Raw genomic sequence first — 72,089 nt, 5'->3', positions numbered from 1 at the left:
TCCCCTTGAAATAATACTAGTTTCGGTAGTTAAATGTGTAAGGAGTACTCACAATAATCTCTCAAAATATTGAAATCATTTTTGTTACATCAGTACTTACTTAATGTCATAACAGTCCTAGTATAACAAGATTTTATGTTAGTATTGAAGAATTATTTTAATGTCAAAGACTATTTTGACTAACTAAATGCACAATCAGGACTACTTTAGAATTTTGATACATTAAGAGACTATTCTAACTACTTGTTATCCATCCAAGGATTAAAATGAATATTATCCTTTTAGGTTTTGATTTATTTTTCCTAAGTTCTCTTTCTTCTTTGTTCAACAAAAATATTTTGTCTATCAAATAACTTGCTTCAGAACTTGGAAACAAAATTCCTCCTGTTATAAGTCTCCTAAGGCCTCTTGAATCTTCATTCTTGGTCTTCCTAAGTTTTCATAATTCTTCAGATGTTCTTGATTTTCCGATTTGCATGATTTCTGTGAATTACTTCAAAAAACCCCCTAAAATTGTTATGTTTCGGGAAAATTAGAATTACAGACTCAAATATAGAAAACATTACAAAAGTCCCGAAATCATAGGCAATTGTTCTAATACTTCTCCTTTTTGCTGCAAAAACCTACTGAAAATAACTGAAAAACATGCTAAGAATATCGTAAGATGACTTGTAATCACAACCCAAAACTTAAATTGTTGCTTGTCCTCAAGTAACGATAGAAAAACATAATTTATTATTTGCATTTTTTCCGGAAAAACATATCTTTATGGGAGTTACTTACCATGTACAGTACATTCAAGCGGGTCTGGCTTGGTGAAAGTAACCTATATTCTCAGTCGTAATCTTTTCTATGATACACGTATGTATCTCCTAAAGTCAGTAGGGCTGGTCATGATATTTGCCAACTCCAGTCGTCACATGAATGTACCTTGCTATAAATTTGAAACAATTCTAAACAGACAGTCAAGTTAAAGTTATTCACACACTTAGAGGGCTTTGAGGGTTATAACTTGGCTTAGGTTAAGAGTTGATATATTTTGGAAAAGTAGGCTAAGAAAAGAACTTGGTGTTAGTTCATTAACCTAGAGATTCCTTCTAAACATTAATGCACTGCCATCATTCCTTCTTTGAGTCAAACAAGTTGAGTAAAACAGTACTTTTTATGGAGATACCATTTTTTGACTCTTGATTTTTTTCTTTTTTCTATTTTTTTTGTGTAGATCATGGTCATCTACATTTTTTCATTATTTTGATTTTTCAGACAAATGTGTTCTACTGCTACCCCATTGCAAACTTAAAATGTTACTAATTCCAAAGAGCAACCCCAAACTTAGTTTAAAATCATGTGCAGTCATAATACTACCTATCTAACTCCAAGTGAAATCAAACAGGGTGCATTTAAAGTGTGGGACTGTGACATGATTCGTCACTAATAAAGAAAGAAATTTCCGTCTGGAGGCTAAAAGTGGTTTCACAAAGGATAATAAGAATATAAAAAGGGTGGCTTGTGTAACACCCTCCTTTTTATTTAATTATTTTAATTAGTTTTAGAATATATTTATATGATTGGAATGATTTACATGATTTATGTGATATTTTGTTATGTTATATGTTGGTATTTACTAGCATAATATAATTGTTATTTGGTGTAGAAATATATTTGTTATTTGTTATAGATATATTTGTTATTTGGTGTAGAAATATATTTGTCATTTGTTATAGATAGTAGAAATATATTTGTTATTTGTTAGAGATATATTTGTTATTGGTGTATTATTATTATTAAGTGGCGGAGAGATATATTTAATTTAGAAATAAATAAGATTATGAGGAATAGAGTAGTTTTGAGGTGTAAGAGAAATAAGAAGGGGGTTAGAATAGAAAGAAGAATGAGTTGTTGGGCCAAAATAGATTTAGGAAGAGCGTTTAGTATTATAAATAGAGAAGCTTAGGTTAGAAAGAGTTTACCGGAAACCGCTTTTTGGAAAAGAGGAGAACAAGAAAGAAGAGAAGAGGAGAGAAAAGTCAAGAGAAGAGGAGAAGACCTTAGGAAAGAAGAACGCTGCCGCTGATTCAGAAATTAATCTAAGGTGAGGGTGAGACTATCTTGCATTAATATTAAGTTGTTAAATCATTAGATTACATCTAACAAGTTGGGGAGAGTTTGTGAGAATTTAAGAATTAGGGTTTTGAGAGAGATTTGATGATTAGATGATGAAAACTTGTTGAATTGATGTAGAAATTGTGTACAGACCTTAGATAATCCATAGGATGATTATTGGAAGTAGTTTTGAGGTTAGAACCATGGAATTGGATGAGATGTCGGTGAGTTTAAGAATTAGGGTTTAAGAATTGTAATAGGTTGTTAATAGATTTGAGAACCCTTTGAATTTGCATACAGTAAGTTGATGAATAATTAGTGTTCTAATGATAGCGCAATCATAGGGTAAAGATTAGGGTCAAGTTTGGAGAGTATTGGATCGAATAAGAAGTGGAAAAGATTTCCCCAAAGCGAAATCGCAGCTGAACTGCGATTTTGCTGTCAATGTACAAAACGCGTTTTTATTGTCTCAGTTTGACAAGTTTAAGTTCCGAACTGAGTTTAGGTGTAACCATAAAAGTTGTAGGTATGGATGTTAACTTTCTAATGCCGTTGGTCTCACGTCAATAGGATTTATAGAACTTGAGTTATGGTCAAATTACTGCACGTAGGTCACAGTGAATTTTTATGGACTTTCAGCACAACTTTTCCGAATTTAAAATAAAAACTGGTATTGATCGGTACAGAATTGGTCTTAGGAGTAAACATGAAAGTTTTAGATAATTTTGTTATCTTTCTAGTGGCTTTGGTTTGACGTCAAAATGATGTTTGGTCTGTGAGTTATGATGAAAATACTACAGGGAGGTCTTAGCAAAATTGTACGGTGACAGCATTCTCTGTTTCATGTTTTTGCGTTTTGTTCATATGTTTCTGTTTTGAATTGATCTTTGTTGTAAACATGAAAGTTGTTGATATTTGTGATATCTTTCCAATAGTTTTGGTTTGACATGAAAATATGTTGTGGATAATTTATTATGTTTTTACAAAGATACACAGTGAATTATTGTTGATGTTTAAATACGATGTTATATGAAGTTGTTTATGATTGATGAATATGATGTTGTTTATTATCATTTGATATTGTTATATTATGATATGGCATGAATTATTTATGTGATCCATATGTTGTCAAGATGTTAAGATGTTAAGACGTTAAGATGATAAGAGTTGTTAAGTCGTCAAGTCGTTATGAAGTCATCAAGTTATTAAGATGTTATGTTGTCAAGATATCAAGATGTTAGGATGTCATAGATGTTCATGAAGTTGTCTAAGTTGTAGGAAGTTGAGTCCATTGCATACTCATTAAAGTTGGGGGCTTTAGGCCCGGCAGCCTTGTGCTCATTAAAGTTGGGGGCTTTAGGCCCGGCAGCCTTTGTGCTCAAACTACGTTGGGTGCTTTAATCCCGGCAGCTTTATGCTCACATGTTGAAGAGCCTAATTACGCTCATTTATGTTGTTGAATGGTACCACATGCATTTGCATATCAAGAAGTTTTAAGATGATTTAAGATGTGAAGTTGTCGAAGATTATTTAAGTTGTCAAACTATTCCGCTGCGAAGTTTTAAAGATTATGTTGTTATATTTTTGAAGGATAAATTATTATTCCATTTACGTTTTTTAAGAAATGTGACATTCCGTTTTATGATAAAAAAAACTCTGATTTTATTTAAGAAATTTTTACGTTGGGAAAACGGGGTGTTACAATTGGTATCAGAGCAGGTCGGTCCGTCCGGCCAAGTAGAAGAGTCGTTGTGTCGTGTCGTCATGTTTTCTAGTTAGTAGTTATGTTTTATTATGTGATCATGTTTAACTGACTAACATTGATGTGGTTTTGTGTTTTGTTTGAAGAAACAATAATTAAATTTATTTTCTCTTGTGCTTGAATTTCGAGGACGAAATTCTTTTAAGTTGGGGAGAGTTGTAACACCCTCCTTTTTATTTAATTATTTTAATTAGTTTTAGAATATATTTATGATTGGAATGATTTACATGATTTATATGATATTTTGTTATGTTATATGTTAGTATTTACTAGCATAATATAATTGTTATTTGGTGTAGAAATATATTTGTTATTTGTTATAGATATATTTGTTATTTGGTGTAGAAATATATTTGTTATTTTTTATAGATATATTTGTTATTTGGTGTAGAAATATATTTGTTATTTGTTAGAGATATATTTGTTATTGGTGTATTATTATTATTAAGTGGCGGAGAGATATATTTAATTTAGAAATAAATAAGATTATGAGGAATATAGTAGTTTTGAGGTGTAAGAGAAATAAGAAGGGGGTTAGAATAGAAAGAAGAATAAGTTGTTGGGCCAAAATAGATTTAGGAAGAGCGTTTAGTATTATAAATAGAGAAGCTTAGGTTAGAAAGAGTTTACCGGAAACCGCTTTTTGGAAAAGAGGAGAACAAGAAAGAAGAGAAGAGGAGAGAAAAGTCAAGAGAAGAGGAGAAGACCTTAGGAAAGAAGAACGTTGCCGCTGATTCAGGAATTAATCTAAGGTGAGGGTGAGACTATCTTGCATTAATATTAAGTTGTTAAATCATTAGATTACATCTAACAAGTTGGGGAGAGTTTGTGAGAATTTAAGAATTAGGGTTTTGAGAGAGATTTGATGATTAGATGATGAAAACTTGTTGAATTGATGTAGAAATTGTGTACAGACCTTAGATAATCCATAGGATGATTATTGGAAGTAGTTTTGAGGTTAGAACCATGGAATTGGATGAGATGTCGGTGAGTTTAAGAATTAGGGTTTAAGAATTGTAATAGGTTGTTAATAGATTTGAGAACCCTTTGAATTTGCATACAGTAAATTGATGAATAATTAGTGTTCTAATGATAGGACAATCATAGGATAAAGATTATGGTCAAGTTTGGAGAGTATTGGATCGAATAAGAAGTGGAAAAGATTTCCCCAAAGCGAAATCGCAGCTGAACTGCGATTTTGCTGTCAATGTACAAAACGCGTTTTTATTGTCTCAGTTTGACAAGTTTAAGTTCCGAACTGAGTTTAGGTGTAAACATAAAAGTTGTAGGTATGGATGTTAAATTTCTAATGCCATTGGTCTCACGTCAATAGGATATATAGAACTTGAGTTATGGTCAAATTACTGCACGTAGGTCACAGTGAATTTTTATGGACTTTCAGCACAACTTTTCCGAATTTAAAATAAAAACTGGTATTGATCGGTACAGAATTGGTCTTAGGAGTAAACATGAAAGTTTTAGATAATTTTGTTATCTTTCTAGTGGCTTTGGTTTGACGTCAAAATGATGTTTGGTCTGTGAGTTATGATGAAAATACTACAGGGAGGTCTTAGCAAAATTGTACGGTGACAGCATTCTCTGTTTCATGTTTTTGCGTTTTGTTCATATGTTTCTGTTTTGAATTGATCTTTGTTGTAAACATGAAAGTTGTTGATATTTGTGATATCTTTCCAATAGTTTTGGTTTGACATGAAAATATGTTGTGGATAATTTATTATGTTTTTACAAAGATACACAGTGAATTATTGTTGATGTTTAAATACGATGTTATATGAAGTTGTTTATGATTGATGAATATGATGTTGTTTATTATCATTTGATATTGTTATATTATGATATGACATGAATTATTTATGTGATCCATATGTTGTCAAGATGTTAAGATGTTAAGACGTTAAGATGATAAGAGTTGTTAAGTCGTCAAGTCGTTATGAAGTCATCAAGTTATTAAGATGTTATGTTGTCAAGATATCAAGATGTTAGGATGTCATAGATGTTCATGAAGTTGTCTAAGTTGTAGGAAGTTGAGTCCATTGCATACTCATTAAAGTTGGGGGCTTTAGGCCCGGCAGCCTTGTGCTCATTAAAGTTGGGGGCTTTAGGCCCGGCAGCCTTGTGCTCATTAAAGTTGGGGGCTTTAGGCCCGGCAGCCTTTGTGCTCAAACTACGTTGGGTGCTTTAATCCCGGCAGCTTTATGCTCACATGTTGAAGAGCCTAATTACGCTCATTTATGTTGTTGAATGGTACCACATGCATTTGCATATCAAGAAGTTTTAAGATGATTTAAGATGTGAAGTTGTCGAGTTGTCAAGTTGTTAAGTTGTCAAGATGCTAAGATGATTTGAGATGTTAAGAGTTACATAGTCGAGTTGAGTCGCATTGTCGAGTTAAGTGAGGTTTGATTATGAAGTTTGATTGTGATTTGATGATTATGATTTAATGATGATGCTTGTTTATGAAGTTGATTATGAACTTGATTATGAAGTTGCTTTCGATAAATGCTATGTTTTGATAATGATACTTATGTGAATTATATGATGATGCTTACGATTATATTTGGTGTTAGATATTGATGCTTATGATCATGATTTAAGATAAGATATTTTCTGAATAATAATTGAGATTACTTGATGAAGTATATGACTAATGTAGAAAGGATAATGACACTAGTTAAGAAAGTTTAAGTTATTAGATATGATTAATGAATTATAAGATGTTTAAGTTGTTGAATGTACTTTATATGATTTATATGCTTAATATTATTGTTTGGGAAATCTCACCCCTCTGCTTGGAAATGTTGCTCTTCGTATGGGTAACTTGCAGGTAACCAGGATTAGTTGCGGTCATGAGTGGACTCCTCACAAGTGTGTCTTAGGTGCTCTGATACGTAACGGGATGAGATTATGTCTTTACTTTCTGTTCCTTACGTATTACTTTATGAATCTTTCAAGAATTGATGTTGAACTAAGTTTTATGAAATTTTATATTGAGGCCCTTGTGCCAAAGATTATTTAAGTTGTCAAACTATTCCGCTGCGAAGTTTTAAAGATTATGTTGTTATATTTTTGAAGGATAAATTATTATTCCATTTACGTTTTTTAAGAAATGTGACATTCCGTTTTATGATAAAAAAAACTCTGATTTTATTTAAGAAATTTTTACGTTGGGAAAACGGGGTGTTACAATTGGTATCAGAGCAGGTCGGTCCGTCCGGCCAAGTAGAAGAGTCGTTGTGTCGTGTCGTCATGTTTTCTAGTTAGTAGTTATGTTTTATTATGTGATCATGTTTAACTGACTAACATTGATGTGGTTTTGTGTTTTGTTTGAAGAAACAATAATTAAATTTATTTTCTCTTGTGCTTGAATTTCGAGGACGAAATTCTTTTAAGTTGGGGAGAGTTGTAACACCCTCCTTTTTATTTAATTATTTTAATTAGTTTTAGAATATATTTATGATTGGAATGATTTACATGATTTATATGATATTTTGTTATGTTATATGTTCGTATTTACTAGCATAATATAATTGTTATTTGGTGTAGAAATATATTTGTTATTTGTTATAGATATATTTGTTATTTGGTGTAGAAATATATTTGTTATTTTTTATAGATATATTTGTTATTTGGTGTAGAAATATATTTGTTATTTGTTAGAGATATATTTGTTATTGGTGTATTATTATTATTAAGTGGCGGAGAGATATATTTAATTTAGAAATAAATAAGATTATGAGGAATATAGTAGTTTTGAGGTGTAAGAGAAATAAGAAGGGGGTTAGAATAGAAAGAAGAATAAGTTGTTGGGCCAAAATAGATTTAGGAAGAGCGTTTAGTATTATAAATAGAGAAGCTTAGGTTAGAAAGAGTTTACCGGAAACCGCTTTTTGGAAAAGAGGAGAACAAGAAAGAAGAGAAGAGGAGAGAAAAGTCAAGAGAAGAGGAGAAGACCTTAGGAAAGAAGAACGTTGCCGCTGATTCAGGAATTAATCTAAGGTGAGGGTGAGACTATCTTGCATTAATATTAAGTTGTTAAATCATTAGATTACATCTAACAAGTTGGGGAGAGTTTGTGAGAATTTAAGAATTAGGGTTTTGAGAGAGATTTGATGATTAGATGATGAAAACTTGTTGAATTGATGTAGAAATTGTGTACAGACCTTAGATAATCCATAGGATGATTATTGGAAGTAGTTTTGAGGTTAGAACCATGGAATTGGATGAGATGTCGGTGAGTTTAAGAATTAGGGTTTAAGAATTGTAATAGGTTGTTAATAGATTTGAGAACCCTTTGAATTTGCATACAGTAAATTGATGAATAATTAGTGTTCTAATGATAGGACAATCATAGGATAAAGATTATGGTCAAGTTTGGAGAGTATTGGATCGAATAAGAAGTGGAAAAGATTTCCCCAAAGCGAAATCGCAGCTGAACTGCGATTTTGCTGTCAATGTACAAAACGCGTTTTTATTGTCTCAGTTTGACAAGTTTAAGTTCCGAACTGAGTTTAGGTGTAAACATAAAAGTTGTAGGTATGGATGTTAAATTTCTAATGCCGTTGGTCTCACGTCAATAGGATATATAGAACTTGAGTTATGGTCAAATTACTGCACGTAGGTCACAGTGAATTTTTATGGACTTTCAGCACAACTTTTCCGAATTTAAAATAAAAACTGGTATTGATCGGTACAGAATTGGTCTTAGGAGTAAACATGAAAGTTTTAGATAATTTTGTTATCTTTCTAGTGGCTTTGGTTTGACGTCAAAATGATGTTTGGTCTGTGAGTTATGATGAAAATACTACAGGGAGGTCTTAGCAAAATTGTACGGTGACAGCATTCTCTGTTTCATGTTTTTGCGTTTTGTTCATATGTTTCTGTTTTGAATTGATCTTTGTTGTAAACATGAAAGTTGTTGATATTTGTGATATCTTTCCAATAGTTTTGGTTTGACATGAAAATATGTTGTGGATAATTTATTATGTTTTTACAAAGATACACAGTGAATTATTGTTGATGTTTAAATACGATGTTATATGAAGTTGTTTATGATTGATGAATATGATGTTGTTTATTATCATTTGATATTGTTATATTATGATATGGCATGAATTATTTATGTGATCCATATGTTGTCAAGATGTTAAGATGTTAAGACGTTAAGATGATAAGAGTTGTTAAGTCGTCAAGTCGTTATGAAGTCATCAAGTTATTAAGATGTTATGTTGTCAAGATATCAAGATGTTAGGATGTCATAGATGTTCATGAAGTTGTCTAAGTTGTAGGAAGTTGAGTCCATTGCATACTCATTAAAGTTGGGGGCTTTAGGCCCGGCAGCCTTGTGCTCATTAAAGTTGGGGGCTTTAGGCCCGGCAGCCTTTGTGCTCAAACTACGTTGGGTGCTTTAATCCCGGCAGCTTTATGCTCACATGTTGAAGAGCCTAATTACGCTCATTTATGTTGTTGAATGGTACCACATGCATTTGCATATCAAGAAGTTTTAAGATGATTTAAGATGTGAAGTTGTCGAAGATTATTTAAGTTGTCAAACTATTCCGCTGCGAAGTTTTAAAGATTATGTTGTTATATTTTTGAAGGATAAATTATTATTCCATTTACGTTTTTTAAGAAATGTGACATTCCGTTTTATGATAAAAAAAACTCTGATTTTATTTAAGAAATTTTTACGTTGGGAAAACGGGGTGTTACAATTGGTATCAGAGCAGGTCGGTCCGTCCGGCCAAGTAGAAGAGTCGTTGTGTCGTGTCGTCATGTTTTCTAGTTAGTAGTTATGTTTTATTATGTGATCATGTTTAACTGACTAACATTGATGTGGTTTTGTGTTTTGTTTGAAGAAACAATAATTAAATTTATTTTCTCTTGTGCTTGAATTTCGAGGACGAAATTCTTTTAAGTTGGGGAGAGTTGTAACACCCTCCTTTTTATTTAATTATTTTAATTAGTTTTGGAATATATTTATGATTGGAATGATTTACATGATTTATATGATATTTTGTTATGTTATATGTTGGTATTTACTAGCATAATATAATTGTTATTTGGTGTAGAAATATATTTGTTATTTGTTATAGATATATTTGTTATTTGGTGTAGAAATATATTTGTTATTTTTTATAGATATATTTGTTATTTGGTGTAGAAATATATTTGTTATTTGTTAGAGATATATTTGTTATTGGTGTATTATTATTATTAAGTGGCGGAGAGATATATTTAATTTAGAAATAAATAAGATTATGAGGAATATAGTAGTTTTGAGGTGTAAGAGAAATAAGAAGGGGGTTAGAATAGAAAGAAGAATAAGTTGTTGGGCCAAAATAGATTTAGGAAGAGCGTTTAGTATTATAAATAGAGAAGCTTAGGTTAGAAAGAGTTTACCGGAAACCGCTTTTTGGAAAAGAGGAGAACAAGAAAGAAGAGAAGAGGAGAGAAAAGTCAAGAGAAGAGGAGAAGACCTTAGGAAAGAAGAACGTTGCCGCTGATTCAGGAATTAATCTAAGGTGAGGGTGAGACTATCTTGCATTAATATTAAGTTGTTAAATCATTAGATTACATCTAACAAGTTGGGGAGAGTTTGTGAGAATTTAAGAATTAGGGTTTTGAGAGAGATTTGATGATTAGATGATGAAAACTTGTTGAATTGATGTAGAAATTGTGTACAGACCTTAGATAATCCATAGGATGATTATTGGAAGTAGTTTTGAGGTTAGAACCATGGAATTGGATGAGATGTCGGTGAGTTTAAGAATTAGGGTTTAAGAATTGTAATAGGTTGTTAATAGATTTGAGAACCCTTTGAATTTGCATACAGTAAATTGATGAATAATTAGTGTTCTAATGATAGGACAATCATAGGATAAAGATTATGGTCAAGTTTGGAGAGTATTGGATCGAATAAGAAGTGGAAAAGATTTCCCCAAAGCGAAATCGCAGCTGAACTGCGATTTTGCTGTCAATGTACAAAACGCGTTTTTATTGTCTCAGTTTGACAAGTTTAAGTTCCGAACTGAGTTTAGGTGTAAACATAAAAGTTGTAGGTATGGATGTTAAATTTCTAATGCCGTTGGTCTCACGTCAATAGGATATATAGAACTTGAGTTATGGTCAAATTACTGCACGTAGGTCACAGTGAATTTTTATGGACTTTCAGCACAACTTTTCCGAATTTAAAATAAAAACTGGTATTGATCGGTACAGAATTGGTCTTAGGAGTAAACATGAAAGTTTTAGATAATTTTGTTATCTTTCTAGTGGCTTTGGTTTGACGTCAAAATGATGTTTGGTCTGTGAGTTATGATGAAAATACTACAGGGAGGTCTTAGCAAAATTGTACGGTGACAGCATTCTCTGTTTCATGTTTTTGCGTTTTGTTCATATGTTTCTGTTTTGAATTGATCTTTGTTGTAAACATGAAAGTTGTTGATATTTGTGATATCTTTCCAATAGTTTTGGTTTGACATGAAAATATGTTGTGGATAATTTATTATGTTTTTACAAAGATACACAGTGAATTATTGTTGACGTTTAAATACGATGTTATATGAAGTTGTTTATGATTGATGAATATGATGTTGTTTATTATCATTTGATATTGTTATATTATGATATGACATGAATTATTTATGTGATCCATATGTTGTCAAGATGTTAAGATGTTAAGACGTTAAGATGATAAGAGTTGTTAAGTCGTCAAGTCGTTATGAAGTCATCAAGTTATTAAGATGTTATGTTGTCAAGATATCAAGATGTTAGGATGTCATAGATGTTCATGAAGTTGTCTAAGTTGTAGGAAGTTGAGTCCATTGCATACTCATTAAAGTTGGGGGCTTTAGGCCCGGCAGCCTTGTGCTCATTAAAGTTGGGGGCTTTAGGCCCGGCAGCCTTTGTGCTCAAACTACGTTGGGTGCTTTAATCCCGGCAGCTTTATGCTCACATGTTGAAGAGCCTAATTACGCTCATTTATGTTGTTGAATGGTACCACATGCATTTGCATATCAAGAAGTTTTAAGATGATTTAAGATGTGAAGTTGTCGAAGATTATTTAAGTTGTCAAACTATTCCGCTGCGAAGTTTTAAAGATTATGTTGTTATATTTTTGAAGGATAAATTATTATTCCATTTACGTTTTTTAAGAAATGTGACATTCCGTTTTATGATAAAAAAAACTCTGATTTTATTTAAGAAATTTTTACGTTGGGAAAACGGGGTGTTACAATTGGTATCAGAGCAGGTCGGTCCGTCCGGCCAAGTAGAAGAGTCGTTGTGTCGTGTCGTCATGTTTTCTAGTTAGTAGTTATGTTTTATTATGTGATCATGTTTAACTGACTAACATTGATGTGGTTTTGTGTTTTGTTTGAAGAAACAATAATTAAATTTATTTTCTCTTGTGCTTGAATTTCGAGGACGAAATTCTTTTAAGTTGGGGAGAGTTGTAACACCCTCCTTTTTATTTAATTATTTTAATTAGTTTTGGAATATATTTATGATTGGAATGATTTACATGATTTATATGATATTTTGTTATGTTATATGTTGGTATTTACTAGCATAATATAATTGTTATTTGGTGTAGAAATATATTTGTTATTTGTTATAGATATATTTGTTATTTGGTGTAGAAATATATTTGTTATTTTTTATAGATATATTTGTTATTTGGTGTAGAAATATATTTGTTATTTGTTAGAGATATATTTGTTATTGGTGTATTATTATTATTAAGTGGCGGAGAGATATATTTAATTTAGAAATAAATAAGATTATGAGGAATATAGTAGTTTTGAGGTGTAAGAGAAATAAGAAGGGGGTTAGAATAGAAAGAAGAATAAGTTGTTGGGCCAAAATAGATTTAGGAAGAGCGTTTAGTATTATAAATAGAGAAGCTTAGGTTAGAAAGAGTTTACCGGAAACCGCTTTTTGGAAAAGAGGAGAACAAGAAAGAAGAGAAGAGGAGAGAAAAGTCAAGAGAAGAGGAGAAGACCTTAGGAAAGAAGAACGTTGCCGCTGATTCAGGAATTAATCTAAGGTGAGGGTGAGACTATCTTGCATTAATATTAAGTTGTTAAATCATTAGATTACATCTAACAAGTTGGGGAGAGTTTGTGAGAATTTAAGAATTAGGGCTTTGAGAGAGATTTGATGATTAGATGATGAAAACTTGTTGAATTGATGTAGAAATTGTGTACAGACCTTAGATAATCCATAGGATGATTATTGGAAGTAGTTTTGAGGTTAGAACCATGGAATTGGATGAGATGTCGGTGAGTTTAAGAATTAGGGTTTAAGAATTGTAATAGGTTGTTAATAGATTTGAGAACCCTTTGAATTTGCATACAGTAAATTGATGAATAATTAGTGTTCTAATGATAGGACAATCATAGGATAAAGATTATGGTCAAGTTTGGAGAGTATTGGATCGAATAAGAAGTGGAAAAGATTTCCCCAAAGCGAAATCGCAGCTGAACTGCGATTTTGCTGTCAATGTACAAAACGCGTTTTTATTGTCTCAGTTTGACAAGTTTAAGTTCCGAACTGAGTTTAGGTGTAAACATAAAAGTTGTAGGTATGGATGTTAAATTTCTAATGCCGTTGGTCTCACGTCAATAGGATATATAGAACTTGAGTTATGGTCAAATTACTGCACGTAGGTCACAGTGAATTTTTATGGACTTTCAGCACAACTTTTCCGAATTTAAAATAAAAACTGGTATTGATCGGTACAGAATTGGTCTTAGGAGTAAACATGAAAGTTTTAGATAATTTTGTTATCTTTCTAGTGGCTTTGGTTTGACGTCAAAATGATGTTTGGTCTGTGAGTTATGATGAAAATACTACAGGGAGGTCTTAGCAAAATTGTACGGTGACAGCATTCTCTGTTTCATGTTTTTGCGTTTTGTTCATATGTTTCTGTTTTGAATTGATCTTTGTTGTAAACATGAAAGTTGTTGATATTTGTGATATCTTTCCAATAGTTTTGGTTTGACATGAAAATATGTTGTGGATAATTTATTATGTTTTTACAAAGATACACAGTGAATTATTGTTGACGTTTAAATACGATGTTATATGAAGTTGTTTATGATTGATGAATATGATGTTGTTTATTATCATTTGATATTGTTATATTATGATATGACATGAATTATTTATGTGATCCATATGTTGTCAAGATGTTAAGATGTTAAGACGTTAAGATGATAAGAGTTGTTAAGTCGTCAAGTCGTTATGAAGTCATCAAGTTATTAAGATGTTATGTTGTCAAGATATCAAGATGTTAGGATGTCATAGATGTTCATGAAGTTGTCTAAGTTGTAGGAAGTTGAGTCCATTGCATACTCATTAAAGTTGGGGGCTTTAGGCCCGGCAGCCTTGTGCTCATTAAAGTTGGGGGCTTTAGGCCCGGCAGCCTTGTGCTCATTAAAGTTGGGGGCTTTAGGCCCGGCAACCTTTGTGCTCAAACTACGTTGGGTGCTTTAATCCCGACAGCTTTATGCTCACATGTTGAAGAGCCTAATTACGCTCATTTATGTTGTTGAATGGTACCACATGCATTTGCATATCAAGAAGTTTTAAGATGATTTAAGATGTGAAGTTGTCGAGTTGTCAAGTTGTTAAGTTGTCAAGATGCTAAGATGATTTGAGATGTTAAGAGTTACATAGTCGAGTTGAGTCGCATTGTCGAGTTAAGTGAGGTTTGATTATGAAGTTTGATTGTGATTTGATGATTATGATTTAATGATGATGCTTGTTTATGAAGTTGATTATGAACTTGATTATGAAGTTGCTTTCGATAAATGCTATGTTTTGATAATGATACTTATGTGAATTATATGATGATGCTTACGATTATATTTGGTGTTAGATATTGATGCTTATGATCATGATTTAAGATAAGATATTTTCTGAATAATAATTGAGATTACTTGATGAAGTATATGACTAATGTAGAAAGGATAATGACACTAGTTAAGAAAGTTTAAGTTATTAGATATGATTAATGAATTATAAGATGTTTAAGTTGTTGAATGTACTTTATATGATTTATATGCTTAATATTATTGTTTGGGAAATCTCACCCCTCTGCTTGGAAATGTTGCTCTTCGTATGGGTAACTTGCAGGTAACCAGGATTAGTTGCGGTCATGAGTGGACTCCTCACAAGTGTGTCTTAGGTGCTCTGATACGTAACGGGATGAGATTATGTCTTTACTTTCTGTTCCTTACGTATTACTTTATGAATCTTTCAAGAATTGATGTTGAACTAAGTTTTATGAAATTTTATATTGAGGCCCTTGTGCCAAAGATTATTTAAGTTGTCAAACTATTCCGCTGCGAAGTTTTAAAGATTATGTTGTTATATTTTTGAAGGATAAATTATTATTCCATTTACGTTTTTTAAGAAATGTGACATTCCGTTTTATGATAAAAAAAACTCTGATTTTATTTAAGAAATTTTTACGTTGGGAAAACGGGGTGTTACAATTGGTATCAGAGCAGGTCGGTCCGTCCGGCCAAGTAGAAGAGTCGTTGTGTCGTGTCGTCATGTTTTCTAGTTAGTAGTTATGTTTTATTATGTGATCATGTTTAACTGACTAACATTGATGTGGTTTTGTGTTTTGTTTGAAGAAACAATAATTAAATTTATTTTCTCTTGTGCTTGAATTTCGAGGACGAAATTCTTTTAAGTTGGGGAGAGTTGTAACACCCTCCTTTTTATTTAATTATTTTAATTAGTTTTAGAATATATTTATGATTGGAATGATTTACATGATTTATATGATATTTTGTTATGTTAAATGTTGGTATTTACTAGCATAATATAATTGTTATTTGGTGTAGAAATATATTTGTTATTTGTTATAGATATATTTGTTATTTGGTGTAGAAATATATTTGTTATTTGTTAGAGATATATTTGTTATTGGCGTATTATTATTATTAAGTGGCGGAGAGATATATTTAATTTAGAAATAAATAAGATTATGAGGAATATAGTAGTTTTGAGGTGTAAGAGAAATAAGAAGGGGGTTAGAATAGAAAGAAGAATAAGTTGTTGGGCCAAAATAGATTTAGGAAGAGCGTTTAGTATTATAAATAGAGAAGCTTAGGTTAGAAAGAGTTTACCGGAAACCGCTTTTTGGAAAAGAGGAGAACAAGAAAGAAGAGAAGAGGAGAGAAAAGTCAAGAGAAGAGGAGAAGACCTTAGGAAAGAAGAACGCTGCCGCTGATTCAGGAATTAATCTAAGGTGAGGGTGAGACTATCTTGCATTAATATTAAGTTGTTAAATCATTAGATTACATCTAACAAGTTGGGGAGAGTTTGTGAGAATTTAAGAATTAGGGTTTTGAGAGAGATTTGATGATTAGATGATGAAAACTTGTTGAATTGATGTAGAAATTGTGTACAGACCTTAGATAATCCATAGGATGATTATTGGAAGTAGTTTTGAGGTTAGAACCATGGAATTGGATGAGATGTCAGTGAGTTTAAGAATTAAGGTTTAAGAATTGTAATAGGTTGTTAATAGATTTGAGAACCCTTTGAATTTGCATACAGTAAATTGATGAATAATTAGTGTTCTAATGATAGGGCAATCATAGGATAAAGATTATGGTCAAGTTTGGAGAGTATTGGATCGAATAAGAAGTGGAAAAGATTTCCCCAAAGCGAAATCGCAGCTGAACTGCGATTTTGCTGTCAATGTACAAAACGCGTTTTTATTGTCTCAGTTTGACAAGTTTAAGTTCCGAACTGAGTTTAGGTGTAAACATAAAAGTTGTAGGTATGGATGTTAAATTTCTAATGCCATTGGTCTCACGTCAATAGGATATATAGAACTTGAGTTATGGTCAAATTACTGCACGTAGGTCACAGTGAATTTTTATGGACTTTCAGCACAACTTTTCCGAATTTAAAATAAAAACTGGTATTGATCGGTACAGAATTGGTCTTAGGAGTAAACATGAAAGTTTTAGATAATTTTGTTATCTTTCTAGTGGCTTTGGTTTGACGTCAAAATGATGTTTGGTCTGTGAGTTATGATGAAAATACTACAGGGAGGTCTTAGCAAAATTGTACGGTGACAACATTCTCTGTTTCATGTTTTTGCGTTTTGTTCATATGTTTCTGTTTTGAATTGATCTTTGTTGTAAACATGAAAGTTGTTGATATTTGTGATATATTTCCAATAGTTTTGGTTTGACATGAAAATATGTTGTGGATAATTTATTATGTTTTTACAAAGATACAGAGTGAATTATTGTTGATGTTTAAATACGATGTTATATGAAGTTGTTTATGATTGATGAATATGATGTTTTAAGATGTTGTTTATTATCATTTGATATTGTTATATTATGATGTGACATGAATTATTTATGTGATCCATATGTTGTCAAGATGTTAAGATGTTAAGACGTTAAGATGATAAGAGTTGTTAAGTCGTCAAGTCGTTATGAAGTCATCAAGTTATTAAGATGTTATGTTGTCAAGACATCAAGATGTTAGGATGTCATAGATGTTCATGAAGTTGTCTAAGTTGTAGGAAGTTGAGTCAATTGCATACTCATTAAAGTTGGGGGCTTTAGGCCTGACAGCCTTGTGCTCATTAAAGTTGGGGGCTTTAGGCCCGGCAGCCTTTGTGCTCAAATTACGTTGGGGGCTTTAATCCCGGCAGCTTTATGCTCACATGTTGAAGAGCCTAATTACGCTCATTTATGTTGTTGAATGGTACCACATGCATTTGCATATCAAGAAGTTTTAAGATGATTTAAGATGTGAAGTTGTCGAGTTGTCAAGTTGTTAAGTTGTCAAGATGCGTAGATGATTTGAGATGTTAAGAGTTACATAGTCGAGTTGAGTCGCATTGTCGAGTTAAGTGAGGTTTGATTATGAAGTTTGATTGTGATTTGATGATTATGATTTAATGATGATGCTTGTTTATGAAGTTGATTATGAACTTGATTATGAAGTTGCTTTCGATAAATGATATGTTTTGATAATGATACTTATGTGAATTATATGATGATGCTTACGATTATATTTGGTGTTAGATATTGATGCTTATGATCATGATTTAAGATAAGATATTTTATGAATAATAATTGAGATTACTTGATGAAGTATATGACTAATGTAGGAAGGATAATGACACTAGTTAAGGAAGTTTAAGTTATTAGATATGATTAATGAATTATAAGATGTTTAAGTTGTTGAATGTACTTTATATGATTTATATGCTTAATATTATTGTTTGGGAAATCTCACCCCTCTGCTTGGAAATGTTGCTCTTCGTATGGGTAACTTGCAGGTAACTAGGATTAGTTGCGGTCATGAGTGGACTCCTCACAAGTGTGTCTTAGGTGCTCTGATACGTAACAGGATGAGATTATGTCTTTACTTTCTGTTCCTTACGTATTACTTTATGAATCTTTCAAGAATTGATGTTGAACTAAGTTTTATGAAATTTTATATTGAGGCCCTTGTGCCAAAGATTATTTAAGTTGTCAAACTATTCCGCTGCGAAGTTTTAAAGATTATGTTGTTATATTTTTGAAGGATAAATTATTATTCCATTTACGTTTTTTAAGAAATGTGACATTCCGTTTTATGATAAAAAACTCTGATTTTATTTAAGAAATTTTTACGTTGGGAAAACGGGGTGTTACAGCTTGAAAGGCTCAAGGTACAAAAGAAAAATTGTCTCGTGTGTAATATAACCTAATTGATCGCCCGTAAAGAACGACCGCAAATTCAAACAAAAATAACATTCATATGGAACACTCACATATATATTGGAAGTATTTAAGTATCTAACATCCTAGAATGGATATGGAAATATTTGGCTCTAAATCTCACCGGTTATGCTATTTGGAAAAGAGATGTTGATCCTATAAGTACCTTTCACTAGCAAGCCCCAAAAAGTATCATGCTCTTAAATGTAAGAGTAAACTAGCCTCCACCTTAAATGATTTGAAATGAATACCTAAGACTAAAACAAATTTAAGCATAAAAAGAAAGGTTGTAAATGTAATGGAAAAGAAATAAATTTTTATTAGATAATACTTAAAAGATAAGCAACAGAAAAAGAAAAGAAATTGATTAGTCAGATCATCTGAGCTTAGCAAAAAGAAAAATGCAGAAAATAAAAAATAATGGGTTGCCTCCCGTTTAGCGCTTGTTTAACGTTTGAGTCCCGACGGTCAATAGGTTGCCTCCTATTCAGCGCTTCTTTTAAGTCATTAGCTTGACGAAATAGGTTGCATCCTATTCAGCGCGTGTTTAGCATCCCGAGCCTGACGAATATGCCTAAGTGTTGTTTTTAGACCTTTGAGCAGCCAGTTCTTCCCTTCTACTACTTGGGTCTTGCATATAGTCTCGAAGGTGCATGACTTCCTCAATTGGGACCTTGGCCAACCACCTAGTATGATCCTTGATCTCAACACGATTGTTCTTGCAGATGTGGGTTATTTCAAAAGGCTCATACCAAGCCTTATGCATGAGAGTAGGTGGATAGAAAAGTTCATGGGAATTGATCATAACTCTGTCCCTTCTTCTGAAAGCGTTCTTGTCTTTGATTTTAATTGGAAGCTCATCCATGAAGTTGACTTGTCAGATCTCGTCTTGTTGAACTTTCTTCACCTCTCCCATTGGTCTTCCCCCTGTTGTTTTCCTTGTTGTTCGTTTAGTTGTCACCAAGTTGATCGTCCTTTTCAGTTTGGATACCTTCAAGAAGTTAATACAACACTACTTTACGACAATTAGTTTAAAATTAGAGAGGTTGATTATGATATGTTTTTGACGATATAAAGTTTATTCCTAATTATAATTGATCTTAGTTTTTTTAATGTTTGTTCACTTAGACTTAACAGACTCTATGTAATGCAGACTCGGTCTAAATTAACTACTATAGTTAATACCTAAATTTTTTACTAATAAAACCTAGGACTTTATGACTATTACTAAATGCTAATCCTAATGCTATTGACTGACTCTTAAAATTAATTAACCTAATTAAAACTAGACTTTATCTAATGTAGATATTATAACGACTGTAACTTTTACTACGCCTCCCTAAAATGCAATGCAAAATAATAACCTAAACTAAGACTCTAAAAATAATAAAAATAAACGAACGGAGTTAGTTCCTAAATTGAAAAAACAAAAAGAAATGAAAAATGGTTAGTACTAAATGGAAAAAATAAGCTAAATGCAAAACAGAAAAATAAACTAGGTTAGTAACGACTAAAATAAATAAACTATATGATAAACTAGACTCTAAAAAAATAAAAATGACTCAACTATGACAACATATTTTTGGTATTTTTGAAAACGTAAAAATAAAATGCGGAAAAATAAATGACTGAAAAATAAACATAGAAACTAAGTAATTTGAATAGCTTAGTCGAAAATATCAACAATCCCCGGCAACAGCGCCAAAAACTTGATGTGCGGATTAGACAAGTGTACCAAATCATTTACCAAGTAATCAAATGATAAGTAGAGTATCATATCCACAGAAATTGTCATTTCGTCCAAACTGTAACACCCTAAAATTTTAAATTAAAATATTTGAATTAAGTTATTTTTACTTGATTTTAGTTGTTGTGTGTTGTGTGAATTTTATTTTTTTCGAATCAAATTAAATATAAAAATAGTAGTGACTAATTTATTAGATGAGATGTAGCTTATTGTTAGGCATAAACCAATAACCAAAACATATTTAAATTTTCTTAAAATAAATAATAGAATTTCTAGATTTGGTCTCCTCTATGTTGCATGCATGCATATCATTATAGGTGGGAGTGTTGACCAAAATTAGAGGTAATATGTTGGCATTAAAAGAAATTATGCGCATATACATAATTTCCTTCCAACACTGTTAGGTTTTTTTTTTTTTTTGACGTTAACACTGTTAGTTATTTGATTATAGGGGAGTTGACCAATTTATTTGATTAATTGATGAGTGTCCCATACAATTTGTTATCAATCTCTTTAGGCAAAATCTCATAGAACCGTGTAGGCAAATTCTAGTATTTTCCCATTCATGCTAATTTATATACCTTTGACTAGGGTAACTACTTTCATTCCCATTGATTTCCACTTTAATTAATTCCCTTGATTTTGTAACGTATTCCTTCTTACAAGTTACATCCATCAAACTCTCAACATTTTTTAAAATCATTCCCATCTACACAAGAACAATCAGTAAGAGAAGAAAAGAGAGGCAGAGTCTATTCCCCACAAAAAAATAAAAAAATAAATAAATCCATTCACTACATAATCATTATCATCACCTTTGATCATCAAAATAAGTCTACATCCGCTCTACTCTTTAGTAAGTCTTAAGGTAAAAATCTTTTTGTTTTTCCTCTTCCATTCCGTTGTTCATATGTCAAGTCTTTTTCCTTTAGAGTGTACATTCTCTTAAAGTTCTATTATCAACTCATCCATCTTAATTTTTTAAATGAAGTCCAGTTCTGCTAGCAAACCCTAAAAAAACCCTATGCAATTCCAACCAATTTGTACTGCAGGTTCCATTGGCGGGAAAACCCTAGGCAAATTTTAGGTTAAAAGTCTGAATTACCCTTCTGGTGGAAAGAAACTCAAAATGCCATAGTGGGCGCCAACTGGGATCATTTAAATTTGAGATAGGAAAAACATGTTTACACGTTTAATAGGGGCTAGCTATAATGATGGCTACTTTGCAAAACTGTGAACTGCCAAATAATTGACCAATTAGAGAGAAGCCCAAACATGACTACAAGCAAAAAGTCTTCTTTCAAGATATGATTTGAAGGCATTTTTTACTTCTCTCCACGTTTCCTATGTAACATTTCTTTCCTTCCTTTCTCTCTTTTCAAAATCGGAACAGAAACAATCACCACCTCCACCAACATAAATCCAAACCCTGATATCTTCTCCCTCACACTATTTTCCCCTTCTTTATCTTCTTTCCCTCACATGCTTCTCTTTGCCACCATCTGAACCTCCTCCCTTTCTTCTCCGATTCACAAAATCTCCTTCAAGATGCGGTTTTCAATTCGGCAACTGAAGATTAAAACATTTCACTCATCTTCAAATCATATCTAGGGTGAGCTGTTTCGTTCATTTATTCAATGCATTTATATTTAATTCATCAGTTTTTTATAATTTTTCCATCTTTAATTACTAATTATTTTACATTTTACATGTTTGATTGAATGCCTCAATGGATTTACTTTTACAACTCGTGTTCTTTTTTAATTATAAATGTGTGTTTTATATTTAGGCTTTGAAATTGTCTAAATCAAACAACACTCTTCGAAGAATTTCAAGAGTTTTTGTGTTTTGGATAAAGGGGTTTGATTTGTTTTGGTCAAAAAACGTTTTTTTTATTGGTTTTGTTTTGGATAAAGATTTTGTTTTTTTGGGAAAAAATTGAAGGTTTTGATTTGATTATGGATTTTGAGATCTGGGTTTTGTTTGTGTTTGTGTAAAAGTGTGAAAGTTTGGATTTTTTTTTTATACTGAGGATGGTTTTTAGGGTTTTTTATGTTTGGTGATTGATGGGTTTTTAGGGATTGAAGGTTTTGGTGAAGGATATGGATGTTTGTTGTTTGGAGAATAACAATCAACTGTTGCTTCTTGCTCATCTGTGTCTGAAGGCAGTGATAGTATAATTCAAAAGTCTCCAGGGATATGTAGCCCCATGGCTACATCCACACCGCCACATCGGTAATGTTTGTTATGTTATTTACGTTTTTGGTTGCAGTTGTAATTATGGATAATGATAATGATGTAGTATGATTTAATCTACATGTTTTATGCCAAATCTGCTATTGGTTTAATTTCACCTTCTACATTAGTTGCTGATTCACTTCTGGCAAATCTTTGATGTGACGTTCATGCGTTGATTTACACCATATGATATGTTTGTACAGGAGGAGAACAAGTCCTATAAGGCACGCTAAGGGTGGTTGGACAGCAGAAGAGGTTCATATTTGCTTATTGGAGACATCTGTTTTTTTTTCCTCCTTCCAGAAAAGTGGATTGAATTGGGAATTTTGTTCATTTGGTTTAACCTCTTTGACAATGACCATTTACCTCTGCATGTATATAAGTTATTATTAACCATTCTTATTGTGTTCTTCAATTTATTGTAGGATGAGACATTAAGGAATGCCGTTACAGCTTTTAAGGGAAAACATTGGAAGAAAATAGGTAACTATTTGCCTGAGCTAATGCATTTGACAAATTAACATCATTTATTATTGCTACATCATATATTATGTACGTCATATATTGTGTACATCATGTGATGTTTGATATTATTTTTAATGTGTTAAATGCTAATTGTCCAATCTTTCTATTGAAGTGGCAAGGATGATTGGCTAACCTTTTGTCTTTACTTCATAATCGATTTTTAGTTTCACATTTTAATTAGAAAGATTGAGGTCTGCACATTATTATTTTTATTTATAATTGCAGAAACATGATATACGCAATGAACTGTCTACTGAGTTCATTTTTGTTATTTTTTTGTGCCTTGAAATGTATGAAACATTACTTTGTTGAATTTGTTTTATTTACTCTTATCTAAGTGTTTGTAATCATGTGTTTTTTGTTGATTTTGTTGGCTATTGGCTTTGCCTCTGCACTTTGAGCTGGACATTTTGCCTCTGCTATTGATTTTGTTTGTAATCATGTCTCATAACTGGCTGTCTCATTTTCAAATAGAGTCTAGAAAAACATTTACTAAAAGAAACATAGATGATTAGTATGAAATATCATATGAGTGAACATATATCATAAATAGACATGCCATGGCAGGTTGACTTTGCATAAGGGAGATTCAGCCCTAACTACCGAAGCCCTAAAAATCAAGTTGAATGATCTATGGGCACATATAACTTTATGGGTGGAACTGTTGTTTTCAAAGTCACCGCTGCTACTCAAACACCAAAAATTCACTTTTAATTTGTGCCTTTCCTGGTGATATTAGCATGCACTAAGGAGGATCGATTACTTGGTTAGTTACTCTTCTCTTTTGAATAGTTTATTTTCATGAGTTGTTGATTCATTTCTCATATATACTTGGAAAAAAAAGATCATATTATTAGATGTAATTGGTCATGTTGTTGAGAAAGACACTGTCATGAAAACTGAGAAAAATGGAAAAATCAGCAAGGCTGTGGATGTGACACTAGAACATTTAGAGTAAGTCTTGATCTATTGACATTACTCAATGCAAAATAATTGTTGATAATCATGTGCCAGCTTTTTATTCGATTAATTTACACTACGTAGGGGGGAATAGAATTCATTGCACATTATCGGATGACTATGGCGTGAAAATGCAACAGTTTTTGGATAATCATGATTCATCGCTTCCTGTGATTGTTCTGCTACAACTATTAATATTGTGCCAACTTAAATAATAAACTTCTTTGCATGGTTGGGACGCTTTTTACATTAAAGATAACTCATAAGTTGAATATCTTAGTCTCCGTTCCATTTGTCGATATGTTAGTATACTCAACATAGTAGATCACATGATTTCCTTCTGTTTGAGCTAATTTAATAGTCATTATTTTTCAACAAACAAAAAATGCTTATTTAGACATGTTTTTGTTTCATCTTGCTTACCAGAATTGCATTATAATTTAATTGTCCCTTATAATTAACTAGCAAGGTTAATAGTTTTCTTTCAATATATGTTATAAGCAGCAAATGCTTAGGAATCGTTTGACTCAATATCTGATTGATACGTAAAACTGATTATTATTTGTGCAGAAATGCTTAGGAATTGTCTTGGCAAGAACCTGTGAGTTAGAGCCCAATGCATGATGGTTTTATCGGGCATGCGCCAAGTGTGTATCCAGAGTTAGAACTATCGGTGGTCATATTTATTGTGAGACACGCAACTTGGCAAGGACCGCCATCCCTAAGTAAAATATTTTTATTATTAGTTGCCATTGTAGATCTTTTATTGGTAACTAATATTAACATGATTTCTTTACATTTTTTGGTTTAATGTTCATATTCAAGTTATAGATAATACCGGAACAAGTACTTTAATTTTGTTTGATCGAATTGTGTGTCTGACTTTGGGGAGATCTATGTTAGTAATGTGTTTTCTTTTAATAATGTGTTTTCTTTTAATGGAATCCATGTTAATAATGTGTTTTCTTTCAATGGAATCCATGTTAGTAATGTGTTTTCTTTTAAGTTTTGTTTGCAAATGGTCTTGAAAGACAAATTAGGATCATTTCAATATTATATCTTTATTTTGACATGTTTACTTTATATATATTATTAACTCTGCCATTCTTTTACAAACAGAAGAAAATGATGACTGCGGTGTTCGACAAGAATAGGCGAATGAACCTGTCTAAGATGCGATCTTACCAATTGGAGCAAAACAAAGTTGATTTGCAATGCCTTTATTTTATCGCTGTTAACATTAGTGATTGGCCTATCACTCATGTGCTGATATACTGCCTCTGCTTTTCTGTCATTATCAGGAATATGATCTTCAATTTGATTGAGATTTGTATAAACTAATATTATACTTATGCTTAATGCCAACATGTTCTTGGCTTCTTTATTCTATACTATACTAATATCAAATGAAATTATTCTCCTTCTCCCCGCTATATTTACTGCAATCGATTGAAGGAGTTAAATTTTGAAAGTATGTGTTATTAAGTTTTTCTTAATTATTGGCTTATAATATTATACCCTTTGTCTAACATCACTTAGACAGTCACATAAAAGTTTTTCTTTAATTATGTTGGCTTTATTACGATTTAATGTGAAAAACTTTATAAGATAAAATGCAGGGTACTGTTTTTTCTTTGAATATCGTATGTTTGAGTGACGTAAAACATCTACTTTTCTATATGCATAGAATCAAAGGTCCTATATATAACTGCATAAGATTTAAGGAAAACTATGCGGGTAGGTGCAAGTTGACTGCTAACTGAAAATTCTACAAAAAAATTAGCAAAATTTCATCTTTGAAGTCATATTTTCTTTTTTCTCTAAGTTAGTCCCTTACTTAATGTTGTTGGCGTCCACTGTCAACTAAATTCTTAACATCTATAGCATGATGTTTTGGAAAATTGATGTTAATATAATTTCAGGTTTTATATTCTAAAATGATATATAAATGGTTCAAATGTAAGCTGAATATATTTCAATTTGTAATTTCATTTTGATTGAAAACGTAAATTGAGGGTATAAGTAAATCCTCAAACATTTGAAGCACACCCTTCGTCTCAGATTGATTGTCGTTCTTAGGTTATGCACGGTTCACAATCTAAAACTTCTTTTGTTATTAATGAATTTCAGAAGCACTCCCTTCGTCTTAGATTGATTGTCGTTCTTAGGTTATACACGATTCACAATCTAAAATTTCTTTTGTTGTTAATGAATTCCAAGTACTCTTATATAGTCTAACATGTTAAGTTAAATATCAATTGTTAAAATATATTAGAGTCTTCAACTCTAAAACACCCGCGCGATAGCGCGGGTCAAGAGTCTAGTTTTTATTTACATTCTGTTAAGAACCTCAAAGGCCTGCTCGCTCCTACGGTGCGGAACTAACCTTAGGGACATCTTGTGTCGAAGGGAAAGCACCTGAAGGTAAGGGTTTTTTCCCCATACGTTCGTGCTAGGAATAAGTTTGTGTTATGAAGGAAATAATGGAATACTTAACCGTTAAAGAGAAACCACCTTTGACAAATTAAAGTTGCATATAAGATTTAGTCCTAAAAGAAAAACAAGTGTTTATTATGTTTTGTACTGTGTTTGAAATGTTATGATTTATGTGTGATTGAATGTTGAATGGAACATTGTATTAGTTGTGATAATATGTGAATGAAGTACTTTAGCATGATGTCCCACGCATCTGTTCTTGGAAAAAAAAAATCTATAAAAAAAAAAAACATTGTCATTTGGTTTAGAGTATACACATCACATGTTTGAGACATGCATCATGTAGCATGCATGCTAGGTGCCTCCGTGGCTGAATTATCAAGACTTTGCCTCCGTGGCTGAATTATTTGAATTGTGCCTCTGTGGCTGAACTTTGCCTCCGTGGCTGAATTTTTATCCTGATCATATGAGTCTGCATATTCATGCATATGATAACATACATACTCATTAATAGAATTTTTTGCATAAATTTTATCTAATTTCTTTTATGGTATAGTGTTCTGTTATTATTTTTTTTTTTTTATAACATATACCTTCCGTTTGGCATGTCCCAATTTGGATAAGGAAATTGACCCTTACATTAATAAATTGTTGTAAGTACCAAAGATGAGAATTAAAGTGTGATGTATGATGAGAGCGTGTGCGGGGGGACATAAAGAATGGGTTTTCATTAAAGTAATCTTAGACTTGTGTCCTTTATCGAAGTCAAGACTCTATGGTTTTCATTAACTAAAACTTTTATGTTTATGATCCAAATGATTTCAGGAAGAGCCTCATTTGTTTTAAATTTTTAAAATCGATAAAGGCATGGTTTTCTTTATTTAACGAGAGTGCTAGCTATTCGAAGTTGCAGTAAGGTTTTGGAAAGTAGAATTATGTTCTATGATGTTTTAACAATATTAGATCGGCCCTTTTTAATTAAGGTTCTTTCAATAGAAACGAAAAAAGAAAAAAAAATGTAGTCCCTAACTAAAATAAATTAGGCGTAATGTCTCGGATTAAAAATCCGGGGCCTTACACAAACAATTCGCGTTACTTATTTTCTAAGTTGACGATATAATAAAAGATAAGGGTTAGATAGTTGCAATTTTTATCTGTTTGCAACAAAGCAATTTTACCTGTTTTTGGTTCCAGAAAATTAAGCAGCGGTTAGGATTCTTCGAATCCCCTCTAGTTACATTGTTTATTTACCTTAGGTAGACTATACAAGTGATGAGGTCGTTGAGACGTGACTAACCTATAAGGTTGGAAGCTGCACCTGCTGATCACATGGTGATCCTTGAGTGTGGGGTCTATAAATCTCGGTTAACTAGGGATATCCCTCCTAAATTTGGTTGCACCTGTTGATCAAACGGTGATCCTTACGTGTGGGGTCTTACTGTCTCTAAGGTAATTGAAAGCATAGACTTAAATTGGCTTTCCAATATTTCCCAAGGCAACGAAGGTCAAGGTTCCTCTAGGTCTGCCCATCTATGAATCTTAGGATACTCATAACACACTCTCTTTCACACACACTTAGTAGTTCTACAAACGGATAACCCTATTTCGTCTACCTTACCAAGGGTTTAAGAGAATGGTTCTATTAGGCTACGACTTATTTCCTTCAAGTAGGTACTTGTTTCCTTAATTATTAACTAGTTACATTCTAGGTTCAACAGAGTTACTACTCAGTCTTAGTAATGTCACCTCCTAAGTACTTACTACTAGGATCAACTCGCTTTCGGTATCTTTCGCTAGTTACTAACTAATTACTTCATAAACAGATATATATTAGTAGCAAGATATAAATATTAAGATATAAGCATCAGGATAGTAATATCAATATTAGGCCCTGTCACAACCTAAGTATCTAATCTAGGGTTGCACCTACTATAGAAATAAACTAAAGAAATTCCTAATAAAACTTATTAACGAACAAAAGATAAATAAAATAAAAACGACATTATATTAAATAAGTATCCAACAAAAAAATAGAGGTTCATCTTATAACTCTAACCTTAAAAGAATTAGTTACACATGTTAACTAAAAACAAATTAGTAAAGATAAAAACATACCCTAGAAAATCAAGTAGAAGATAGAAACTCTCCTGAAGCTCCAAAGTTGCCTTCCTCTTGAACTGCCACAGTTCTGAACGAGAAATTCTGAATGAGGAAGGCTAGCATTTATAGTGAGAGTTTCTACGTGGGTTTGGGCTATAAGTATGATCTTTACCCAAAATTAAAGTAGGAAAAGATGCTTACGCCCCGTATTTTTGGATTCACGATTCGGATGAGAAATGCCCTAGGCGTATGTGAGTGCCTCATTAATCATGCCCTAGGCGCATGGCTTGTGAAATCATGCCCTATGCATTTTTTTATGTGCATGGTGCATGACATCAATTCCTGGGACCAAATTCTCTGATTTTACGTCGTTTTAAGTCTTCGTCTTTAAATAACTTGCCTCGGAACTTGGGAACAAAATTCCTCCCTCTTGTAAGTATTCTGAGGCCTCTTGAATCTTCATTCTTGGTCTTCCTAAGTCTTCACAATTCTTCAGATGTTATTGATTTTCCGATTTACATGATTTCTTCGTGAATTACTTCAAAAACCCCCTAAAATTGCTATGTTTCAAGAAAACTAGAATTACATACTCAAATATAGAAAACATTACAAAAGTTCCGAAATTGTAACACCCATACTAAACATATCTAGAAAATTTAGCATGTGCGTTATCTTTAGTACTGGATACATTAAGATTTACAACATAAAGTCTCCGAATGAATAATATATACAACAAATCACGTTCGTACATTTACTAATACAATACTTTATAACCAAAACATAGTGACACATCCATGAATTCGTAAAACATCCTGCAGCAGTTACGAACGAGCACTTGCTGATTATCCATCCGGCTACGAGCTTTCAATACCAACTTGTTTATCTGAAACAAATAAGGATTGGGAGACATAATGTCTCAGTGAGTTCTACCTAATCTTAGGCTATAGGTAACCTCGGGGAAACCTATGGTCACCACGTGTCTACAATACAACCTGACGGTTGATTATACGTGTGTGGTCATGCTTTCCTAGACGGTCGTGCATACTGGATCCATCGTAGGTTCTTCTTAACTTGTCATATAGGTCTTGACTTACATCATACGTGTCATGGTGGTTAAAGGGAACCTAAGACCGCTATGCCAAGATTCACTAAACGCATCGAGGCCTAAACATAACATATTCATGACACGGTCCTATATCGGACGATTAGGGAAACCTAAGATCGTCATCGGTATAACATTCATAACTTGCTCTATTTCATAACCTATACATGTCTAGCATCATATCATAATCATATCGTATCATACATAGTCATATCCATTCCTTCCTTCATTCATTCATTCATTCATTCATTCATTCATTCATTCATTCATTCATTCATTCATTCATTCATTCATTCATTCATTCATTCATTCATTCATTCATTCATTCATTAATTCATTCATTCATTAGGTTAGATGTTAGCGTTGAACAAACAATCATTATCTTGATTCATTTTACGGAGAGCCCTGGGTGTAGTAACCCCGAGTACAATCCCATACATGATCGATGAAAACCTAGCTAAGGTACATCGGACTCCCTGTTATACCCTAATTTTGGACCTAAAAATAGTTGCTCAAAATATTTTCCATCTCTGATATGTGTCTATTACTATTGAGAGAGTGCCAATTTGATACTGTTTTACACTGATATTTTACCCTGCTTTATCTGCCAATTTTGCTATCTTTGCTTTGAAAATATTTTCAATTGTGATTTTGTCTATGTTTTCTTGTATTTGAAACCACACAAAGGTTTTTCTTGCATATCAAGTCATTTGAAATTATCTCTGGTCAATTGCATATTTCTCTGCATTTTATTTCAATCTTATTTGCAAAAATTCATGAAAAGGGGTATTTTAGTCATTTCATGCATCCAAATTCATTTTAGTCCTTGAAAATTGTCTCTGAGCCTTTTCAATTTGTTTGTATAAACCTTTGTTTCATTTCTATGTTAAAATCCATTCCAAAATTGCATTCGAGACATTTTGAGTCAGTTTAGCCCCTAGGGGCATTTTAGTCATTTACTGTGTTAAAATTTCTTTTAATCTGTGAAAATTGTCTCTGAGTCTGTTCAATTGGTTTGTATAAATCTTTGCTTTAATTCCATATCAAAATCCATTTCATAAATTGCATCTGAGACATTTTGAGTCAGTTTAGTCCCTAGGGGCATTTTGGTCATTTCACATGAAATTTTGGCAGAGAGAGGTTACTTTGAAGTACCTCATTTAGTAGTTGGTTCATTTTAGTCCTTTTTGTGTTTTTTATTGGTTTCACTTTACGTTTATTTCAAATTACCAAGTTTTAACCAAATTTTATTAATTTTTCATTTTAGTCCCTATTTCTCTTTTATTTTCATTCCAGTCCTTTTTGTTACTTTTCTCTTTAATCCTTCAGTTTCTGGTAATTGCATTTTAGGTCCTTCAGTCTTTATTTTGGCAGTCCAGTCTTTGTTTTGGTTTTTGCAGTTTAGTCCTTGCTTTTTAGATAATTGCAGAATAGTCCTTCAATTTCCAAAAATTGCAAAAAGGTCCCAAGTCTTGAAACAAGTCCAAGGCCGAGCCATTTTCAGTCCAGGACAGGTGTTAGAAGCTCATTGGATCAAAAATCACAAACTGACCTATAAATACAAGCCAACTCATCATTGCACAACAACAATTCCATTCACAACACGCCACATCACCAAACAGAATCAGGGTTTTCTCTCTCTTTACGGTTAGATCAAAACTCAACAGAATTGAAGAACATTGTTGAAGTTCATCAAGAACTTCATCAATATTCATCATCACCAAACCCTAACCAACTCAATCTTCCACCAAAATTCATCAATCAAAGCCTCAGATTCAACCTAACCGATTGAAATTCGCAAAGAAACTCTCAAAATTTCGTCATCATCGAGTTGTTAGTCACGCAATCGCTTGCAATTCGAATGCAAGTTCGTTACGAAGTGTAACAAACTCAAGCACGATCACAAGGACGCGTGAGTCAGAGAAGAAGAAGGAATTGAAGTTGAATTCAATCAGAAAAGAAGAAGAAGAGAGCCAATACCGATTTATTTTCGGTTTGCAGAATCAAAAGCACTTACCAGAAGAATTTGAAGTTCTCCGAAGAATTCTTGTTCGAATCTCCAAATCAAACTCAGGTAATTTCTCAAAACTCCTTCGTTTTTCATCGCAAAAGCTCAACGAAAGTTCGTAAGCACAAATAAACGGTGGATCGAAGTAGGTTAACAAGTTTTTAGGCTTGTTCTTTCATAAAACTTTGAAAAGATTGAAAAAAATTTGAAATTGAAACCCTAAAATGTGAATCTACGAAGATTCACCGTTTATTTGCAAAATCCAAGCTCATATTCATGATCAGTGTAGAAAATAGTTTAGATTAGGGTTTCATTTCAAGAAGTTCTGAAAAGATTTGAAAATGTTGAAGCCGTAAGATTCAAGTGTAGATCTGTTCATATCTAGGCTTTATTTCAAAAAACTAGTTCCAGAATCATAAAGAGGAGACTCAGACGAACACAACGATGTGAAAATCTTTTAGAAAACGTTCAGGTACGGTGGCGCCACCGGCGAACCACCGTACCTCCGCCGTCGTGTTCGTCGGAGAAGATGATCGGAGAGGAAGAGAGTTGCAGAGCTTCTCTCACTAGGAGAGAAGTTAGAGAGAGAAGGAGAAGTGTGGAATGAGAACGAACCGGCCTGTTGAACTTTTATAAGAGCGTGAACCGGACCGGTTCATTCGAACCAGTCTGGTTCACCTCTGGACCAACGTTTCCACCATTAGATCTAGGTTGAGTTTGATCTGGATCAATCCAACGCTCCTGATGCGTTTGGATGATCCAAGATCCATTTCCCCTTGGGCTTGGGCCTCTTTCTCCGCAGACCTTGTGTTCTTGTGATTTTCTTGCTATTCACACACTGCATCCTACTTTTTACACCCCTGACATGCCTAGAATGTTTTAGAAAATTCTCTAAAAATTTGTAGAGACTTCTTGACATTTTTGTGATGTTTTTATATTGATTTTGCACTGAAAAACTTTTAAAAAAAATATTGATACATTTTCTTGTTTTAATTCTTGAATTTTATGTTAAAAAGCTTGTGAAAATGTGCATGATTTTGGCTCTAATTCTTGATATATGTTTGTGATTGGTGATGTGTGAATTTGTGATGAGTTTGTTACTGTTTGGATGTATTTCTTGCTGCATGTGAACATGTGTGTTTAGTTACTTGCTTTACAAGGCATATTAATGATTGATTGTGAAAATAAAATGATAAATGCATCTAGGAATGAATCACAATCTTGTAATTTGAGCATAAACCTCTAATTCTCACATTTTTGCTGCATTAAAGCTCATTTTAAAATTGTCATAATGTGGAAGTTATGGGTCATGTGCATCTTGAAGTATTGTGATTAGTTTCTAGTATATTTTAACACTTTATCTTTGTGTTTTGCCTTTGTTTAGTATTCTCTTGCCTTATTATTTTCTTCATTACATTTGGTGTTACTAACCCCTTTCATTTCATGTTTCATACATTCCACGAGCATATTTCATTCTTTAGTTTTAGTTTTATTTCTTGCACTTTAAATTTTGCCAAGACGTAGCATGTAAAAACTAGGGATTCTTGTACTTTACCTTTTGCTTTTAATTTCTTGCAAGACCATAGAATGTAAACTAGGGCATATGTAAAGGACAATGGACTCTAATGATGTACACCAACACAAGCACCGACACATGCACACACATCACATGGATACTTTAGATGAATGTTTAGGGAATGTATGCTTTAGATGTATGCTTAGGAATCGCAATACTTAGAAAAATTCTCCTTTCCAAAAAAACATGAACAACTTCACTCAAATAATTTTCCAAAGAAACCTTGGGATCAAAATCCCATTGAATTTTCCCTTTATTTTCTTAAACAAAAACTTCAATGAAATCTAATAATACTTAGACCTTTTTGCAAAATAACTAATTCCACTTCACATTTTCCAAATCTTATGCCCTTGAGGCCTCTCTCTCTTATTCTTCAAAATTCCATTTTCAAAATTAAAATCAACCAACAAAAATAAAAAAAACATTTTTTGAAAGAGAACTACATGGAGTTTGATCCCTTAAAAGGGTATGTAGGCAAGAAGTCAAAACTTCTCCAAGTCCAATAAAACAAAAATTCAAACGCCTTCTTCTCCCTCCAATTCTTGACTTAGTAAACTCTTAGGTGTAAATATCATTTTTCAAATAGCATTTAAAAATAAAGCGCGCGCGTAGAAAGTAAAGACGGTTCCTATAGGATACTATAGTCATTATGGGTGCCTAACACCTTCCCATAACGAAAACAACTCCCGGACCTCGATTCGCAAGGGTTTTTCTTATTTTTCCCTTCCCAAGAAAAAAATGAGATATCAAAGGTTAAAAAGGTTCAAACTTAATCAATGTTTGACACCCGAAAAACCAAGATAAAACACTCCCTCAGTGATGTACGGGCCCCCCTTGCGGAGCTTATTCCGTTCGCACGACACCTACATCTTGCTTACTCAGTGACATGCGGGCCCCCCTTGCGGAGCTTATCCCGTTCCCATGGTGAGAACCCCTTGGTCCCAACCTTGCGTGGATCACAAGAGACATGGCACCTACATCATTCATTATAGTCTTGGTCTTATACATTCATACAAGGTTAAACCTATACATGCTTACTTATTTATCTCGGATCCGTGATCGATCCGATTAACGGTAAACTACATACTTGATCATACTTATCATATGCGAAGAGATTAACTTATCAATTCACTGCTTAACATGCTCGCATAGTCATTCTTGTTCATGTGCGAAGAGGATACACTAGTCACTTCGTGTCTTAACATACATAGGATTCATGCTTAGCATTCTAGTTCTCGACAAGCTATGTCGAGGCTCTACATTCATTCCCTTTCTTAGTTCATTGCTACCCAAACATTCATGCTTAAACACTCTTATGCCATTCATGATGCATATGTTAATTTGGCCATGATATTCATTTTAAGATTTGTTTGATGTTATGTGCATTGATTAGATGTTGTTTTGGAGTTATAAGGTCGTAAATCGATGAAAGAAAGGCTTTGGAATGCACCACCAGCCCCAAGATGAGCCAACAAGCCAAACGAAAGTTGGCTTGGGCAGAGAGTTTAGCTAATAGCGACTTTCATCTGGGCAGGTTCTGGAAATTTCGCTATTAGCAAAATATTTCGCTAATAGTGAGTTTCTTCGGGTCTGTGGTTCAGATTTTGCAATTTTGACCCAAAACTCGTCCAATTCGATCCTGCAATGCACTATGAACTTCCAGCAACTCACATATCATTATAAATCATCTTCCATGGAAATTTTAACATAAACATAACAAGATCGATGGCAAGGGTTCTAAAATTCATACTTTTCTAAACTTAACATAATTTCATAAATTCTCACAAGAATTACACAACCCAAAGGTGGGAAAACTATCAATAGAACTCACTTGTTACTTTATAACATCTTCAAGCTTCAAGCTTCAATCTTTCTTCAATCCAAAACCCTAGCTTCAAGTTCCTCAAATCATGCTAAAACCTCTTCTTCTTGATGTTTCTTGTCCATGAAGCTACTATGATCCATGCTTGATCACCAATTTCATGTATTTGAAAGCTTTGATGGCTTAGAGAGGGAGAGATGGGGCGATGGTGTAGAGAGAAGGAGGAGAGAATTCTTTTTCTCCAAAACCTAGAGAGAGAGAGAGAGAGAGAGAGAGAGAGAGAGAGAGAGAGAGAACTTGCACAAATGAAGGAAAATGGCCCTTGTGGCCTTAAATAGCCCTCGTGGCTTTTTACCATTTTGCCCTTCGTCTTAATCGTGTTTAGCCTGACACTGATACTTAAACCCATGCTTAACTAATATCGTTTGATAAATATTCTCCTTCATACTCGCTTTCCATGAACATTTGTCCTCTGACACGTTTGACTGGCAATATTCCATTAGCTGACGAGCGGGATGTTACAGAAATCATATGCAATTGTTCTAACACTCCTCTTTTTTCCTGCTAAAATCTACTCAAAATAACTGAAAAACATGGCAAGAATAACGTAAGATGACCTGTCATTAGATTACTTGTGAATAAAGTAACAAACTAGTTGGTTACTTGTTGTATAAGTAGGGGAGTTAGTTATATTTCTCAATGTATATAAACTCCCTATGCCTTGTAAATATTAATTAGATTCATCATTCAATAAAATTCAGTTTTTCACATCAAGCCCCCCCCCCCCCCCCAAAACCTCATAAACCCTAGAAACCGTAAGCTTGCAAAATTGTCTTTATTAACTATTTTTGCACAAAGCAATCCACCTTTTGCTATTGGTATTTCCACTTTGTTCTATCAATAACAAAGTCATTAGAAAATCACAGATACAAATGGTGAATTTGTGGTTCGAACCTCAATCATAATGTCTGATTTACCAATTTTATCACTTTTTTATCAGTTAAGGTATTACTTCTGGACTCAAAAACATTATCATACAAATAAATACATTAATTCAAACAAAAATCACCAAAAACTTACAAACCCATTATCATCATCATCATCACAATCAACAACATTTAAACACATAATTAATTCATTAATTCAAACAAAAAAAAACTTGTTTAATCAATTTCATACCACGAATTAAGTTTACTTATCAATAAACAAAGTAAAATTAGTAACAATATTAAATTGTTCTTATTGTTGAATCAATTAAGTTATAGAGAGAAAGAAAAGAGGAGGAGGGAAGAAGATTTTGGATTTCCTTTTTTAAAAACCAATCAAATAAGCTTATGATGAATTTGGATTATTCTCGACATTTAGATTTTTTCTCAACAACCAAACAAAATAATTGCAATTTTCGAAAGTTCAGAATATTTTGGAATTTTTTGCTCTATTTTATTTGGGTTTTTGATTAGGTGTTGGTGATGCACTATTAGATATAGTAGACATGCATTATCTAATGGTTCTCTTTTCCACAACAGGATGGAACAGTTAAAATCAAAAAAATTAACGAGAACTTTGGTCCACCTTAGACATTAGGAATTAAAGTTAATGGCAGGGCCGTTCCTATAGTTGTACAAGCCTTAGGCATAATATAAGAAAATGGCCCCTTATATAATACATCATATTTTTTTTAGCTCGTTTTTTTTTTTCCGCTTTACACTATCAAATAAATGTTTTTTAGGCAACATCTAAAGATAAATCAAATACTTCATAGACACAAAATATAATTTGTTTTGTTACAAAATTATCTCAATTTCTTGGATAATAAATATCACCAATATTTTTAATATTAGTGACGCATATTATTAGGAAGAAAGGACCCAAAAAAATAACATCAATTTCTTTAATAATAAATTTGGTTGAACATTATTAAGAACAACCAATTTTTTTTTTACAGGGTTGGTGTATATAGAAATCTTTGTGATATATGGGGTATATATAACAAATCGTGCCAAAAGGGCCAAAAACATTAACAAGCTTCAGCCCAGCCTTTCAATATGTCAATGTTTGGGCCTTGTAGCAAACTTTGCTATATACACCCCCATAAAACTAAATATTTCTATATACACCCCCTACCATAAATTATTTTTTTGGTCCCTCTACCGGCATGGGCCCTACGCCGTCGCAACCCTGGCCTATGCCTAGGGCCGACCCTGGTTAATGGAAAGTGACTAATTTAACTAACGGAAGTGACGTTAGCGAATTTAAACATAACAACTAGTTAAAGGACCGTAATAAAAATCTTAAACAAGTTAAGGTACCGAATATATAATTCCTCTTAGAGACCTAATAATAATAATAATAATAATAATAATAATAATAATAATAATAATAATAATAATAATAATAATAATAATAATAATAATAATAATAATATTGATGAAATTTACCATGGGCTAGAATACAAGATGTGGTTTTTACGTATTGATGATTAAGGTGTTATTTTGTAATCTGTCAAATGACAGAGGCAACCAGTGTAGTTTTTGACTAAGAGTTAAACAAAATTGACCTCCTTAACCCCTTCATTTCATATAATTTATTGCAAAGTCTAATAAGTGCGAGCTATGGCGGAAAGAAAAAAGAAAAAAATGCGAGCTATGGAGGAAGAAGCATATATGATCAATAGTCTTCCTGATGTACTTCTAACTTTTATAATTTCTTTTCTGTCAGTCGAGGAAGCTGTGAGAACTAGTGTGCTTTCCAATCGTTGGAAAACATTGTGGAAGTACTCTTTTCACCTTAGTTTTGACCAAAGACAAATATTGAAGCATTTGATCAAAATTGACAATCAAAATTCCGAACCAATAACTCGCCGTGCAAGGGATGTTCGTCCTAAGGTACAATCTTAGATGTAAAACTATCTACAAATTTTATCTTATAGGTTTTAGGATCTATGATTTTTGGTTCATGGCATTTCATTTAACTCATTATATTAATTTGATGATTTATGATTTGATTTTTTTGGGATCTGGTCCTTTTTGGTCCCTCCACCCCCTCCGTACAAGCCATTAAATTAATCTGGATCTAGAGTATTGACATCTCAATAATTAGATTAATTAAATGGTTTACATATTTTTTTGAGATTCATTTGGAGAGGACCATAAAGAATCGAATTTCCAGATTTTGCTTCAATTTTTCTTATAAAATATTTGTGATTCAACTCTAAAGCCTTTTTAATGTGATATAGATTCGTGGAATTTATCCTGAAGATAATGCAAAGTTGGATACAGTTGTTGAAGCGTCCATGTTAATCATGTCAATCATAGATAAACACATTGGGCCTTTAAAAAGCTGTAATATTCGACATTTGGGTATGAGTTGTGTCAATGGAGATGTTGTGCGGTGGATGAAGAAATTAATTGAGAAAGGGGTGGTAAAGGTTTCAATTGGACTTGAGTCCCATGATTATTTTGAAAAACTAAGTTATATTATTTTCGGGCAAGATAGACGAACTTTGGATTTACCTTTTGAGGTTTTCACTAGTTTTGAGGTTCTTGAGTTGAATCATTATTATTTTATAACTACACCTTCCCTTGATCTCAACCAGGTTTTGAAAACTCTTACCCTCAATGAAGTGTGTGTTGAATCAAACAATTTTCAAGAGATTATTTCTCACTGTTCATTTCTTGAAAACCTCACCCTTAATAAATGTGATTTCTCTGGAGGTGAAGTTAACATTAATAGTTCAAGTCTCAAATATTTTAAAATTTTGGATATGAAAGTGCAAAAGATGTTGGTTTCTGCAGCTAACATGGAAGTCATAGAGATTGAATCCATCATTTCTATTCATAAAGATCTAGCATTTGAGACCCCAAAACTTTATATCCTCCGTGCTTATAATGATGTTAAAAAGCTTGGGCAATATTTGAGAACAAGGGACATTATTGAAATTTGTGGTGGCATTGTGGTGAGTCTTTCTTCTCATATCACCTATATTTAATTTGGCCAATGGGTCATTATCAGGAATTATTTTTGACGCAAGTGTACACTCCATTATTTTGAATTGTGGTTTCACCACTTTTTGTCTAGGAGAAATACCAATAAGGGCCTATTTGGATTGAGCTTATGAAAAGAAGCTTATGCAAATAAATAAGCTTTTATGTTAATTCATAAGATCTTACTAACGAAAATTGTATATTCATAAGTTGTTTTTTCATAAACTACCTTAACAAATTTATAAATAATACATTGATGCTTCTTTATTTGCATAAGCTACTTTGCATAAGCTCTAAAGTAAGTCAATCCAAATGACCCCTAATTATATGGTTGGTATTTAATTGCAATTTAATAATACAATCATGTTCCTAGATGTAACTCTTAATTTTTACGGTGAAATTATTCTAGTAAACTAAAATATCATTGACACCCTACCGAATAGTAATAATTTTTCCCCAATACTAGAAATGTTTTGTAGTGAATGTTTACTCTAAGTGTTCCTTGGATGAGAAACAAGTGATGTGGTGTAATTTGTTTTGAGCCTAATGGTTACGCGATGAGAAACAAGTGATGTGGGGTAATTTGATTGGATGGAATTTTATGGATTACATGATGACGAGGTTCAATTTTTTTTGTTAAGTGGCACAATTGGATGAAGACATATGTTTTTTAGTGCGAACTTCTCAATTTTGGTTAATGGAAGCCGAACCCAATAGATTAATATTCAAAAAGAGTTGAAGGAAGATGACCTTCTGGCTCCTTAATCTTGATTGTGGAGGGTTTGAATGAATCTATCAAGAATGAAGAGGAGCGCGTAATATGTACTTTAGGTTAGAGGTGGGTAACTCAGGTCTGTCAATGGCCTACCTTTAGCATGCACATGATACACTGTTCTTGAGAAAATCTATTTTGGAGAACCATTGGTCACTCAAATATCTATTTTGGCTAGTAGTGTTTTGAATGCCAATGTCAATAACGAGTTTCCAAGAATTGGAGCAGTTTCTTCACTCTAGAGTGTGGTCATATCTTGGGTTACCAGTAAAGGCTAACCCTAGGTTGGATCACACTTGGCAGCATCTCATTGATACCATCTATATGAGGCTTGGTTCTACCCTTTTGTGTTGCCTAGGGTTCTTAGAAATTTAACAATGTTGTGTTTTTTGTTTTTATATATGTTTTAATCATATTTCTTTAATTTTTCAGGGACGCTGTGGTTCAAACATGGGAAGTATATTTAACAATTTGGTTACCCTTTGCCTCGACTTAGACTTCACAAATATTAGAAATTCAATAGCTCTTTCTTTCGCCATTAAGTCTTGCCATCGACTAAAAAATCTACAAATCAACAATCAGGTGTGCTTGGGAATCTTTATTTCATATTATGTGTTTAATTGAATGGTTTATCATATGGTTATTGTGGTCATGATATCAATATTTTTTATGTCATTAGTATCAAGAATATTATTGTAGTCGAAATAGTCATATTTTATTGTGAGGTGACCACAATTTAAAGTATACTTTAAACACATTCCTTGACATGGTTTATCATACATGCTATAGGTCAATGGTGGAATGAGTGATCAGAATGACAATGATTGTTTACCTTACCCTGGAGTCTTGTTTTGGCAATTGAGGGAGGCATGTTGGTGCGTCACTAATCAACTAAAGTCCCTTTGTATAAGGGGATACACATGTGGTGAGTTTGAAGTTGAATTTGTTAAGTACTTAATATTAAATGGCGGAGTTTTGGAGAAGATTTCTATCTTGTTTTTGGATGATTGTTCGTGGGTTAATGTTGTTGCAACAAATTGCTTGCTTTCCTATCCAAAGCTCTCTCCTGGATTGTCATTTGATCTCAAACCTGGGGTAGAGTATATGAGAAAATATGGTGGTAGCTTTGAAAAGTGGGTCACAACCCTAAGATAAAATGCTTGTTGGTTAAACAATGTTTTTTGTTGTGATAAATCTTGGGGTTAGAACCATCAAAATTTCAATTAGACTTTTGTTTATTACACTACAAACTGGTAGTGGTGATTTTAATTGTCTAGTTTTGTATATCTAGGATTTTTGATACATTGTCCTATTTTCCATTTGCATACTTTATTATAAGCTTTTATGCATTGCAGACAATAAATCCATGTGCGTTTTGCCCTTTGTTATTTTAAATTCCCTTTTATTTATGTAAAATGGTAGTGTAAATCAATATAATTATTAATAAATAATATATGATATAGACATACTTACTAGATTATTGATATTTTTATGAACAACATTATTGTTGTACTTTCTTTTAGAAACAATAAATTTTATTGAGAACATTTGAACTCAACAATACATGTAATCATTGTCCTAATATTTTATATTCACCTAGTCTCAAGTGATCGATCTCATGGTTAAAGGTTTATGGTACTTGGTCTTAATTGTATTTTGTTAATGATTTTTCTTCTTGTTTTGAAAAATAATTATGTTTTAAAAAGTGATATCTATACTCACTAGAAATTAACTCCCTTTCAAAACAATTTTTGATCACAAAGCACCAAATCATAGAATTATGCAATCCGAGACGATGGTTGCTCAGAATGATATTCTTCGGAATCTTGACAGAAAGATGGATAAGAATACTTAAAGAATGGACGAAATAAATGAAAATCTCAAAGTATTTTAAATTTTTTATTTCTTCTCAAGGTTTCCTCAAGTGCATCTAGCATCTAAATATTATGCATTAGACAAAAAATTCCTCTTTTTTTTTCTTTATAGCTAGAAGCTTATCGTGTTTGATGTGTCCAGCCAAATGCATGGATGAAAATTTCTTCACATAGTAATTTGTAACATTATTTCGTATATTTTACAGTTGAAGTGAGTGGAGAAAAATATTGTTATTTTTAATATTTTTTCTCGTAAAGGAATACTTTTTGTTGTTTGTCCAATGATTTTTTCCTTCGAACCAGAGGGTTTTCCACGTCAAATATGAACGTTTATTTTAATGACTTGTGGCACTGCAAGATTCAATTTCCTTTTGGATTTTAGAATAATGGCTAAATTGCTTTTTTGGTCCCTTAACTATTTAGGTAGTATCGCTTTGGTCCCTTAATTAAAATTTGATTTATTTTGGTCCCTTAACTTCTCTCCGTTACACATTTTAGTCCTTTCCGTTAGTTTTAATTCAAAAACGTTAGGTTTTCTTCATTTTCTTCTGGAATTTTTCTGGGATTCTTGTTGTTGAAGGTTGATGGAGATGATATGAAGATGAAAAAGAGGAGAAGAAGATGAAGAAAACCTAACATTTTTGGATTAAAACTAACGGAAAGGACCAAAATGTGTAACAGCGAGAAGTTAAGGGACCAAAATAAATCAAATTTTAATTAAGGGACCAAAGCGATACTACCTAAATAGTTAAGGGACCAAAAATGCAATTTAGCCTAAAATAATTTACACTCACATTACCTACCTTCGTCAAGCCCCAAACAAGAAGACAATAATAAACGAGCAGGAATTTATGAAAGAAAAACAAAATAAACAAAGTGATCAAAACAAGAAGAAATAGAATTACTCAAAAAAAAAAAAAAAAGAAATAGAAGAAAACGGGTTGAAGCTGATTGCTACTGTGACAAAATAAACAAGCACAATGAGTGACACTCTTGAAATATTTCACTCAAAAGTGTATTCAGCCTCATGTATATCAATATACAATATACTTTCACTCAAAAGTTCCAAGAATGAATAATAGATGCGCAAATCTCACAAATATATCAATATTCTTAGAATGAACATTTTTACCTAGATTCAAACCAGAAACCTCGTAGTTGTGTATATGTATGTGAATTTTGGTGGTGCTTACCATACAAAAAAATATCACTCACCCGATCTCTTTTTAGGATATGGTTAGGGATACATAAATTGTTCCATGGTCACCTGAGGTTTGGGATGTTTCTCTTGTTATTTATAATAGAGATCATGACCTCCATTCGTGTATATAACTTGGTAGACACTAATTGTCTCACCTTTCTTTCAAACATACATTTTCTAGACATTAGTGCAATATAGTCGATGAGGTAGAGAGGTTTTGGTAAACAAGGTTTTTAGAACTTTGTTCATGTAGACGGCATCGATGTTATGTTCATCAAACAAGATATTTAGTCAGATATAGTATAAAACAACTTTTGTCGTGGTTTATGCTTGTTGAAGCTTTTTGACAACAATCAGAGCAGATCTTCACCAGAGAGGGGGTGTACCTGCAAAGACACTTCATGGTCAAAAGGAGTGGGCCTTGACCCTGCTTAGAACACAACATTTTCGATTTGAGTGATGATAATGTACCATCATTTTGTTCGAAGTTTAGTTGTCGAGTCAAAAATTTCTTGCCATCAATGCTAGGAGTTTGAAGACTAATATTTCGAGGGTCAAAGTGAACCAATTCAAAAAAAAACATCCAAGAGTCATTTGAAAATTATTTAAACAACTTCTAAATTCTAAAAACTGCCATATTAACTATATCCAAGAAGTCATTTAGGCAAGCAGTTGTATGCTTTCCAGCGCCTAAGATTCCAATATCAAAAAGAAACTTGCATAAGAAGACGATCTGGAAGTTAGAAGACACATTATGTTTGTTTATGTTAAGAGTTCATTCCGTTCCACAAAACTATACAAAAGACTTCATTAAACTCTATACAAAGGACTTCATTTCCGTTCCACAAAACTATGCCTACTAGATAACAGATCCGCCCTCACAAGATAAACATCTTACTGACAATGTTATAACTAACAATCTATCTATATATAAAAGTTAACCCATGCAAACATTTTAGCCCTAATTAAACCTAAGCCCTAATGAATAAAATTCCTGTTTTACCCTAACCAATAAACATAATAACAATTAAACCGATAAACAATTAAAACCGATAAACATAATAACAAAAAAACCGCAATTTTTCCCCTTTTTCTATCATCGGCGATTTTTATTTTTGGGTTTCAATTTTTGATGGCATTAACTCTGTTAGGAAACAGAACAAGGAGGGAGTGATTTTAATGGCATTAACTCTAGAATTGCTTTATTAGCCAGTCAACGTTTTGTTATAGCCATCATGTCTCATGTCTTTATGTTTTCTTTGTCTTCTATCCCTCCCTCCTTATTTTATAATCTCTTTGTTTTCTTCTTTTTTAGTAGTTGCTGGTTTCAGTTCATAGGACGTGAGTGTTTGGACATGGATTTTGTGTGAGTAAGGCCAACATGGCTTTGGAAGGTAATTTTACATTCAAAAGAAGCTGGATAGTTTTCTTTAGTCAAATATATGCATAAGGTCTTTGTTTTTATTTACAAGTGCAAAAGTATATTGTTTTCCTTTATCCTTTCCTTTTTCATATTTTCTTCCTTTGTAAAACTTTATGCCAATCAAACTATTTGCAACAATTTTTTTTTCTTCTGTAATTGCATGCTGAATTAGAAGTTCTAAAGGTAAAATCAGATTGGTATTCCAATTCTTTATTGCAAATGACTATGCTGAAATTAGAGAAGAACAAAATTTGCAGTTGAGTGAAAGAAGTCTGGTTAAATGGTAATGAGTTAAAATTGGTAAATCCAATTGATAAAAATCTATTGTGGATGTTGTTTTTCACGAAGAAAACTATAAATTGAAATTTAGTCATGTAATCCAATTGTTTTCTATTCTTTTTTGTGTACATTTTTGTAGCGCAAAAGGTTTACATTGGTTTAACAATTAAGTTATGCTTCATGTTTGATTCAAAATTTCCAATTGGTTTTATTCCTTATCAATGTAGGTGTGATTCGGAGTAATGAAGCACAATATTAAGGTGAATAGTTTCGGCTAATGTTCAATGGCTTGGAGCAAGATAATAACGCAATGAAGATGGTAGCCCTAATTTTTATTGCGGTTTATGCGGTGGCTATAGTCTACAGTTGTCGATGGGATTTTCTCTCACAAATAAAGGTAATTGTTGTATAAAAATTTGCTGGGGTTTGGTTTATTTGTCAATTTAAGAATTATGTACTGGGATTTTGCAAATAGAAGTCATTTTGCAAATAGAATACTGTATCCCCAAATCAAATTTCTTTTTATTATATATGGCTCTTGAGTTTTTGAAAAAATCAATATAACATTAACATGATAATTTGATTGTTTAGAATTTAAATATAACAATTAGTTTCCAGAGGTTGCTGGAATTTGATGTTGGTTATTTTAAAAAATCAGTTGAATTTGATTGACATATCATATATTATGAAGTGTGATTGGAATTCTAATTGTTGTTTTGTTTCATTTTTCTTGAGAAATGTAATTTTCCTACTTCATATTGGTTGTTTGTTTGCAGCTTTGAATGGAGGTTATTCCTCATGCTGCTCATCGGTGTCAGTAAGGTTCTTGCATCAGAGTCTGATAATATGTTGTTATTTGATATCTTATGCTCTCCAACTTTTGATAATTTTAAGCCGAATCTTCATAATCGCTGATTTATTGTACCTCTATCCATATTTCTTTAGTTATTTACGTTGTTGTTCATATTTTCGTACTGCTGCTTTGGTAATTTTTTTCATGTATAAGGCTCCAACAATATTTCATGTGTTGTTAATTTACCAACCATTTATGCTTAAAAAGTTCTTATATGTTTAAGATTTTAGAGTCATTAAAGCAAAAGAATGCGAGGTTTTGGCGATGACGATGACGTCTTTGACATCCTTTCTATGAATTGAGTTGAATTTTGAGTCTCATCACTCTCAACCTCTGTAACACAATAGTCTAATAAATAGCAATCTGCAAGGTTTGAAACATTGCACCTGCAGAATGTCATCATGGCAAGAAAAAATTGAAAGGTTGCATCTGTTTTACTTGGGTTAAAACTTATAAGGTTGGTTGATTATCGTCTTATCTTTACCATGATATTAGCTTTCGTATCGTAATTGTGTTCACAGTAGCATTTTCCGATTCCTAACTATATTTGATATTAACTTTGTCCTTCTCACACTAACAATTCAAACTAACAATGGTGACAGATTCCTAACTTCCTTTTGTTTTTTTTTGCTTTGTGCCTTTGATTTCTTGCTCATTTTTTTGATGCTTTGAGTTGATTTTTCAAAATCATATCCTGGTTTTCCCTTTTTTTTTTTTACTTTGTATGTGTTATTTGAGTTATTGATCTCACTTTTATGTGCTCTATCTTCAATCGTTTCAGTGCATTGGAAGTTTACAAACATTTAATTTCGGATGGGATTTGTAAGATCTTGAATTGTTTGTGACGGACTTTTGTATCGTGGCTGTTGCCGGTCGGTGTGTGTTCTTCTGCACTAGGTGTTTTGTTTTTGTAATTTTTTTCCTGCGCTGCTACTTTAATTTTGGGTCTGCCTTTTGTTGTTTCTTTTTAGCCATTTTGTGTGAGACTTTGTTCATTCAATATTTTTCATGCTTTCGGGTCTACCTTTCATTCATGAGTCCATCAGCCTCTTCTTTAGGACTTCTCATCTATGAACAGGGACCATTTGTTTTATTTTGTTGTGGATTTTGAGATAATATTTTGACTTTCACATAGTAAGTACCTTCTCTCCTTGCTATCCAATATGTAACTGAGTTACATTTGCTGTTAAAAAAATATCTAGACTAAAAAAAAAGACATTTTAAATTAAGCATGTTGTTGATCGACTTATGATGATATATGAAGTGTGTTCTTTTGATGACGTTCGTTACTTGGTTTTGAGCTGCAACATTAAGATGTCTCCTAACATGACAAACATTTAACAACAGTGGATGCATGAAATGAAATTATCACAGTGGCTGCAGGTTAAGATTCACAGCATTTTGGAGGCAACATCTTGCACTTAGAGCTTCGGCCAGCAGAGGATCTACTTCAGTATGTGCTCCAACTTTGGTTACATGTTGTGGGAAGTATGTTTGGTAATGTCATAATTTGGAATACTATCTTTATTTTCTTTATGTCATAGTTTAGATTATTTTTTTCTTTTAGTTGCGGCATATTAGTTGCAACTAAGCATTCTGTTATTGGAATGATGTGCTTTTTTAATATCTTTGTTGTCACATATGGATTGCTGCGAAGTATTCTCTGTTGGAGTGATTTACTTTTTGAGAACAATATGGTAATTTATATCTAGACTATTCTTACATTAGGCTTTTTTTTTTTTAGCTCATCAAAATAGAAAGGTGCTGATGGAATTCTTCAAAGTTAAGTTGAGTGGACTCCTCACATGTGTGTCTAGGTGCTCTGACACGTAACGGGATGAGACTTGACTTTACTTCTATTCCTTACGTATTGTTTATGAACTTTTATGAATAAATATTGAACTAAGACTTATGAGATTTTCTGATGAGGCCTGCGTGGCAAAGACTTTTTATGTTGAATGAAATAATTCCGCTGCGAAGTTTTGAATTACTTATGTTAAATGATTTTGAAGAATAAATTGTTATTTATTCAGTTTATGAATTTTTAAGAAGTGTAGCATTCCGTTTAAAGTTGAATTACTCTGATTTTTAATTATGAAATTTTTACGTTGGGAAAACGGGGTGTTACAGTTTAGTTCTCACCATGTTGATCTTCCTCTTTAGTTTGGATATCTTCAAGAAGTTAATACAACACTACTTTACGACAACTAGTTTAAAATTAGAGAGGTTGATTATGATATGTTTTTGACGATATAAAGTTTATTCCTAATTATAATTGATCTTAGTTTTTTAATGTTTGTTCACTTAGACTTAACAGACTCTATGTAATGCAGACTCGGTCTAAATTAACTACTATAGTTAATACCTAAAATTATTACTAATAAAACCTAGGACTCTATGACTATTACTAAATGATAATCCTAATTCTAAATGCAAAATTAAATTGACTTACTCTTAAAATTAATTAACCTAATTAAAACTAGACTTTATCTAATGTACATATTATAACAACTGTTATTTTTACTACGACTCCCTAAAATGCAATGCGAAATAATAACTTAAACTAAGACTCTAAAAATAATAAAAATAAACGAACGGAGTAAGTTCCTAAATTGGAAAAATAAAAAGAAAAGAAAAATGATTAGTACTAAATGGAAACAATAAGCTAAATGCAAAACAGAAAAATAAACTAGGTTAGTAACTACTAAAATAAATAAACTATATGATAAACTGGACTTTACAAAAATAAAAATGACTCAACTAGGAGTAAATATTTTTGGTATTTTTGAAAACATAAAAATAAAATGTGGAAAAATAAAAATTCCTTGTTTGGCTTGCTTGCCATGATGTTGTTCCTACCTTTTCTCTTCTTCATCATAGAAATATGGCGCCTACTGCTGCTTGCCCTCGATGTGGTAACCATGACGAAACTTTCCTTCACTGTGTTAGAGACTGCACTCATTCCACCAATATTTCGCATCACATCGGTTTTACTACTCCCGATTTCTTCACAAACTTGTGTGCTCAAGATTGGTTAAAAGAAGGTCTGACAGGTTCTCATTCCAATCTTTTCTCGGCTGGTATTTGGTGCGCTTGGAGACACCGCAACCTAACTTGCCTGAACAACGAAGTTTGGTCTATACATCGCCTCTCTGTCAACATTCAAAATTCAGCAGAAGTCATCAATAATGCTTTCTCTAAGAATGTTGCTGCTGTTAATTTGGAGTGTTTAATTAAATGGAATTGCTTAAACGACTTCTCATGCATCATTCTCAACGTGGATGGAAGTTGTGTTGGAACTCCGCAACGTGCTGGTTTCGGAGGTCTCATTAGAAATTCTGTCGGTCACTATCTTTCCGGTTTCTCTGGTTTTATTTCCAATTCGGAGGACATTTTGCTAGCGGAGCTCTCTGCAATCTATCATGGGTTATCTTTGGCTCGTGATATGCATATTGCGGAATTGGTTTTCTATACAGACTCTCTTCTCTGCATAGGTCTCATTACCGGTCCAGCCAAGAATTATCACATTTATGCTGCTCTCATCCAAGACATAAAATACATGATACACCTCAGCAATGTTACTATCGTTCACAACCTTCGGGAGGGAAACCAATGCGCTGATTTTTTGGCTAAAATGGGAGCTTCATCTGATCCTGATTTGTCTATCCATTTGTCTGCTCCTGTTGAGATGAATGACTTTCTTAGGAATGATGCTTGGGGAATCTTCTTCCTTAGGGGCTAGTATTTGTTTGCCTGTTTAGGCTTTTTTTTTCTGTTTTCTTTTCCTGTTTTGTTCCTTTTCCCTTGTAACCAAAAAAAAAGTAACTGAGTCACCGATTTAATCTGATTAAATAGCTATATAAATTTAATCTCAAGACCGAGTTATCTAATCGAGTCATCCGAGTTGATCCGAGTTAGTCATGCGGTTCGACCAATGACCCAATGGTTCAACCATTGATCCAGTGACTCAGTACCCCTGCCGAGTCAATGTCCGAGCCGAGTTTTAAAACTGTGGTTCGAACTTCAATCAAAATGTCTGGTTTACCAATTTTAGCACTTTGTTATCAGTTAAGCTATTACTTCTGGACTCGAACACATTATCACCAAAAACTTACAAACCCATTATTATTATTATTGTTGTTGTTATCTTCATAATCAACAACATTTAAACACATAAATAAATTCATTAATTCAAACAAAACAAAAAACTTGTTTAATCAATTTCATACCACGAATTAAATTTACTAATCAATAAACAAAGTAAAAATTAATAACAATATTAAATTGTTCTTATTGTTGAATCAATTAAGTTATAGAGAGAAAGAGAAGAGGAGGAGGGAAGAAGATTTTGGATTTCCTTTTTTAAAAACCAATCAAATAAGCTTATGATGAATTTGGATTATTCTCATATAGATTTTTTTTTTCTCAACAACCAAACAAAACCCACCAATTGCAATTAACGAAAGTTCAGAATATTTTGGAATTTTTTGCTCTATTTTATTTGGGTTTTTGATTAGGTGTTGGTGATGCACTATTAGATATAGTAGACATGCATTATCTAATGGTTCTCTTTTCCACAAAAGGATGGAACAGTTAAAATTAAAAAAATTAGTGAGAACTTTGGTCCACCTTAGACATTAGGAATTAAAGTTAATATCAGGGCCGTTCTTATAGTTGTACAGACCTTAGGCATAATATAAGAAAATGGCCCCTTACATAATACATCATTTTTTTTAGCTCATTGTTATGATTTTATTAGGTCTTCATTTCGTTTTTTTTCGCTTTTCACTATCAAATAAATGTTTTTAGGCAACATCTAAAGATAAATCAAATACTTCATAAACACCAAAATATAATTTGTTTTGTTACAAAACTATCTCAATTTCTTGGATAATAAATATCACCAATATTTTTAATATTAGTGAGGCATATTATTAGGAAGAAAGGGCGCAAAAAAATATCATCAATTTCTTCAATAATAAATTTGGTTGCACAATATTAAGAACAACCAATTTTTTACAGGGTTGGTGTATATAGAAATCTTTGTGATATATGGGGTATATATAGCAAATCGCGCCAAAAGGGCAGAAAACATTAACAAGCTTCAGCCCAGCCTTTCAACATGTCAATGTTTGGGCCTTGCAGCAAACTTTGCTATATACACCCCCATAAAACTAAATATTTCTATATACACCCCCTAACATAATTTTTTTCCCTCTACCGGCATGGGCCCTACGCCGTCGCACCCCCGGCCTATGCCCAGGGCCGGCCCTGGTTAATGGAAAATGACTAATTTAACTAACGAAAGTGACGTTAACGGATTTAAACATAACAACTAGTTAAAGGACCGTAATAAAAATCTTAAACAAGTTAAGGTACCGAATATATAATTCCTCTTAGAGACCAAATAATAATAATAATAATAATAATAATAATAATAATAATAATAATAATAATAATAATAATATTGATGAAATTTACCAGGGGCTAAAATACAAGATGTGGTTTTTACGTATTGATGATTAAGGTGTTATTTTTGTAATTTATCAAATGACAGAGGCAACCAATGTAGCTTTTGACTAAGAGTTAAACAAAATTCACCTCCTTAACCCCTTCATTTCATATAATTTATTGCAAAGTCTAATAAGCGCGAGTTATGGCGGAAAGAAAAAAGAAAAAAATGCGAGCTATGGAGGAAGAAGCATATTCGATCAGTAGTCTTCCTGATGTACTTCTAACTTTTATAATTTCTTTTCTGTCAGTCCAGGAAGCTGTGAGAACTAGTGTGCTTTCCAATCGTTGGAAAACATTGTGGAAATACTCTTTTCACCTTAGTTTTGACCAAAGACAAATATTGAAGCATTTGATCAAAATTGACAATCAAAATTCTGAACCAATAACTCGTCGTGCAAGGGATGTTCGTCCTAAGGTACAATCTTAGATGTAAAACTATCTACAAATTTTATCTTATAGGTTTTAGGATCTATGATTTTTGGTTCATGGCATTTCATTTAACTCATTATATTAAATTGATGATTTATGATTTGATTTTTTTGGGATCTGGTCCTTTTTGGTCCCTCCACCCCCTCCGTACAAGCCATTGAATTAATCTGGATCGAGAGTGTTGACATCTCTCAATAATTAGATTAATTAAATGGCTTACATATTTTTTTGAGATTCATTTGGAGAGGACCATAAGGAATCGAATTTCCAAATTTTGTTTCAATTTTTCTTATTAAATATTTGCGATTCAACTTTAAAGCCTTTTTAATGTGATATAGATTCGTGGAATTTATCCTGAAGATAACGCAAAGTTGGATACAGTTGTTGAAGCGTCCATGTTAATTATGTCAATCATGGATAAACACATTGGTCCTTTGAAAAGCTGTAATATTCGACATTTGGGTATGAGTTGTGTCAATGGAGATGTTGTGCGGTGGATGAAGAAATTAATTGAGAAAGGGGTGGTAAAGGTTTCAATTGGACTTGAGTCCCATGATTATTTTGAAATACTAAATTATATTATTTTCGGGCAAGCTAGACGAACTTTGGATTTACCTTTTGAGATTTTCACTAGTTTTGAGGTTCTTGAGTTGAATCATTATTGTTTTATAACTACACCTTCCCTTGATCTCAACCAGGTTTTGAAAACTCTTACCCTCAATGATGTGTGTGTTGAATCAAACAATTTTCAAGAGATTATTTCTCACTGTTCATCTCTTGAAAACCTCACCCTTAATAAATGTGATTTCTTTGGAGGTGAAGTTAACATTAATAGTTCAAGTCTCAAATATTTTAAAATTTTGGATATGAAAGTGCAAAAGATGTTGGTTTCTGCAGCTAACATGGAAGTCATAGAGATTGAATCCATCATTTCTATTCATAAAGATCTAGCATTTGAGACCCCAAAACTTTATATCCTCCGTGCTTATAATGATGTTAAAAAGCTTGGGCAATATTTGAGAACAAGGGACATTATTGAAATTTGTGGTGGCATTGTGGTGAGTCTTTCTTCTCATATCACCTATATTTAATTTGGCCAATGGGTCATTATCAGGAATTATTTTTGACGCAAGTGTACACTCCATTATTTTGAATTGTGGTTTCACCACTTTTTGTCTAGGAGAAATACCAATAAGGGCCTATTTGGATTGAGCTTATGAAAAGAAGCTTATGCAAATAAATAAGCTTTTATGTTAATTCATAAGATCTTACTAACGAAAATTGTATATTCATAAGTTGTTTTTTCATAAACTACCTTAACAAATTTATAAATAATACATTGATGCTTCTTTATTTGCATAAGCTACTTTGCATAAGCTCTAAAGTAAGTCAATCCAAATGACCCCTAATTATATGGTTGGTATTTAATTGCAATTTAATAATACAATCATGTTCCTAGATGTAACTCTTAATTTTTACGGTGAAATTATTCTAGTAAACTAAAATATCATTGACACCCTACCGAATAGTAATAATTTTTCCCCAATACTAGAAATGTTTTGTAGTGAATGTTTACTCTAAGTGTTCCTTGGATGAGAAACAAGTGATGTGGTGTAATTTGTTTTGAGCCTAATGGTTACGCGATGAGAAACAAGTGATGTGGGGTAATTTGATTGGATGGAATTTTATGGATTACATGATGACGAGGTTCAATTTTTTTTGTTAAGTGGCACAATTGGATGAAGACATATGTTTTTTAGTGCGAACTTCTCAATTTTGGTTAATGGAAGCCGAACCCAATAGATTAATATTCAAAAAGAGTTGAAGGAAGATGACCTTCTGGCTCCTTAATCTTGATTGTGGAGGGTTTGAATGAATCTATCAGGAATGAAGAGGAGCGTAATATGTACTTTAGGTTAGAGGTGGGTAACTCAGGTCTGTCAATGGCCTACCTTTAGCATGCACATGATACACTGTTCTTGAGAAAATCTATTTTGGAGAACCATTGGTCACTCAAATATCTTACGGTGCTTTGAACTTTCCACAATGCTAACTTTTCCACTAGTAGTGTTTTGAATGCCAATGTCAATAACGAGTTTCAAAGAGTGGGAGCAGTTTCTTCACTCTAGAGTGTGGTCCCTTCCATTCACATATCTTGGGTTACCAGTAAAGGCTAACCCTAGGTTGGATCACACTTGGCAGCATCTCATTGATACCATCTATATGAGGCTTGGTTCTACCCTTTTGTGTTGCCTAGGGTTCTTAGAAATTTAACAATGTTGTGTTTTTTTTATATATGTTTTAATCATATTTCTTTATTTTTTCAGGGACGCTGTGGTTCAAACATGGGAAGTATATTTAACAATTTGGTCACCCTTTGCCTCGACTTAGACTTCACAAATATTAGAAATTCAATAGCTCTTTCTTTCGCCATTAAGTCTTGCCATCGACTAAAAAATCTACAAATCAACAATCAGGTGTGCTTGGGAATCTTTATTTCATATTATATGTGTTTAATTGAATGGTTTATCATATGGTTATTGTGGTCATGATATCAATATTTTTATGTCATTAGTATCAAGAATATTATTGTAGTTGAAATAGTCATATTTTATTGTGAGGTGATCACAATTTAAAGTATACTTAAATACATTCCATGACATGGTTTATTATACATGCTATAGGTCAATACGGATTGCAATGGTGGAATGAGTGATCAGAATGACAATGATTGTTTACCTTACCCTGGAGTCTTGTTTTGGCAATTGAGGGAGCCATGTTGGTGCGTCACTTATCAACTAAAGTCCGTTTGTATAAGGGGATATACATGTGGTGAGTTTGAAGTTGAATTTGTTAAGTACTTAATATTAAATGGCGGAGTTCTGGAGAAGATTTCTATCTTGTTTTTGGATGATTGTTCGTGGGTTAATGTTGTTGCAACAAATTGCTTGCTTTCCTATCCAAAGCTCTCTCCTGGATTGTCATTTGATCTCAAACCTGGGGCTGAGTATATGAGAAAATATGGTGGTAGCTTTGAAAAGTGGGTCACAACCCTAAGATAAAGTACTTGTTGGTTAAAAAGTGATTTTGTGGTCTTAAATCTTGGGGTTAGAACCATCAAAATTTCTATTAGACTTTTGTTTATTACTCTACAAACTGGTAGTGGTGTTTTTTATTTTCTGGTTTTGTATCTTGGATTTTGATTTATTATCCTATTTTTCGGTTACAAACTTTGTATGACATAAGTTTTTTATGCACTGCAGACAATAAATCAATGTGCCTTTGTCCCATAGTTATTTTATTTTCCTCCTTATTCATGCAAAATGGACGTAAATCAATATAGCAAAAAGGCCTCCTATTAGGTCAATATTTGAGAAATAAGTGAGCTGGTCAATTATTGATGATATACTTGTCTTTTCTTATAGGTGTTGATGAACACATCAAAGATTCAGTTGAATAAACTTTAAAATAGGTGCAAAGGTTGGAAGTTTTATGCTTGTACAATGCTTATATACAAATTCATTTCTACAACTCACATAGCAAGGTATTCAAACAAACAACCCATAATCATGTTAGACATTTCATCCAAACCTGATGTTACTATTCCGATGTTACCCATAAACTAGAAGTCTTGTATATTTTGAGGCCATCGTAAATATTTTTTTGTGAGTTTATGAGAATAATTACAATTTATAAGCCACACGGTGTATCCAACATAAATTCACTAATGAATTGCGAACAATGAGAGCTCTATATCGATGAAAGAGTCCGCTATATCAATTTCTGGTGAATTTCGGAAGCCTATTTTCACAAGTTTATCGTTTGCAAACTTGTTCAATTTCAATCTAGGTTTAGCGCTTGTTAGCCTTGCGTCATTTTTCTTTCAAACAAGCATGCGACTTACTCACATTTTGAAGTTGAACCATCCAACACGACAGATCCACACACACCCTTTTGTTCCTGCAACTCAATATCCAACACGCACGGCCATTTGAATTAATCCAAAAGGATTTAGCAGTAGAATTGAGCTTGCATCATAATGAAGACATCGTTTCAAACGATGGTGTGGGGCTTTCTTGAAAACATGATGAAGAATCGAGTTTCTGTGTTCAAAGATGATTTGGTTTCTTCTAATGAACTTAAGTAGGATAATTTTCTTGACTTTGAGTTTAACAAGAGCTTCAGTTACTCTCATAGGTTTAACAAGAATATCTTATGGAAATTAGAGTAAGAAAATTAATTGACTACGATTATATTACTATCAAGTACTCGTTATTTCAGGCTCGTATTTAGCCGCGGTGATCATTTTCCTTTTGTATTTGTGCTACAAGAAAGTATAATATTTGCTACCATGAGTGTGTTAGGAAGTTTAATGGTAGTGAATATCAAAAAAATTAGCTACCATTTAACTGAAATTAGTTTTATTTTTATTCTTTTGTATGTTTCAATAAATTTATGTATAAGATTGATTGTTTTGTTAAGGGTGAAGCCTTATATTTATGGGCAGGGATTTTACTGGATTTCCTCTTAAAAGATGTCAAAGGGGCATTCTTTTTCAAAACCCATTTTCAGTTAGCTGATCTGAAATCGAACAAGTCAATTTCCTTTAATACCCACTTTAACGTTTCTGCAATGGTACCCACAGATCCACCTTCATTAGGAGATCGGATCAGCTTGATTTTTCCTAAAATGTTTACATATTTGGAGAAGTAACAACTTGGTTTATGTTTTTTGTCCGGTCGTACTTCTCTATTGGAGGTTTATAGCACCTGCGTGGGCTGTAGGTGGATTGTTTTAGCTTCATTCTACTCCATCCGTTTCAAAATGACTGTCGTTTTAGGTGTTTATACACATATTAAGAAATGCAATGATTAAAAGAAAGAGAATGGTTATTTTACCAAATTATCCTTATTAACTATTGATTAGTTTTAAAAGTAATACTTTGGAAGTAGTGTGCAGAGTATTAATTGGACGGTACAATTGAAAAGAAAAAGTTATTATTGCATTGGAAACTGAAAGTGACACTCATTTTGAAACAGATTTTTTTGTCTAAAGCGACACTCATTTTGAAACGGATGGAGTATTTTTTACCCCTACATTTTGCACGTTTTTGTAATCTTTATGATCTAGTCCGGATAGGTTATTAATAAAAATTTATTTAATATCACCAGAAAATAGGAGGTAATTAAGATTTTGCGCTAACTGTTCTTAATTAACTAAATATTTGTAAATATTGCAGTAATTTTTTCTTGTTTGTGTAAATATTTTTATCACAAAACTTATGTGCAATTTATAGGTACCTTTTGTATGGTTTTAAACTTAAAATATATTTTTTTTATTATAAAAAACTTCAAATAAAATTATAAATTTGCAGTATTCATAAATAGTTTTTTTTTTTAGGGAATTATTCATAAATAGTTAAAAACTATAGAAAAACACCAAAGAAAATGCATCTTCATACATTACAAAAATTATCTTCTCTTTTCTTATTTCTTATGTCTCATGAAAATTATATCTTTTTTGTTAAGTCCAATCATATATTAATAACAAACTATTCAAACTGAGAAATGGTATTTGAACAACTATTTTGTAACAAATTTAATGAAAAATTCTTTTTCATATTCACATTATATTCTAGTTTGGAACGATATTGGTTTGGAACTAGTTCAATTGTCAAGATCCAATTCCGTTATTCCCGACGACGGGAAAGAAACGAGGAACCTGCTTCGCCGGAACTCGTGTTGACCCTATTTCCACAAATCCACCACCGTCTTCCGCAAATCCACCACCTAGCTATCAGCAATCTCCTATTTTGAATTGCAAACACCATTGTGTTAGAAACCCACTTCAAGTATTAGATCCTCATACATTGCATAAAAGACAACAAACTAAAACTGAAAACATATATGTTCAAGAGGAAAAAAAACACAAACTAAAACCCCCATAAAATATATCTTTAGGTTCCCAAAACACCAAAGCAGTCAAGTGAACTCAATGATCATCTTTTCGTTTGATTTGAACAAGTGAATGCGATAATTTAATTCTCTCCAACAACTGAATATGATAGCGCACAGAATAAAAAATCTATTTCTCATTTTTCAAATAACCAAATGTATGTCTATCAAATTATCATATTACATTCTTTCAAACCATTTTTAAAATAATATATATTTTATCCCTTAAAAAAAATAGTACTTACATGTATATATTATTTAATTAAGACGAATAACTTTTTTAAAATATACTTTAAATATACATTGATAACTTGACCAAAAAAAATATACATTGATGATTGATATAGAAAATATTTTAAACTGGTCATAACATTTAATAATATATTCTATATATAGTGAATTGTAAATTTAATATTCTAAATTTTAAAATTGATTTATATATTTATAAATATTCTACTTTTTAAAGGTATTACACCGAATAAATCTTAATAAAAAAATTTCTTTCACAAAAAAGCTTGATAAAAAAATTGAACTCATTTGTGTTTCTCACATGTGTACATAACTTGCTTTTTATTATTCTATTTTCTCTCCTTTTCCCTCTTTGTTACCTTTGGTTTTGGCCTAATCTACCCAAGTTTTATGTCTTATGTTTTTCTTCTTCTAATAATATTGTTTAGGGTGCAGCAGATGATATCAACATAGTTAGCATGTTAAATCTTCTACGTGATACATTTTTAGCATACTTTTTACTTAAAAGAAGATGTGTAATATATATACTTATTAAAAAATATAGTATTTTGTTTGAGTAAAGAAGGACAAAATTGTAATAAAAATTGTTTAAATAAAGAGAGAAATTGAAAGAGAAGCTAGACCAAATATAATAGAAGGTTAGCATTTGATTTGAACGAGTTTGTATTTCTACTATATATAATACCAATTCTAACATAAAATGTATGAATGTAAGAATCATTTTTTATTTTTTTTACAACAAGAGTCATATTTATTATATGAAGTATGATGAAGAATGAATTTTCATGATACATTTCAAATTGAAGTGGTTGTAAAACATAATCTTTAACACTAAATGAAGAATTAGAATAAGAGCAAGATAAAACACATGCACCTATTATTATTTTTAAATGAAAATTGTTATTTGTTAGTTTGTTGTGAGTGGTTGTAACTCCTCAAATTTTCACCTATTATATTTTATCGATATTGTGTTAGATTATTATTACACATGTGTTTGTTGTGCTTCGATAATTTTCTATTTGTTTTGTTTTTATGTATTTCTCTTAATAACTTTTTTAAATTATTAATACTAAATATATTTATTAATAGTTAGAAAGAAATGTTTAAAAATAAATATAAAAGTATAATAGTATAATAATTGTAAGAGATACGGATATGCAGCAGCCATATAGGTGTTTAAAATCCAACAAAACCTCTAAGTATGTGTAGATGTGTATATTTTTATGAACCTAACAAAATTGCAGATTGGAACCTCTAGCGCTACTTACATACTCTCTACACGGCCACCTAATATATCAAATCACTAGTGCATGTGTATATACATATATCTACCAACCTCATCATCCTAATCCTAACGTGAGAGCAACTTTACGTGATCAAGCAAACTAGCGCATACCCTAATTTAGAGGAAATTCAACACTTGGTACCTGCACTAGGTAGCAACGAGCGAAAAGGAAATTAATTACAACAAATCGAATCACTTGCTTTAGAGCCTTTACGGGTTATCAATCACTATGTTGACAAAAAAGAGACATGACGAGTTATTAATCACTGTTCCAAAATCTTGTAAAAAGACGGCGTTCTGGAACAATCATCCCACGATGGCGTTCTTGTGAACAATCATCTTTCTTCCGGTGGTTGTGGCGCGGAGGAGAGTCTTTCCTTCCGCTGTGGCCTGACGACTTTCCGTCATGAGAACGTCTGGGAGAGTGACTGCTGCTTCCTTTGTCTGAGTCATCCAGGGGTCGCCCACCGCCACCGTGATGGTTAACGGGAACGGAGATGGTGTTGGCTGCTATCAACGGTGTTTCGTGGCTTTGATTCCCTTGAGCAACCTCGATTTGCGTAGCGATTTTCGTCGGAATCTTTTCTTGATTTTCTTCGACACATTGGATCCTGTTGTTTTGTTGTTAAAGCAAATTCACTAAGTTCGCCAAGAGCTCGTTCATCTTAGGCGGTGGAGAAGGATGAACTTTCTTCGAATGCAAAAGAGGAGAACGAGGAGGAGCATCTTCTGCTCGAGGAGAAGGTGGTGGAAGGAACAGTGCGACTTCTCTTGCGATGGAAGGATTACTGTTCATTGATGAATCAAGAGCAACACCTTCAAGGTTTCTACCTCCTTCTTGATTCACCAATTCAAGAACTGTAGTCGATCGATCCTGGATGTCTTGGATTGTGGAACGCAACTCTGGTGCAGCGGAGTAGCGACTTGTAGCGGTTCGTGTTCCAGTTCCAGCTATTTATTCAGTAGATGGAGGAATAACTGTCACTGTTGTGGTGGAGGAGCGTAACCAAAAACGGTTAATGTGGAGATGTTCGTAACGGAAAAACGGTTACAGTGGAGGATGTAACAGCCCGATTTTCGTTAGATTTATTTTATTATTTATTTATATGTGTTATATGTGCTCTTATGTGATTAATTACCTCTGTGTGTATTTTTGAGGATAATTAAGGTAAGGGGGTTAGAATTCAAGCATAATTAATAGTTATTATTCTTCCCTAATTCTTTGGTTAAGTGGTTAATTTGATTATTAGATGTAGAAATTCGTGCTTAATTTTGAGGGTATGATTCTATGCATGAATTGAATGATAATTGTGTTGTTGTTGTTGAATTTGCATGATGAAATGGGTTTATATACATATAACATGTTCTTGAATGAAATAGATGATGAATTATGTTGTAGTTGTTGAATTGATGGTAAATTCATGATTGGTTGTTGTTGTTGATGTTGTGAGATGTTGTTGTTGATGAATTGAACCTTGGGTACTCATAATTTTGAGCTTGTGATGACTTGTGTTGTTTATTTGAAGTTTTCATGAAAATGGGTCAAATGATGAGTTTGGTTAAGAGAATGTTTTGGGGCAAATTTTATATGGATTTGAGTATCTTTTCATGTTTGGAAATGTTTAAACAAACTTTGGAATCAAAGTTGGGCATTGGGGAGTCAAAATTGGGGTTTTGGGGTGAAAATGACTCTTTTTCCCGAAACTACTGTCACAACTTGCAACGCACTCGCAGTGGCGAGTTGGATGCGAGCAGGAGTGGCTTCCTGGAAGCTACTCGCAGTTGCGAGTAAAGTTACTCGCAGTTGCGAGTTGCACAGGACAGCACCCCCCTGTTTCGCATTCTTGCGTCTTTTTCCCTCGTTTCTGTTTTGATTCAGTTTTTGGTGTAAACATGGAAGTTGTGGATAATCTTGTCATCTTTCCAATGGTTTTGGTTTGGCTTGAAATGATTCTTGGATTTTAAGTTATGAGGAAAATGCTCTAAGGATGTCGACCCAAACCTTATGGATTGTTTCCTATTTTCAAACTTTGGTTCTAAGAGTTCAATTATGATTTCCAACTGTGACGTGTTGGGTCTAACTTGTTTTAATTAGAAAATGGGAAAGTCTTTGAAAAATGATAATTGAGACGAACCTTGTGATTTTCGTGATTTCGTTATGTTTAGCCGGTGAAACGCCAAGGTATCCTCTACTGCACCTATATGTGGCCTAGATGTATACTTAGTTGAGGCATTGCATCTTGTTTACTTGGTTTGGTTCAATAATTTCGATTATTTTGAAAATGAGATAAGCTAGACGAATGTTGTTAAAAATGGTTCCTTTGAACCAATTGCCTTGTGAATCTCTTGTGAGTGATTTTATATGATCAATTGAGAATGTATGACTGGTTGTTGAAGGTTGAATATGATAATTATCATAAAAGATGTATTTATCTACTTTGCTTGTTTATGAGAAGTATGTGGAATTGTTGTGAGATATAGTGTAGTTGATGATGACTTATGTGATGATGCCTCATATGTGAATGGTGAAATGTGAATGTGGGTGGACATGAACACTTGATAATGCTAATGTTGTTGAATTGGTCAATGTAATTGGAGGTGTACTTTTACATTGTCGTTGGTAGTTGTATGTTAAAGTTGTGCATTATCGGGTCGTTGTTGTATGTCCATGCATCATAACATATGGGTTAGTTGTGAAATGTAAAAGGAGGTGTACTTTTACATAGTAAGAGGAGGTGTAATCTTACTTAGATGTGCGGTTGGCATCTATTGTTGTTGTATGGTACCACATGCATGTATGTGTCAAGTATAGGCGCATTGCATATCAAAATGAAATCTTGATGTGATACTTGAATGTTGTATGTCGGTGGCAAATATATGTTGCTTGTAATATTTGGATTGGTTGAATGAATATGTGACAATTATTGAGATTAATTGACTTCTTTGTATCCAATTATTATTCCTTAATTATGATTGATGTAATACTAACCTCCAATGGTTTTGACCGCCTACCTGTCTGTATGGATGGGTAGACGCTGTGCAGGAGTAGTCCGTTTGCGGTGAGTGCTTGGATAGCTGGAGTTTGCCTCCGCTATCATTTTGGAGTTTAGTTTAGGGCTCTGATTAGGTCGAGTCGGTGTCCCTTTCTTTTGTTGGATTTTATTTATGTTGAGGTGTACTCATTGTTGAGACTTTGGAGGATTTTATGTTGATGTCGATGTATGACCATGGCATATGTATTGTTTTGATTTTGGAGATGTATGATATTATCCGCTGTGACTGATGAGATATTATTTATATATACATGATTGTTGTTATCTTGGTTTAGACGTAGCGTCTAATTCTTGAATATTTGCTATATTCGCATGTTTTATTGCTTTAATAGAGTTAGGGCGTTACAGAGGATCGTTAGACCGTGGTAGTTAGTGAATGATCCCATCCTTCTAGTGCTAAATGATCTGTCCGGTAAGGATGGATGAGAGGCAACGGTGGCAGAATGTGCTTCGGTACGGTGACGATGAGTCATGGCGGTGGAACGAAAGGTGCGTACAGCCACGTTAGCACTCCAACGCTTAAGTCAGTGTGGGAAATGAGGAAGAGTGTGTAAAAGCGTGGGAAAAATGAATCGTACCTTGGAGGTGAGGATAAGTCACCCTTATATAGGCGCACACGAGAGTAACTGTGTTGGGTATTTGTATTGGCTGCATTATTGCTAAAACAAATATCCTTGTTTTGTAAGTTGGAACCAATGTTCCAACATGTGGTTAGGCAGCTCTGTGAGATGTTGGATACAATGTTTCAACATCCTGGCATGGTTCAGTGTGCCTGGGTTCTGCCTTATCTGTACGCGCGTAGTTTATCCATTAAGGAAATCATATTTCTTTTACTAACTGACCAAGTAACGCGCATATCTTATTAGAATCAGCCGTGGAATATTACTAAAATAGACATTTTATTTTAGGAAATATTTGTTACGATTTGGAATGTTTTAATATAGGTTCCGACATATTAGGACTTTCCAAATTTGTATCTGATTCTGTTTTGCAGGTTTGCTGAACCGATCTACAAGTTTACTGAAGCCCAATGATTATTTAGCCCAAGCTGCTTCAGTATAAAAAGAAGACTTGAAGACCTAATTGCTCATTCAAGCTGTCACGCTAAAAAGTTTAGATTTTTAGGGTTTGAGTCTTCATGTATTCTACTCTTGTATCGATTGTGATGCAGGTTTAGGATCTTTACTGTGTTCTTGCTAGTGTCGTGTTTAGATACTTGTTTAGGACTAGTTTTGTGAGTATTGATACTCTTGTGCATCAAACCGAAGTTGTGAAACAAGGTTTGGTTGTTTGTGTTGGAAGGTAACTTCTATTTTATTGTGTTTGCGGTCTGATAGGTCATTGGGGCAGTGACTGACCATTAGGATAGTGAGATGGGATCTCAGATCTAGGAGTTCCTATGTTGAAGTCTAGACGGGTAGGTCCTAGGTCATATAGTGTAAACGAGGAGTTTGCTGAGAGCTATTGAATAAGGACTACACTAGTGGATTTCCTTCCTGGCTTGGTAGCCCCCAGATGTAAGCGTGTTGTGCTGAACTGTGTTATACCCTAATTTTGGACCTAAAAATACTTGTTCAATTCTTCTTTTCTTGCATTATAAGTCATTTGAACTGTCTCTGATCAATTACATCTTTCTCTGCATTTTATTTCAATGTTATTTGCAAAATTCACAACAGAAGGGTATTTTAGTCATTTCCTATGTCAAAATTTCTCTCAGTCTTTTAAAATTTCGTTTGAATCCTTTCAAGTAGTGTAAATAAGTCTCTGTTTCATTCTATGTCAAAACCCTTTCCAAAATTGCAGTTGAAGTCATTCTGAGTCAGTTTTGCCCCTAAGGGCATTTTGGTCTTTTCATGTGACAAAACCCTGTTTAAATCCTAAAAATTGTCTCTGAGTCTTTTAATTTTGCTTGTATGAGTCTTTGCTTCAATTTCTTGTTAAAAATCCATTTTAAAGTCTGTATCTGAGACATTTTCAGTCATTTTAGCCTCAGGGGCATTTTGGTCATTTCACACGAAATTTCGGCAGAGAGAGGTTACTTTAAAGTACCTCATTTAGGCCATTGGTTCGTTTTAGTCCGTTTTGTCAAATTTTAGTTGTTTCGCTTTACGTTTATTTCAAAATTACGTTTTTCAAGTCAATTTTATTATTTTTTTCATTGTAAGTCCAAAGTTGCCAAAATTTGCATTCAAGTCCTCCTAAGTTTTAAATTTTACTTTTAAGTTTTTATTATTTTCGAATCTTTAAGTTTTTTAGTCCTTTTAAGTCATCTTTTTTAAAAAAAAGTCCTTTTTGTCCAAAGTTTTGCAGTGGTCCTTTTTAATTTTGCAGAATAGTCCTTCAGAGTCTCAAAATTGCACAGAGGGCCCAAATCCAAACACAGCAAGGAACGAGTTTGTTACAGATCCAGGACACATGGCACTTTTTCAATGGACCTCAAACACACATGGCAGAATATAAATAGCACACAGTGTCAGAATCACCAGATAACAGATTACACATCATCAATCACGCAACCACATTTCTCTCTTTCTCTCTCCACCGTAACAAACTCAAACCACCATCACAGAACCACCGTAACAAACCAAAACCACCACAACAGAATCAATCATCACCGCAAAAATCCTCAAATTCATATCAATTTTCTATCAGAAATTCATCATCTAGCATACAAAACAAATTCAAAGTTCCAGAATATCAAAATGGAAAAATGTGCTCAACTCAGCAAGAAGCGTTTCGAATTTGTGGAAGGTTCTCAGTGATTTTTCTGGAAAATCATCATCATTGAACCATCACCTTCGCAATTCAAGAATTCGTACGAAGACGAAGTTCCTACGATCACGAAGGGTTTTGAGTGAGAGAAAAGAGAAGAAGAGATAATCGAAGTTTGTTTCGAATCAGTGAAAGAGAAAGCAAGAAGAACTGATTTATTTTCAGTCTCTTCATAGAACTCACCAGAACGATCAAGAACAAACGCAGGATCTTCTTTGTTCGAATCTCCAAACAAGTCCAGGTAAATTCACGTAGACCTTCTCGTTTTCGTTCGTAATCATCATCGAAGGTGCTAAGTGAAAGATTAAACGGTGAATTGAAGTGGAAGTTTGAAAAGATACGAAAAAAATTGAAATGAAACCCTAATTTCGAAAATCATGAAGATTCGCCGTTTATTCTTCGAAATAAGGCATAAATTCGTCATCAGTGTAAAAAATAAGCTAGGATAGGGTTTAATTTCAAAGAGATTAGAAGAAAATTTCGAAACCCTAGGATGTAGCTTCAGGTGTAGATCTGTTCGAATCCAGGCCTCTTTTCAAAAAATCAGTTTCGAAATCGTAAGGAGGAAGCTCAGGTGAACACAGCGGTGTAAAATTTTTGCAGAAAACGTTCAGGTGTGGTGGCGCCGCCGGCGAACCACCACACCTCCGCCGCTGTGTCCATCGGAGAAGATGAAGGTCATAAGGTGAGAAACGAGAGCTTCTCTCTCTAAGGTTTAACTTAGAGAGAGAAACGAAGAAGCAAATGAAACGAACCGGTCCCCAATCCTTTTTATAAACCACTGAACCGGTCTGGTTCAGTCCTGGTTCGTTTGATTTGCATCTTAGCCGTTAGATCTAAGGCTTGATCCAATTGGATCAATCCAACGGCTGTGGTTTCTCCCTGTGATCCAAGTTTGTTAGGGTATGGGCCTGGACCTTGGTTCCTTGCAGATTTCCGTTGTTCCCTGATTTTCTTGCTATGTACACCTCTGGACTCTGCTTCCTGCACCTCCTGTGTATCAAAATTTTTTGCAAAAAATTCCAAAATATTTTCCTTGATTTCTTGATATTTTTTTTGGTGTTTCTCTAATATTTTTACACTGGAAATTTTGATAAAAAAATATATAGACAATCTTAGTGTTATTTCTTGAATTTTATGTTAAAAAAGTGGTGAAAATTGGTTCAACTTTGTTTCTTGTCCTTGATGCATACTTGTGATACATGATATGTGCTCCTATAATTTTCAACCACTGTTTGAGCATGATTTTGATACTTGTGTGTGAAATTTAGTTAGTTGCTTAGCTTACAAGTTAGTTGTGTAGTTAGATAATGCAAATATGCTTAAAATTTGTTTTAAAATGCCAAGTAAATCATGTTGCCTTAATTCCCATTCCAAGGCTTGGTTCTAAACCTTTAAAAATGTATTGGGATGTAAGAATTATAGGTCACTTGGTTCTTGCATTTTATGAACAAATTTTAGCCATGTTTGCCTTCATTTTGCCTATGTTTTCTATCTTTTGTGTTATAATGTTTCTCTTGCTTTATTTCTTTTGATATTGCCTTATGCTACTAACCTCTTCATTTCATGTTTCATATTCATCATAAGCATCTCCATTCCATCCCATATTCATTTCTATTTTTCTTGCAATTTAATTTGTACCAAAGTTAGAATGTGACACTTAAGAATTTTGTAATATTCCTATGCTTTTAATTTCTTGGCAAAGGGGCCATAGAATGTATCTAGGGTATAATGTAAAGGGCAATGGACTCTAATGATGTACACCGACACATGCACACACTTCACTTTAGATATATAGCTAGAATATGCATGTTTAGATGTATGTTTAGGATTGTATGTTTAGATGAATGTTTAGGCTTTATACTTAGAAAAATCATTTTCCAAAAAAATGTGAACAATATCACTCAAAACATTTTCCAAATAAACCTTGGGATCCAAAATCCCATTGTATTTTCTTTTTCATTTTCTTAATCAAACTTCAATGAAAATAATCATGTTTAGACCACATTTTGCAAATGACTAATTCCACCTCACAATTTCCTAATCTCATGCCCTTGAGGCCTCTTTCTATTCTTCAAAATCCAATTTTCAAACTTAAAATCAACCAACAAAAACAAAAACATTTTTTGAGAGAGAACTACGGTGGATTTGATCCCTTAAACGGGTACGTAGGCAAGGAACAAAAATTCCTTCAATTCAACTAAAATAAAAATTCAAAAACATTCTTCTCCCTCCAATTCTTCATTTAGTAACTCTTAGGTGTAAATATCATTTCAAAATAGCATTTAAAAATAAAGCGCGCGCGTAGAAATTAAAGACGGTTCCTATAGGATACTATAGTCGTTATGGGTGCCTAACACCTTCCCGTAGCGAAAACAACTCCCGGACCTCGATTCTCAAGGGTTTTGCTTACTTTTTCCCTTCCCAAGAAAAAATAAGATATCACCGGTTTAAAAGGTTCAAACGTAATCAATGTTTGACACCCGAAAACCAAGATAAAACAGCTGGCGACTTCACTGGGGAGATTCGAGAGTTACGCCTAGTCTTTATTTCCACGCTTGCGCTCTTTTTTACTTATTTCTTTTATTTGCTTTCCTATGTGAATAAATGTTTAATTTCTTGCAAACGTGTGGGGTGAGAATATCAAAAGTCCTGCACCCGGGCTGAGTGAACTTAGGAGTTAGGAGGGATATAATCGACAATTCATTCCGGGGGTTGCCTCGTGTTTTGGATTATGCGATCAATCCCACATAGCTGAGGCATTTTGGGGGTGATGTTGTCGGCGCGTGTTGTCGCGTTTAGGCACTTTACTTCTAATTGTTCTATGACGCTATGAACCGTAGATAACCAAACCCATCCATGGCCATTTTCTAGGACGTAGTGCGGAGGCTAAACCGAGTGTTGTCTCGAGTTTTAGTCGTCACGCGATACTACACTCAAGTTAGACCTTCCGCGGATAATCTTGGAGCGAGTGTTGTCTCGTGACACCGTGAGATACGTCGGAGAGGTTGCAACTTGGGAACCTTTTTAGAACCCGGTTACTATTTCCTAAAGCCCTAGTTTCACCGGACACCGTGTCCACCCATGACTCCTCAACTTTGAATCTCAACCCACCATGTTTTCTCTGAACTTGAACATAATCATGCATTCATGCATACATGCATACATGCATAAACTTGTTCCATGCATTGTTATCGAAGGGCTTAGACAAGTTGAATTTGTAAACATTGTAGGGATGAAGAGGACTAATTCCTACAAGTTCAAGGAAGTGGATTTGGCTAGTTTGAGAGATTTGGCACTCAAGATTGAGGATCCAACTGGTTTCCGACGTCGTTACGGGGCTTTACTTCCTATTCTTCATACTAATATGGATGAGAAGCTTGTGCACACTCTAGTGCAATTCTATGACCCGAAGTATCGGTGCTTCACTTTTCCGGACTTTCAGCTGGTGCCTACTCTAGAGGCTTATTCTTCCTTGATGGGTTTATCTATTGCTAAGGGGGTACCTTTCTCAGGACTTGAGCATCCTCTTACTCCATTGGTTATTGCTAAGGATCTCTATCTCAAGACCACCGATGTCTCCAAGAATCTTGTCACTAAGGCACGCATCCGAGGGTTCACTTCAGAGTATCTTCTTGGGAAAGCTCACCTCAATACCACTTGTCAAGACACTCTCGAGGCTATTCTTGCACTTCTCATCTATGGGCTTATTCTCTTTCCGAATCTTGATGGCTTCGTGGACATGAATGCTATTATGATCTTCCACTCCAAGAATCCGGTTCCTACTCTGCTAGCTGACACATACCATGCTATTCATGATCGTTCCGGCAAGGGTCGTGGCTACATTCTTTGTTGTGTGCCTCTCCTCTATAGGTGGTTTATTTCGCACCTTCCGCAGTCTTTCCACGACAATCCGAGGAATTGGTCTATTTCACAGAGGATTATGGCTCTCACTCCTAATGAAGTGGTTTGGCTCACTCCAGCTTCTAGGGTCAAGGAAATTATCTTTGGTGGTGGAAAGTTTCTTAATGTACCTCTTCTTGGTACCCGGGGTGGAATCAACTATAACCCGAAGCTTGCTTTGCGACAATTTGGTTTTCCGATGAAAGATAAGCCCATCAATCTTGCTACAGCTCCTTACTTCTTTCACCACTCCAATGCTCCCACAGGCATAAGAGAGGATTTCATAGGAGCTTGGTCCAAGCTTCGGAAGAAAGAGGTGAAGCACATGGGTGTAAGGTCCGGTGTTGCTCATGAAGCCTATACACAGTGGGTGATAAACCAAGCCGTGGAGATTGGTATGCCTTACCCCCCTATGAGATATGTGTCTGCATCTGTTCCTACCATGCCTTTGCCTCTACTCCCACCTACCCAGGAGATGTATCAGGAGCATCTAGCTATGGAGAATCGGGAGAAGCATCAGTGGAGGGCTAGATACTATGAGGCTGAGAACTTGATAATGACTTTGGATGGAAAGGATGAGCAGAAGACTCATGAAGTCTTGACACTAAAGAAAGAGTTAGCTAAGGCTAAGAGAGAGATTGAGGAGAAAGATAGATTGCTCATGAGAGACTCCAAGAGGGCTAGGGGTGCCCGTGACTTCTACGCACGATACTGCAGCTATGAGTCCGACTCTGAGGACGATGCTTCCACTTCCTATGCTTGAGGATCTCCATTTCCTATTGTTATTTCCATTTTGTGTTGATTTACATTTCCAAGTCTATCCCTTGGCTTAGCATTTCAAAGGGAATCGTCTTGTAAAAACTATATGTTGGTTATTTGTTTCCCGTTCATGTTAATCGTTGTTTAGTAATGTTTACAAGTTTCTAATTTGTCTAAAAACCCTTCGATAACACAAAAAAGAGTCTTTTTTGCATATGCATTAACGCATTTCATGCATCATATGCATTCATTGGTCACAAAAAAAGCTTCTCTCGTGCTCATTGCCTCCTGGTTTTGTCCGCCGCAGTCTGAAAAGTGGCTCGTGTTCGCAAAGTCTACCAACCAGATAGAATTCATCAGACAAGATTTCACAAGAGAAGGATGATGGCTAACTTTGAAGAAGAAAATGCTCAGCTCCGTGCCGAATTGGCTGCTATGAAAGAAGACTTGGCTAAGGCTCATGACGCTATGTCCGCTATGATGGCTGCACAGGAACAACCAGCCACTTCTGTTCCAGTTACTGCTGAGGTGATTCCGTCTATCCCACTATCTACTGTGGCTACTGATGCTCGGTTTGTTATGCCCAACGGCCGTCCTTATGGACTCCCACCTTTCTATTCTCCTAATACTGCTGCTGGTGTTTCTGGTTTTGCTGGTCAAGGACAGATTCCTGTGTCTACTACTATGCCTCAGGTGACTACTGTTGTCACCGACCCTATTGTACACACTGTGCAACAAGTGATTGATGTTGACACTCCGCGTGGACAAGATCCCGCAATGGAAGCTATGAAGAGACAGTTAAGGGAGTTGGCTGGAGAACTCCGTGAGGTCAAGGCTAGCCGAGGAAACAATGGTGCTCCTGCTAAAGCTCGTGATCTATGCTTGGTATCCCGATTTGAGGTTCCTAAGAAATTCAAAGAGCCAGAATTTGACAAGTACAATGGGACTTCTTGCCCACACAACCATGTTATCCGGTATGTCCGAAAGATGGCTAACTACGCGGACAATGATGCACTGATGATCCATTGTTTCCAGAGTAGCTTGACAGATGATGCAGCGGATTGGTACACTAGTCTGAGCAAAGACAACATCCATACTTTTGAGGAACTCGCTGCTGCTTTTGAAGGTCAATATGAATTCAATACTCGTCTGAGGCCAAACAGGGACTCTCTCAAAGCTCTATCTCAGAAATCAGATGAGACCTTCCGTGAATATGCTCAGAGGTGGAGAGGGGCAGCTGCCCGTGTCTCTCCTCGACTTGATAAGGAAGAATTAACACAGACATTCCTGAAGACTCTGAAGAAGGAATATAAAGAGAGAATGATAGTCTCTGCTCCAAACAACTTCTCTGATATGGTTACGATGGGAACTCGCCTAGAGGAGGCTGTCCGAGATGGTATTATTGTCCTTGAGAAAGGTGAATCTTCAAACAGTGCGCCAAAGAAGTACGGTAACGGTCATCATAAGAGGAAAGAATCCGACGTAGGAATGGTGTCTGGTAACCCATCTGCAGCTGCTACACAATTACCTCTGCCTTATCAATACATGCAGTACTCTCAACATCCTTTCTTCCCGCCATTTTATCAACAGTATCCTCTGCCGCCGGGCCAACCATCAATGCCCGTCAATGCCATCCCTCAGCAAGTACAACAACAGCCTCCTGCTCAACAGCAACGGCAGCAACAACAGGGTCCCCGACCCAAGCCTTCTTTTCCAACAATACCAATGCGGTATGGTGAGCTGCTCCCAACTCTACTTGCTAAGGGACACTGCGTCACTAGACCAGGCAAGCCTCCGCCTAATCCATTACCCCCCAGGTTCCGTCAGGATCTAACATGTGAATTCCATCAGGGTGCTCAAGGCCACGATGTTGAAGGTTGCTTTGCTCTGAAATATATTGTGAAAGACCTGATAGAAAAAGGACGTTTGACTTTTGAGAACAGTGTTCCTCATGTCCTTGACAATCCGCTTCCAAACCATGCTGCTGTCAACATGATTGAGGCCTTTGAAGGGGTTCCCGTTCCTCAAGAGGATCCCATGTTGGATGTCCGCAATGTCGTCACTCCCTTGGTGCCATTACATGTCAAACTTTGCCAGGCTTCTCTGTTCAAACATGATCATGCTTCCTGTTCAGAATGTCTTCGGAATCCTATGGGCTGTTGTATTGTGCAAAATGATATCCAGAGTCTGATGGATGACAGATACTTGATCGTCAGGGATGTGTGTGATTGTGCCAGTATTCCATGACTCTCCTGTTGAAAGTGCAAAGAATGTTGAGCCTTTGGTGATCAGGCTACCTGGCCCGGTATCTTATACCTCTACCAAAGCAATTCCCTACAAGTACAATGCAACCATGGTCGAGAACGGAGTGGAAGTACCTCTGGTATCCCCAACTACAGTTGATAATGTTGCTAGTGAAATTACAACTCTAAGAAGCGGAAAAGTCCGTCCACCTTTGTTTCAAAAGGAAGTGGTGACACCTATTGCCACAATAACTCCACCGGTTGCTCCCCCTGTTGACAAGAACACCGGTCCAGCAGGCCAATCTATTGAAGAGTCCAATCTGGACGAAATCCTGAGGCTCATCAAGAAAAGTGACTATAAGATTGTTGACCAACTGCTACAAACCCCAT

At 33.8% G+C, this 72,089-nt stretch overlaps 2 protein-coding genes and 2 long non-coding RNA genes across 5 annotated transcripts; all 4 read left to right on the top strand.

The window, feature by feature from the left end:
- The first annotated feature begins 21,547 nt into the window (after positions 1-21,547).
- LOC146914185 (uncharacterized) lies at positions 21,548-25,496 on the top strand. Of its 2 annotated transcripts, XR_015014023.1 has the most exons (8): positions 21,577-21,998; positions 22,465-22,621; positions 22,828-22,879; positions 23,050-23,107; positions 23,717-23,915; positions 24,007-24,103; positions 24,680-24,834; positions 25,229-25,496. It is a non-coding gene; the product is annotated as an uncharacterized LOC146914185 (long non-coding RNA). The 2 variants fall into 2 exon arrangements; XR_015014022.1 differs by lacking the exon at positions 24,007-24,103 and having other exon boundaries at positions 21,548-21,998.
- A 12,253-nt stretch (positions 25,497-37,749) lies between these two features.
- Positions 37,750-41,290, top strand: LOC146914184 (F-box protein At1g80960-like). The gene is made up of 4 exons (XM_085720574.1): positions 37,750-38,026; positions 38,389-39,108; positions 40,341-40,490; positions 40,698-41,290. The coding sequence occupies exons 1-4, from the start codon at positions 37,766-37,768 to the stop codon at positions 41,061-41,063; spliced, it is 1,497 nt and encodes a 498-aa protein (XP_085576700.1). The 5' UTR covers positions 37,750-37,765; the 3' UTR covers positions 41,064-41,290.
- Positions 41,291-44,122: 2,832 nt separating this feature from the next.
- LOC146914183 (uncharacterized) lies at positions 44,123-47,517 on the top strand. The gene is made up of 2 exons (XR_015014020.1): positions 44,123-44,377; positions 44,913-47,517. It is a non-coding gene; the product is annotated as an uncharacterized LOC146914183 (long non-coding RNA).
- Positions 47,518-51,194: 3,677 nt separating this feature from the next.
- LOC146914182 (F-box protein At1g80960-like) lies at positions 51,195-54,704 on the top strand. The gene is made up of 4 exons (XM_085720573.1): positions 51,195-51,441; positions 51,842-52,539; positions 53,809-53,990; positions 54,195-54,704. The coding sequence occupies exons 1-4, from the start codon at positions 51,195-51,197 to the stop codon at positions 54,541-54,543; spliced, it is 1,476 nt and encodes a 491-aa protein (XP_085576699.1). The 3' UTR covers positions 54,544-54,704.
- Positions 54,705-72,089: the final 17,385 nt, after the last annotated feature.

This window comes from Medicago sativa, chromosome 6 (genome assembly GCF_051527215.1).
Source record: "Medicago sativa cultivar Bolivia chromosome 6, Bolivia_mono, whole genome shotgun sequence".
In the NCBI taxonomy this organism is placed as follows: Eukaryota; Viridiplantae; Streptophyta; class Magnoliopsida; order Fabales; family Fabaceae; genus Medicago; species Medicago sativa.
The sequence above is the reverse complement of the archived record's forward strand: the minus strand, read 5'-3'. Positions and strand labels throughout refer to the sequence as shown.

What these genes read in the sequence shown, in the direction of transcription:
- LOC146914182 (XM_085720573.1), top strand. Translation starts at nt 51,195, where the DNA reads ATGGCGGAAAGAAAAAAGAAAAAAATGCGAGCTATGGAGGAAGAAGCA. An exon ending in AAATTCTGAACCAATAACTC is followed by an intron (nt 51,442 to 51,841) that starts GTCGTGCAAGGG and finishes TTTATCCTGAAG; the next exon opens with ATAACGCAAAGTTGGATACA. An exon ending in ATCTTTATTTCATATTATAT is followed by an intron (nt 53,991 to 54,194) that starts GTGTTTAATTGA and finishes TGGTGGAATGAG; the next exon opens with TGATCAGAATGACAATGATT.
- LOC146914184 (XM_085720574.1), top strand. Translation starts at nt 37,766, where the DNA reads ATGGCGGAAAGAAAAAAGAAAAAAATGCGAGCTATGGAGGAAGAAGCA. An exon ending in TAACTCGCCGTGCAAGGGAT is followed by an intron (nt 38,027 to 38,388) that starts GTTCGTCCTAAG and finishes AATGTGATATAG; the next exon opens with ATTCGTGGAATTTATCCTGA. An exon ending in AAATTTGTGGTGGCATTGTG is followed by an intron (nt 39,109 to 40,340) that starts GTGAGTCTTTCT and finishes TTAATTTTTCAG; the next exon opens with GGACGCTGTGGTTCAAACAT.